We start from the raw sequence: 60948 nt of genomic DNA on the forward strand, positions 1-60948 counted from the left end.
AATTCTGAAAATTTTATGGTGGAAAGGTATATGAGTCTAGTTTAGGGGAAAATTTACAGAACTTAAATTGGAGCCCTGTAGCTCCAGATAAAAATAAATTAGCGTCTGTGATGCAGAAAGACAGTTTGCTGGAAATTAAACGAACCTTGAAATTTATGTGTGACTAAAATTATGTTGTTATGAAATCATATGGGAAATTTATTTATTTGTCATATGTTTACTTAATAAGCTATATGCTTACTCGTTTTTATTTTCCCTTGATTATAGTGACATCAACCAGCTCGGAATTTGGACGAAGTCAGGGAATCATCCACACTATCATCAAATTTTTGGGTATTTTGTAATTAATATTTTGAAATATGGCATGTATAGATGACATTATGTGATGTGGTATAAATATACATATAGTGTTGTTCAGTTTAATATGTTGGTGATTATTAATGGAAAAATTATGTCTGAACATATATCTGTAATTGGTTGGAAATATTGAAGTTGTTTGAAATTGTTTTTGGAAAGTTGCAGGGGGTTTTACATAAAAACAAGCCGAAATGCTGCCGAAATTTTTATAAAAAAAATTATAAGTGTTTGAGTTCTAGTAATACCTCATACTCTGTTTCGGCAAGGAACACGGGTAAGGGGTGTTACATTTTAGTGGTATCAGAGCCAAGTTTAGTCGATTCTTGGACTTCTAAAATATGTGTGAAAGTCAATCTATACATGCCATAATTATATTGTGATAGTGTGATGATTTCTGACAATTTAAAATTTTGTTTTATATAGTAAATGGATCCTGACCGAAGTGTGACAGATGATGTTGAAAGTGCTTATGGCTCCCACACAAGAGACGCGCATGAAGAAAGTAGACATGAGACGCATAGTCAGGATGAGGCTCGGGAAGCCTTCCTTCGAATGATGAGTAATTGGTACACAGAATTTGTTCGTGCAAATCCGAATGTTCAACCTCCTCCACCCCCTCCTATTCCTCAATCGGTCCCCGTAGCTCCACAAAGTGTTGATTTGGTGAGATCAAGTAAACCTCCCGTTGACAAAATCCGAAAGCATGAAATTTGAAGGTTTGAGGCTAATGTTGATGATGATCTAGAAAAAGCAGAGTTTTGACTTGAAAACACTATTCGGGTATTAGATGAACTATCTTGTGCTCCTGATGAATGTTTGAAATGTGATGTGTCTTTACTGAAGGATTCAGCATACTGTTGGCGGAAAACATTAATATCGGTGGTTCCGAAAGAAAGAGTTACTTGAGACTTCTTTCAGGAGGAATTCAGAAAGAAATATATAAGTCAGCGGTTTATTAATTAGAAACGCAAAGAGTTTCTTAAGTTGAAGCAGGGCCGGATGTCTATGGCAGAATATGAAAGGGAGTTTGTCAGGCTCAGCAAATATGCCCAGGAATGTGTGCCCACGGAGGCCATTATGTGTAAAAGATTTGAAGAGGGGTTAAATGAAGATATCAGACTGTATATTGGGGTTTTAGAGTTGAAAGAATTTGTAGTCTTTGGTTGGCCAAGTGCATAAAAATTTGAAAGCGAGTAAAGAAAAGAAGAAGCGAGATGAAAGCTCGAGATGTAAGAAAAAGGTCAATGGCAGAACATTTCAATCCCAACCAAAGAAGCAAGGGATGGATCCACGACCAAGCTGGCTCGATTGGGTATTCACGTAAAGGGCCAGGGAGGTCATATGCGGAGCTAAAACTCAAGCTAACTTCGTTGGCAAGTGTGGGCAATGTGGGAATACTAGACAGAGTGTCAGCGATGTGGCGGTGACATCTTTGGTGAGTGTTGGGGATTTAAGCGAGCTGTTTGGATGTGGTTCTCAAGAACACTATATAAAAGATTGCCACGAGAGATGATGCATCCTCACAAGCACGTCGACATAAGTTACAGCGGTAGCTTTAGTTTTGATCTCCAATTGTATCTTTCGCCATGCTTTTACTCTGGCTTTGCTCGGTATTCCTCGGTAGTCTACCTCTCTTGACAATATCACTGTTCGACTCTATGCAATCTTTCTTCCTCTATTCTATTAGGGCAATCTTTTTATAGTGTTCTTGAGAACCACATAAAAGCAGGCTCGTTTAAATCCCCAACACTCACTGACATATGCTTTGCCACTTTGTTGACACTCGGGTTTAGTATTCCCCACATTGCCCACACTTGCCTTGAGGTAGCTTGAGTTTTAGCTCGAATATGACCTCCCTCGGTCCTTACGTGAATACTGGCCCAGGCAGGTTGGTGGTGGATCCATCCTTTAAGCTTATTTGGTTGGGATTGAAATGTTACGCTCATTGACCTTTTCTTACATCTCGAGCTTTCATCTCTGCTCTTCTCTTTTCTTTCGTTCTTGACCTTATAGACTCGGTCAACTTGACACTACAAATTCTTTCAACTCTAAAACCCCAATATCTGATCGATATCTTCATTTAACCCATCTTCAAATCTTTTACACATAATGGCCTCGTGGGCACACATTCTGAGGCATATTTCTTGAGCGACAAACTCTCTTTCATATTACGCCCGGACATCCGCCTTACTTCAACTCAAGAAACTCCTTGCGTTTTGATCAATAAACCGTTGACTTATATATTTCTTTCGAATTCCTCTGAAAGAAGTCCCAAGTAACTCTTTCTTTGGAACCACGATATTAATGTTTTCCACCGACGGTATCTTTGAATCCTTGATAAAGAACGACACATTTCAAACATTCATCAGGAGCACAAGATAGTTCATCTAATACGAATAGTGTTTTCAAGTCAAAACTACCTTTTCTAGATCATCATCAACATTAGCCACAAACCTTGACCCCATGCTTTGGATTTTGTCAGCGGGAGGTTTACTTGATCTCACCAAATCAACACTTTGTGGAGCTACGAGGCCGGTTGAGGAATAGGAGGGTGGAGGAGGTTGAACATTCGGTTTGCGAACAAATTCCGTGTACCAATTACTCATCATTGAAGGAAGGCTTCCGAGCCTCATCGACTATCGTCTCATGTCTACTTTCTTCATCGCGGTCTCTTGTGTGGGGCCGTGGCGTTACTTTCAACATCATTTGTCACACTTGGTCGGGATCCATTTACTATATAAAACAAAATTTTAAATTGTCAAAATCATCACACTATCACAATATAATTATGACATGTATAGATTGACTTTCACACATATTTTAGTAGTCCAGAACCGACTAAACACAGCTCGATACCACTAAAATGTAACACCCTTACCGTGTTCCTTGCGAAGAAGCAGTATGAGGTATTACTAGCACTCAAACACTTATAATTTTTTTATAAAAATTTACTGACATTTAAACTTGTTTTTACATAAAACCCCGCAACTTTCCAAAAACAATTTCAAACAACTTCAATATTTCCAACCAATTACAGATATATGTTGGACATAATTTTTCCATTAATAATCACCAACATATTAAACTGAACAACACTTTATGTATATTTATACCACATCACATAAAGTCATCTATACATGCCATATTTCAAAATATTAATTACAAAATACCCAAAAATTTGATGATAGTGTGGATGATTTCCTAACCGTCCAAATTTCGAGTGGTGATGTCACTATAATCAAGGGAAAATAAAAGCGAGTAAACATATAGCTTAGTAAGTAAACATATGACAAATAAATAAATTTCCCACATGATTTCATAACAACATAATTTTAGTCACACATAAATTTCAAGGTTAGTTTAATTTCCAGCAAACTGTCTTTCTGCATCATAGACGCTAATTTATTTTATATGGAGCTACAGGACTCCAATTTAAGTTCCGTAAATTTTCCCCAAAACTAGACTCATATACCTTTCCACCATAAAATTTTCAGAATTTTTATTTAGCCAATTAGTACAGTTTATTCTTTAAATATTCCCTGTTTCACTGCCCTATGGTTCTGACCTCCTTTACTAAAATTTACTTAACTCTCCGTAAAAATTCAAAAATGGTCTTGTTTGTTTCTATTAAAAGTAGACTCAATAAGGAATCCAGGAATATAAATTTCAGGCCATAATTTTTTGTACAATTTTGGTGATTTTCCAAAGTTGGAACAGGGATTTCAAAATCAATCCAGCCTTGTCTGAAATAAATTCAAATATCCCCAAATATACAACTCTTTTATTTTCTCTGTTTCTTTCATATGAAAATAGACTCACTCAGCTTTAATTTCATATTTTATTCAACCTCCAATTCATTTCCATCATTTATGGTGATTTTCAAAGTTGCCCAACTGCCGTTGTTCAAAACAGTTTTATATTTAATTTGCTCTTTTGTAGTGTTTGATACTTCCTCTTACCTTATACATGGGTTGACTATGTATCAAACCCAATATTCCTCCATAAATTTGTCCAACATACATAAATACTCACCTTCCCAATTTCCTCGTTGAACACTCGGAATGTTAACGTTATCGGTGGATTGACACTTAGCAACCACCGGTGATTAGGGAATCGGACTTAGCAACCCCTTTCACATTCAAAGATATGGTGGAATCAGCACTTAGCAACCACCAATGATTAGGGAATCAGCACTTAACAACCCCTTGGGGAATCAGCACTTAGCAACCACCAATGAGTGGGGAATCAGCACTTAGCAACCCCTTCATATTCAATGTACTCAAACATTAAGTGTTCAGCAAAACCCATATTTTCAACACCTTACCACCTTTCCCAACTTAACCACATTTTAGGATCTTGCAAATGAAGATATCGATTTGTATATTGGGGTTTTAGAGTTGAAAGAATTTGTAGTCTTTGGTTGGCCAAAGTCTGAAATTTGAAGAAGCGAGTAAAGAAAAGAGAAGAAGCGAGATGAAAGCTCGAGATGTAAGAAAAAGGTCAATGAGCAGAACATTTCAATCCCAACCAAAGAAGCTTAAAGGGATGGATCCACGACCAACTGGCTCAGTTGGGTATTCACGTAGGGACCGAGGGAGGTCATATTCTGGAGCTAAAACTCAAGCTAACTCAGTGGCAAGTGTGGGCAATGTGGGGAATACTAGACCCGAGTGTCAACAGTGTGGCAGGTGACATGCTGGTGAGTGTTGGGGATTTAAACGAGCCTGTTTCAGATGTGGTTCTCAAGAACACTATATAAAAGATTGCCCTGAGAGATGATGCATCCTCACAAGCACGTACGACATAAGTTCTGGCAGGCGCTTTAGTTTTTGATCTCCCAGCTGTATCTTTCGCCATGCTTTTACTACTGGCTTTGCTCCCAGTATTCCTCGGTAGTCTACCTCTACTGACAATATCACCTGTTCCAGCTCTATGCAATCTTTCTTCCTCTATTCTATTAGGGCAATCTTTTTTATAGTGTTCTTGAGAACCACATCTGAAACAGGCTCGTTTAAATCCCCAACACTCACCAGCATGTCGCCTGCCACACTGTTGACACTCGGGTTTAGTATTCCCCACATTGCCCACACTTGCCACTGAGGTAGCTTGAGTTTTAGCTCCAGAATATGACCTCCCTCGGTCCTTACGTGAATACCCAACTGAGCCAGTTGGTCGTGGATCCATCCCTTTAAGCTTATTTGGTTGGGATTGAAATGTTCTGCTCATTGACCTTTTTCTTACATCTCGAGCTTTCATCTCTGCTCTTCTCTTTTCTTTACGTTCTTCAGCCTTATAGACTCGGTCAACCAGCACTACAAATTCTTTCAACTCTAAAACCCCAATATACAGTCTGATATCTTCATTTAACCCATCTTCAAATCTTTTACACATAATGGCCTCCGTGGGCACACATTCCTGGGCATATTTGCTGAGCCTGACAAACTCTCTTTCATATTCTGCCACAGACATCCGGCCTTACTTCAACTCAAGAAACTCCTTGCGTTTTTGATCAATAAACCGTTGACTTATATATTTCTTTCTGAATTCCTCCTGAAAGAAGTCCCAAGTAACTCTTTCTTTCGGAACCACTGATATTAATGTTTTCCACCGACGGTATGCTGAATCCTTCAGTAAAGACACAGCACATTTCAAACATTCATCAGGAGCACAAGATAGTTCATCTAATACCCGAATAGTGTTTTCAAGTCAAAACTCTGCTTTTTCTAGATCATCATCAACATTAGCCCTGAAACCTTCAGCCCCATGCTTTCGGATTTTGTCAACGGGAGGTTTACTTGATCTCACCAAATCAACACTTTGTGGAGCTACGGGGACCGGTTGAGGAATAGGAGGGGGTGGAGGAGGTTGAACATTCGGATTTGCACGAACAAATTCCGTGTACCAATTACTCATCATTCGAAGGAAGGCTTCCCGAGCCTCATCCTGACTATGCGTCTCATGTCTACTTTCTTCATGCGCGGTCTCTTGTGTGGGAGCCGGCGCGTTACTTTCAACATCATTTGTCACACTTCGGTCAGGATCCATTTACTATATAAAACAAAATTTTAAATTGTCAGAAATCATCACACTATCACAATATAATTATGACATGTATAGATTGACTTTCACACATATTTTAGTAGTCCAAGAACCGACTAAACCTGGCTCTGATACCACTAAAATGTAACACCCCTTACCCGTGTTCCTTGCCGAAACAGAGTATGAGGTATTACTAGCACTCAAACACTTATAATTTTTTTTATAAAAATTTCTGCAGCATTTCGGCTTGTTTTTACATAAAACCCCCTGCAACTTTCCAAAAACAATTTCAAACAACTTCAATATTTCCAACCAATTACAGATATATGTTCAGACATAATTTTTCCATTAATAATCACCAACATATTAAACTGAACAACACTTTATGTATATTTATACCACATCACATAAAGTCATCTATACATGCCATATTTCAAAATATTAATTACAAAATACCCAAAAATTTGATGATAGTGTGGATGATTTCCTAACTTCGTCCAAATTTCGAGCTGGCTGATGTCACTATAATCAAGGGAAAATAAAAACGAGTAAACATATAGCTTAGTAAGTAAACATATGACAAATAAATAAATTTCCCACATGATTTCATAACAACATAATTTTAGTCACACATAAATTTCAAGGTTCGTTTAATTTCCAGCAAACTGTCTTTCTGCATCATAGACGCTAATTTATTTTTATATGGAGCTACAGGACTCCAATTTAAGTTCCGTAAATTTTCCCCAAAACTAGACTCATATACCTTTCCACCATAAAATTTTCAGAATTTTTTATTTAGCCAATTAGTACAGTTTATTCTTTAAATATTCCCCTGTTTCACTGCCCTATGGTTCTGACCTCCCTTTACTAAAATTTACTTAACTCTCCGTAAAAAATTCAAAAAATGGTCTTGTTTGTTTCTATTAAAAGTAGACTCAATAAGGAATCCAGGAATATAAATTTCAGGCCATAATTTTTTTTGTACAATTTTTGGTGATTTTCCAAAGTTGGAACAGGGGATTTCAAAATCAATCCAGCCTTGTCTGAAATAAATTCAAATATCCCCAAATATACAACTCTTTTATTTTCTCTGTTTCTTTCATATGAAAATAGACTCACTCAGCTTTAATTTCATATTTTATTCAACCTCCAATTCATTTTCCATCATTTATGGTGATTTTTCAAAGTTGCCCAACTGCCGTTGTTCAAAACAGTTTTATATTTAATTTGCTCTTTTGTAGTGTTTGATACTTCCTCTTACCTTATACATGGGTTGACTATGTATCAAACCCAATATTCCTCCCATAAATTTGTCCAACATACATAAATACTCACCTTCCCAATTTCCTCGTTGAACACTCGGAATGTTAACCGTTATCGGTGGATTCAGCACTTAGCAACCACCAGTGATTCGGGGAATCAGCACTTAGCAACCCCTTTCACATTCAAAGATATGGTGGAATCAGCACTTAGCAACCACCAATGATTCGGGGAATCAGCACTTAACAACCCCTTGGGGGAATCAGCACTTAGCAACCACCAATGAGTCGGGGAATCAGCACTTAGCAACCCCTTCATATTCAATGTACTCCGGCTTATTCCGAGTGTTCAACCGAAACCCATATTTTCAACACCTTACCACCTTTCCCAACTTAACCACATTTTTAGGATCTTGCCAAATATTTATTCTATGTTCTATTAAATACTAACATATATTGAATAATATCAAAATAATGCATTAAATCACATGTTTACTTACCTCGGTGCAAAATATCGAAATTTTGCAATTTACTCCACTACCTTCTCTTTTCCCCGTTTGAGGAAGTCTTCACGTCTTTCTTGATCTATAATGGCAAATTTAACTCATTTAATGTCCACATTTATTAAAATAATCCACCACCCAACTTTTTGAAAAATTACAATATTGCCCCCAAACTTTTGCATAATTACACTTTTGTCCCCAAGCTCGGAAATTAAACTTCATCACTTATTCTTATGTTTTATGACATGCTGAACATTTTTCCCTTCTATGACAACATCAAATTCTCACTCTAACACACACTTTTGAACATTAGGTATTTTTACCGATTATGTCAATTTACCCGTTTTCATTTAAAATCGCTTAGCAAAAGTTGTTTAACATAATTTCTAGCTTCATATTCCACCATAAAACAGCAAAATAAACACTTTTCACCTATGGGTATTTTTCCAAATATAAACCCTAACATGAATTAACAGTAAAATAAGCTAAATCGAGCTACGAGGATTTCAAAAATGCAAAGAACATTAAAAACGGGGCTAGGATGCACTTACTATGAGCTTGAGAAAGCAAAGAAACCCTAGCTATGGTGTCTTCCAAATTTTGGCAGCAACTTAATGAAGATGGACACCATTTTTCCATCTTTTTCCCATTTTAATTCTATTTATTTGCTAATGACCAAAATGCCCCCATTTAAAAAATCTATTTCACCCATTTCTTATGTCTATTTTTTTCCATCAATTAACTAATGGTATAATTACCACATAAGGACCCCCAATTTAGAATTTCATAACAATTTGACACTTCTAACATGTAGAACTCAACTTTTGCACTTTTTACAATTTAGTCCTTTTGACTAAATTGAGTGCCCAAACGTTGAAATTTTTGAACGAAATTTTTACAAATTTTTCCGTAAAATTGTAGACCATAAAAATATAATAATAGTCATATTTTACCTTGTCGGATTTGTGGTCCCGAAACCACTGTTCCGACTAGGCCCAGAATCAGGCTGTTACAGTCCATGGGTCGGATCTCGAGTCGCCTTAAAACGGCACCGTTTTGGCTTCTAAAGCTTAGGCTCAAAACAGTGCCGTATCAATCCCACTATAAATGATAAAAAACATAACAAAAAAAACATTTGAATTGTTTCCTGAAAAAAAATTTCTTTTTCACTCTAGGTCTCCAGAGTCTGGCCATGAAGACCGGCGCACCTCCATCGCAGCTCCGCCGCAAGCGGCGGCCGAAGGTGCAAAAATCGGCCTTTCTTATCCCCACTTGGAGCTCGTCACCCCTAGAACCCAGATTCAAGGCTGAATCCTTTGAAAGGTGGCCACGAACCCTAGAACCGAAGGGAAACCGTTCTGCTTCTCCTCCTCTGGCGCGGCGCAGGTAAACCCCCTTTCCCTTTTTTATTTTTTTTTGTACTTAGAAATGAAATAATATGAAAATAAAACAAGGCAACAGATTAAAAAAAAGACAGTAATCACCTCAAAGTTTTTGTTTTTATTTTTCGAATCTTTTCATACAATCCCCCTTAAATTTGTTTGGTTTTTGGGCTTATATAGCCAAATACATCTTTTTTGCTACAGGTTGTTTCTGCTTTCTCTGTTCTGTCTATTGGCTGTTGTTTTCATTTATTTTGCAGGTCATGAGGAGTCAACGGGCAAAAACCATTGCCATTTTGGTGCAACCTCAGTGAAAGAGTCGTCATCGGTGTCGTAGCTGTGAGGGCTTTATGGGGGAGGTATGGCGCAAGAGGGGAAGGAAACCCTAGGGTTTTCTAATTTCGTTTAGTTTTTTAGGCCATCTTGGGCCGTTAGGGCTTTGGGCTTGTCTGGTTTGTTGTAAATGGACTGGGACTGTTAAAATTTTTTATTGGGCCCAGGCAAAAATGGGCTATTACAATAACCATCAATTTCTCTCAGCTTACTAAAATAAAAAACCGACCAGAAAATAATTGAAAATCTTAGATATCTTTTCCAAGCTTTTATTGTAAGTTCAAACAAAGAGATATCAATGTGCATCATCATCACCGATAATTTGATGCATAGTTCCTTGAGCAAGGACCACTACCAGATCTTTCTCAATCCAGAAGGTACTGTTCTCATCCTTAAGACCCTCATTTTCCATGAGAGTGGTGCATATGCAAAAGTTTACAAAAAATGAATTGTTTTTAATCTATTTCTCTTGCGTTGAGTTTCTTGATGATGAAAATAGAGTCCCTTAAAATTCAATGTGATGAAACCCTAAATCCAAAGCAAAACGTAGATCTCAATTGTGTGCTAGTGTGATTTGTGGCTAATAGTATATAAAAAGTCAATTTAAAAGTAAAAATTCAATAACACTTCAAAATAATGTTTACTACTTTCCCAATAGTTAAAAGTGTACAATACTATTGTCAAATAATAATTACAACAAAATAAATCTATTAGAAAGTATTTCAAGTTTAAGTCCATATGAAAGTGTGGAGCTAATTTCAGTTAATTGACTTGACTCACTAACTAATTTAATAATATAAGTTAAAATTCAATAAAACATGTAAATATAAATAGTGCGTAAAGTAAATAAAACATTAAAAGATTATTTTGATTATTCAACCCCAGTTCAGGAATGTAGTGGTTAGGAATCACATTTAATTAATGACAATTAAGAACCTATGCTCGATTAATTTTAATCTAGAATCAATGACAAAAATATGTCTCTAGATCTAGGCCAAGTGCTAAAACGTGCAAATGTCACTATTGCATCTCCCCAACACCTCTAAGTGGCATACCATAGTTATTAGCTTCGCACTTGGCTTTCATGGTTGTCAAATGGAAATTGTTAATTGGAGCCAATCTGGGCAACCTCTGACTGGGTGGGTGGGTGGGTGGCTCTCAACCCGCTTTCCACTAGAATTTTCATTAATTAATATGTCACCTAAAATTAATGGCATGAGAATAAATCAAGAAAATTAAATCACAACTATCTTTTTTAGTTTTTAAAGCTATTTCAATTATTAAACCATTAACCTACATATCTCCCAACTACATAATCAATTTAGTTTATTGTAGATTTGCAAGTAACATAAAAGATATAAAAATAAAGCATAATGAAAGTGAAATAAATAAAACTAAGTAAAAATTACTATTGAATAAATCTCAATCGAGTTACCACAATTCAAAAACGAATTGAGAGTTGAATATTCCTACTTCAAACTATGAAAAGAAAAATAAACTTAAGAGTTTATTCGAAACTAAAATGGTGGCTCCTTTTTCTTAGAACTGATAATGAATTACTTTAAACAATGTTTTTAGAGCAAATTCATGAGCTAAGTTGAAAAGACCCTTTTCCTCATGTTAAAACAAATTAAGAAAAAAAATGCAGATTTCAAGCTCAAGCCATGATTTGAATAGTTGTAAAATCAATTAAAAGAATCTAATCTAACTAAAAATCACTTAGAAACAATGTAAACGTGAGTGAATAAGAGTGTAAAATATGTAACAAAGATTCACTCATCATAGTCAATTGTAAATGCATCGAGTATATTTTTATTAAAATGGGAACAATCAACCATAACCGAAACATCTTTATTTTGAATAATCACCCTTAGTGATTTCTTGAGTGCATAAATTCAACGTCAAGATTCACCTTAATAGAAGGTTCATTAAGTGGAGCCCTGATAACAATTTGATGATTCCTCAATGGTGTAGCAGTCTCACAAAGCATCTTTAGTTCAAACAAATATGAAGTGATAAATGTATGTATCTCACTTTCCATTTATGTTGTTGAATCTCGAATGAACATGTTCCCAACATACCATAGGGCCTAATTAGATTTAATAAATTCAATACATTTCTTGACATTAGAATTTTGAAAAACAATTCTAACCATTTTTCCATATTTGTGTCTACATAAGGTAGAGACCGATTGATCCCCAATTAGTCCCAATTTGGTCTGGCAAAAGAGCAATCTCAAATGGCATGATCTATAGATTATGTATGGATTAGACACCATAAACAATTCATATAACTAGTTACTTATTTAGTATATACATTTCGTAAGGTTGGTACATAGTTGTTATAGAATTTCCGATGTGTAATTTTAATTTTCTCTGGTCTTGTAAATTTTAAAATTGTCTGCTGAAAATTTTCTAATAAGATCTAGGCTAGAATTAAAAAGGTGTAGTGGAATGGTGAGTGCATGCAAGCAACATTCTATAGTCACTTCAAACTAACTATGATAGTATGTTCTCACTCCCTCCCCCCAAACAATCATGCCTCTGACAATATGAGAGAGGAATGCAAAGAATCCTTTGTGCTTCATCCGTGGAGAAGATATTATGTATCAAGTATTCTTCCATTCCTTACTTAGGGCATTAATCAAATCAGCAACCATATTGATAAAGTTATTAACCGGCGTATATTGTATTTTGTAGGTACTCCCTAGTAGCTAATAGTCATTCCAAGTTGAGGTATTTAACTAGTTCCTACTTTCCACCACAAGCTAGACTACAAAAGACCTTTTACACACCAAATGCTCCTTCAAGTGAGGAAGGGTTTGTCCTTAAACTCGACCTTGTAAACTTAGTATTTGCATCGTATTTAGATTTAAATACGCGAGTTGCCAAATAGGTGGGGTTGGAAATGAGACGCCAACCTTGTTTAGCCAATAAAGCAACATTAACTTTAATCATATCTCAAAAACCAAGGCCACCATTATATTTAAGTTTATATAATATAGACCAATGAACCCAATGAATTCCATTCGTATTTTGCAAATTTTCAACTGATAAGAACTAGTAATGGAAACGAACTCACGAAATAAAGAACTAGGCAAAAGAAAAACAAATATAGCATAAGTAGGGATGACCTATAATACATCTTTAATAAAAACCACTTTTCCTCCTTGCGATAACAATTGTGAGCTCCAACTTGCTACCCTATCTCGCAATTTTTCTTTCAAGCTTTGGAAGGCTACTTTTCTTATTACACCCAATCATATAGGTAAACCAAGATATTTTTTTGGTTCATTTGTACTCCTAACACCAAGCACTCATATTACGGCAAGTTTGCCAACCGTAGCAGTATTGGGGCTAAAAAATACAAGTGATTTATCAAGATTAACACGTTGAATAAAACAGTCTTTATCAAATGTACCCCTCAAAGTAGCTTCCCCCAAAATAACACTATTGTTGATAAAAAAGTGTAATATTAATAATTCCTCGACAAACTGTTTCCTTTTAAATTCCTATCACATCATATCAAGAAAGTATAGAATCTCTCACTAAAGTAAGAAACAAATAGGACTTAGTGGATTTTCTTGTCGGAAATCTCTACTAGGCACTATAATGTCACCACATTGCCTATAAGAACCACAAAATAGGTGATCAACCTCTCTCGAATCATAATTAGATCCACCCATCCACAACCAAAGCTTAAATGAATAATTATAATTTTATTTGAAGTACTACTCTACACGGTCATATGTTTTACTCATATCGAATTTTAAAGAAAACAAACCTCTTTTTTCGCAGTATTTCACAACTAGAATGTTATTAATAATAAATCCTTGCATTTCGTGAATGTAATAATCAGGAACCATTTTAAATCTAGTAACTAACAATTTAGATATAATTTTATAAATGACATTACACAAATTGATGGGCAAATATTGTGTATTTTCTAGAATAAGGACCTTAGGATATGTGTCATTTTCTAGATAATTGGATCTATTTAGAATTGCTTGACAAAAGCTCCCCAATATTTTTGAAAAGATAAAGTAGGCAGACAGTTATTCCCATGCATTGAACCGCATCCACACTTTCCTCCCCTTGAAATTTTGCTAAAAGCTACCATGATGCTCCTTTCAAGTCTAGAAATTAAATGATCCATATCCCCTGCCTTGCCAACTATACAATTTGCTTGCAAATACCTCTTCCTTATTTCTAAATTAAAAATGATTATTTTGAATTTCACCCCTGATTCCATGTAATATAAGTAGCCAGTCTTAAATTATTATCATAAATTAAGTTTTATAATTGCTTAATATTTAATAAAATTAATTTATAATTAATTTATTATTTGCAGTTCTACCTAAAGAGATTTAATATGTTTTATGTTAATGTAACTTTTGCTCATTTTCATATTTTGGTATTTGGACTTTTTTATCACATTAGTCTCGAATTTGATTTTGTTTTCTAATTTAACCTTTGAACGTGAATTCTATTAATGTTTGATGATGTGACACTATAAGATTGTACAATATCACCGAAAAAAGAATTTATATAAAATAAGAAAAACTACAAGAATATAAAAAATATAATTTCTTTATAAATTTTTAAGTGACGACGTGGTAAAATATTAGAATACTATCTTATCGCACCTTAACAAAATATAAATTTACAAACAAAATTGAAAAAAACAACCTATCAAATTCTAAGACTAATATGTACCAATAGGAAATTGTAGGGCTTTTTAAACCAAATTAACCCAAAAAATTAAATATTTATAAGAATGACCCATGTCAGTAATTTTTAAAAAAATTATGAATAGATACCAACAATTTAAAAACATGATTAAAAAAAAATATGAACAAATATCAATATAATCACGGGAGCAAAAAAAAAATTCTATTGACATAGGTGTCGGCCACCATAGTGCCGACACAAAAAATTATCGAAAAAAATTAAACTGATTTTTTACGGTGTTGACCACCTGGACATTGGCACCTAATAAAAAATATTTTTTTACCTGGATAATACTTGTATTTTAGAAAATACAGTTGAAAAAAATACATATGGATATCGACAATTACAATGTCGACACCAAAAACTATCTTTTAAATCCCTAACAATCAATAGCCAATGATGGGGAAATGATTGATTTGGGTGTCGGAACCGTCCTCCATTGTTCATTTTGAATCATTCTTATCATTTTTGAAGTTAAATCATTCTTATAAATATTTAATTTTTTTGGATTAGTATGGCAAAAGGCGAAATTGTAGTTATCAACATGACTAAATATTGCAGCAACCCTATTTATAGACTTAGCTTGGTTTTCCTTCAGGTGCGCCGGCCATGGACATGGTATCCAAAGCCCAAAGGCAAAGAACGAATATTTAAAGAAAAACAAGAAGCATTAGTTGTAGTTGGAAGAGTCCGTCGGAAATGGATAATAGCAGAAGATGGAAACATTAAAAGTACTCCCCCACACCCACGACATACACATGATTGCCTGCTATTCTGCTACTAAAATAAATGGTTTTGAAAAATATTTCATAGTCCATCCTTTATTTTTTTTAAAAGTATTTATGAGGAGAAGATTGATTACTATGATGGTTAATATTTTGATTTCGACCCTAAAACGAAAAAAAATTTATTTACATTACATGCATTCAGTGTAAGGTTAAATTATAGATTTGATCTCTTTATTAAGTTAAAACTTAGAATTTAATCTTATCAACCGTATCAAGTTCTTTCCTTAATGACTGAATATGCAAGATGCTCTATTACAACCATGATTGTTATTGGATTAATTGATCCGGTCAATTGGATCAGGAACTAGTTAAGGTATTGATTCGAAGAACGACATCAAATCAATTGACCCGTGAGTCTATATGAACTGGTTGAACCGGTTGAACATATTAAAAAAAAAGATTATTTTAATGAATTTCAATATTTTATTTAATTGAACTATATGAACTGGTGGACTAATCGAATTGACCACCAAACTGATTATGAAAACCTTGATTACAACAATTGTATAATTGTGTAACTCTTGTATACCATACCAACAATAATCAATCAATTACATTCAAGTTAGCTAATTAAGCTTCACATTGTAAGACTCTAACATGGACTAACTAATGAGAATATAAATTTAAGTATAGTAAAGGGATTATAACCACAAATTGACCTTTTCTAAGAAAACCAAACCTTAGCCAAAACCAACTAAATGACAATTGACAAATCATTGGTACCCTTTTTCTGTGGGGTAATCTTTTAGAATTTTACAATGTCTTATTCCATGTTCGAATATAATGTTTCCAATCATTCAACTTACACATGATCCATGAAACCATCAATGATCCATAACCTAATCTTTGTTTGTTGGAGGGATCACCTACTCTAATTATTGTACTTAGCTGTCTCTGTCCAAGTAGGAAAATGATAACATCAATACGAATTTTATACATAAATAAAACATTATTCAACTCGAAAGTTAAAAATTTGGATAAAAAGATAGAATCAATGGTATAAATACAATGTGGATACAGTATTTCTTTTTCCTTCTTTCAAATGGATACAATTTCTATTGGGTTTTTTTTTGGTTTTACTTTTTCTCTCTTTCTTTTAATCAAGTGGGAATCTCTAACATCAGCTTAACCATTGTTTATTTAAATCAACTTTATATCAGATAAGCTTGGTGGTTGAGTCATTTCATTTTTCTTTCTCTTGCCTTTTTCGTCAACAATACCGGCCAGCAAAATAAAACTTCTTTATTCTTTTTTGGTCTTTTTTTTTCATTTCACATGTGACTTGTTCTAATCTCTGCCCTTTGCTTTCCAGGTAAAGTTCTGGGTTTTTATTTTTTCTTGTTTTTGCCCATCTGGGTATTTCATAAATTTTCTATCTTGGCTTGGTTTTTAAGCACCTATTGGTCTTATATTGAATTTTCAATTGTAGACTTCCCTATTAAATTGATTGGTCTTAGATTAGGTTATCTGAATTTTTTTTTCAGATTGTTAATCGATGGTTTTAGAAGTAGATTATTGACTTTTGCTCACCCAGTTTTTCAATTTCCCCTTAACTTGTTCCTTTCTGCAGATTCATGAATAATCATTCTTTTCTCTTACATCTAGATGCTTTCAAGGCTTTTAAAAGTTTTGGGTTTTTATATATTGTTTTATGAATTTGTCATCGGAATTCTTGTGTATAAACAGACATTGTTAGGTGGTTAAATTGATGCACTAGAAGCTAAAACTCATTTCCCTGCTACCAATTTTTGATCTTTTTTAATTACATCTTAATTGGTATTGAGAATTGCATGTGTTCTTGCAAACTTTTTGGGGATGAAGTGGATAATTGTTAACCATGAAAGTTTTGAAATTTGAAAGTGGGAGGAGGTCCCAGTTTCCTGTTTCATCAAGTTTGTGTGTTCCTGGTTCTGTTAACTTATGTTACGTTGGTTAATGTAGGTACTTAGGTAACTAAATCAAATTTTCATGCGATAATAGATTGTCACTATCATCCAAAAGTAGTTGATTGATTGATGGGGTCCGAAGGGCCAGCAGCAGTAACTATCCATGTGACTGGTTTTAAGAAATTCCATGGAGTTTCAGAGAATCCAACTGAAACAATTGTCAGTAATTTAAAAGAGTATACAGAAAAGAAAGGTTTGCCAAAAGGTGTTATTCTTGGCAGCTGTAGTGTTCTTGAGACTGCAGGTCAGGGAGCACTCCCTCAACTATACCAGGCATTGCAATCTGCCTTAACCGGCAAGGATTCTGAATCTTCTTGTTCTGGGAGAATTATTTGGGTTAGTTACTCACTTTCTATTGTGTAGTAATTGCTTATTTTCATACATTCACGTCAACTTCGTAGCTGCCTTGGTAATCTCTGTTTATGTTGTCGGAATTCTTTTATTATAGTGTAATGCGTAGTAATTTGTTTTAGCTTTGCATAAAGTAGGCTGAAGCCTTTTCTGGTACCTGATTAATGCATAAAAAGGATCTTATTGTTGTGATTATAACCCCCACATATTTATCTATTGCCAAAAGTAAAAAGGTTAAAATATCTGTAATGTGATGTAGTAATGTGCCAATACCTGATAAATCCATGGTAAAAATGCATGTTATGGGATTGGGATCTATGATCAGCCAATCAGGTAATCCAAGGTTGTCCATTTCTTTCCGGCCATCTTCTTTATACTCTCTTTGATATCTTAAATACATGAAATAAGCACTTCTGCAATAAGTGAGGCCAATTTTTATTCATTGTTTATTAGGGATTTTAACAGTTGTTATCTTAATTACTAGTCTTTGGTGAAATCTAACTCTCTGTCTGACAAATGAAGGCTCACATATCTTGGTCATTCTTACAATGTTTCTTCAGCTACATTTTGGAGTCAATAGTGGTGCAAGTAGATTTGCTGTTGAGCGTCAAGCTGCGAATGAAGCTACTTTCCGTTGCCCTGATGAGATGGGATGGAAACCTCAGGTTAGATATAATCCTTTTCCACTTTTATGGTACATGTGCAACTTGGCATGCCTCTTTTATTTCAAACTTTCTTTCTTTTGTTAACATTTTCTATTGATTACAGAAAGTACCCATTATTCCTGCAGATGGTGGAATTTCACGTGTAAGAGAGGTAGTATTGTTTTCTTTAAGATATCTTTTGCTGCTTAGCACGGTTAAAATTACACCTATAATTTATTCTTTCATTTCTTACCTCCATTGTTAAAGAGTTTCCTTTGTTACCTCTGTGCAGACTTCTCTTCCTGTTGAGGAGATTACAAAGGCCTTAGCAAAGAAGGGATTTGAGGTGATGACCTCCGATGATGCAGGACGGTTTGTGTGCAATTATGTTTACTACCACTCCCTTCGCTTTGCCGAACAGAATGGGATCAAATCTCTCTTTGTCCATGTCCCTCTCTTCTTGACCATAGATGAGGAGACCCAAATGAAATTTGCCGCTTCCTTGTTGGAGGTACTTGCTTCTCTATGTCAGTAACATACTGCATCCACTCATCTTTATGTCCAGAAATTGATATGGTTGTACGGTTGTATGTGAGGGGTGGATGGAAGGATGCATGTTTGTTGAAAGTCTTTAATAAAAGGATAAGTGTATGTGAATGAATAAAAACTGTATTTCAGCACATACACCTTATGTATTTTTTTTATTTCTCTAAAATGCTTCCTCTGCTGCTTGGAAATTTCTTGAATCTTCTTGTTAATATGTCAATAAATTCCTGTTTGCTTCTATTACCAGAATATTTACTTTTTCTTCTCATTTTGAGTATCTCTTCTTGCATTTTTTCTTATCCCTAACTGTATTTTTGCTCTGTTATCATTCTAGCTAATCCTTAATTATCTGGTGGTCTGCTTTCCTTAAAGGCTTTTTATTAATAAGGTTGAACCATCTGTTGATGTAGTGCAGAAACTGAAATGAATTAGGATTGAACTATGGCATTCAGGGAAGACTTTACATAACTTAAGATTACTTTCACTAACTCATTTCCTCTTTCACCCTCGATGCTTATAGCGAGTTTCATGCTAGACAAATTATCTTTTTAAGTATGACGTTGCATGCCAGCTTAATTTTGTGTCTTTTCATGCTGTAAATAACCAAAAGGCTGGAGGGCTTATTATCTTGTATATGCTATGTTGGTGGGGTTATTTTCTGATTCAAGTTAATATTATACTTCCAACAGATAATGTAATTAAGGGATGGGTTATGGGATATCTTCAAGTTAATATTGTGATTTGGTATGGGTGAACCATTGCGCATAAATCAGTAAGTTGGTTGCCTTTGGTTGTCCAGTTCCTTGAGTTTGTTTCTGCAAATTTACATCATTGAATTACCTCTGGTGTCAACATCTTGCCGTATGAACTGAGAGCCGAGAGCCACTTAGCTGTATGGCATCTCTGGTTCAGATTTTTTACTAATCAAGAAAGAAAGGAATTTCTGGTATGAAATGCCATAATAAGATAAGGTTTTCTTCCTAGCACTGGATTGAATTTCATACAACTTGAGAATCCATCATTTTCTTCTTTCTTGATCTATTCCTTGGGTACTTATACAGTTGATTAATCTTATATATTTTACATGACCATGTGATTCAACAACTATCCACATAATAGTGTGTTATCAATTGTGGCATTAGTTTCCTCCATCAAGCAATAAACTGGTGGAATAGTTTGTTTGAGGACAGTTCCATAAGCATTCCAGCAAAAGGGATTTGCCACAGTGCGACCTTTGGCAGCAGGTAGCAGCTCTACTTGTGTCAGTTTAAGGTTTGTGCATGGAATTGAGTCACTACAAGCAAAACTCATTGGTGGACTTCTAACATCAAATGAACCCTTAATATTACTGTAGGAAATGTCATTAATCACAACTGCACTCGTTTGGTTGCTGCAGTTTTTGGTGAGGCAGTAGTATTGATCTATGATAATCGGATTCCGAACAGCTTCCATATGGATGTTACTGAATTCAACTTTTGACACGCAACCCGAGCCACCTTGCCAGGTTTTAATTCGAATGCCGTTATTGGAATGTTGTATGACCGAATCCGAAACGCTGATGTTCGAAACGCAGGCACGTGATTTATTGATGCCGAGACTACCAATGCTGCAATAAGAAATAAAAAGATGTTAGCCTAACCTAGAAAGTTTTAAATAGAACATAATGGTACTCATTTAGAAATGAAACTAAATAATAATGAGGTAAAGAAAAGAGACATAAATAGCATCCTTCCGCCGCCCTAAGATGTTTGATAGGTTAAGAAATTCAATGGCAACTCTGAAGCCTATGATACTAACGGTTTCGCATACCTTATTCCATGACTTGGACCACAAGTTATGTTGTTTATATCAACATCATAGCAACCAGCTCCAATTGATATACAATCATCACCTAAAAGATCATAAATGTAGTACATGTGATGTATTTCAAAGAGTTGTAAGCACTATATTCTGATTATATGTATGACCACGAGTCATTTTGTATGAAAACTCACCGTTGGATATGATGGAATTATAAATCTGCACATTATTTGTGTTCTCAATGTGAATTCCATCTGTGTTGGGACTTTGGGCTGGTGCTTTGATGGTTAGTGATTCTACACGAACGCCATGGCAGGCATCAAACCGGAAATGGAACTGTGGACTGTTCTTGATTTTAAGTCCTTTAATTGTCAATTTAGAGCTCATGAAAAACCTTATAGCCTGCATTAAGAAAACCCAGTGATAAATGTTCAAAAAACCAGAAAGAATTTGCTTTTCGAAAAAGGAAGGGCCACTTAAAGTGTAAGTCTCAGTTGTACTTACTACAGGGCTATCACAGGGGCCAGGCATTGTTGTCCCATTAACTCCCTGCTTAGCAGACATATACTATGTTAGTCATGGACTTTAATGGTGAATTAAGTAACATGAATGTTAAAACATGAGTACGGTGGATTACTTTGTGAGGCTTGCAGGGAAGATTCCACCAATTCTCTCCCTTGCCATCTACAAGGCCAGCACCTTGCATTGACATCCCGTTGATTCTATAGAAGACTAGCCATTGTCGTTTGCTGATATTTCTTGGCCAAGAATCAGGTCCATCAGGTGGCATTATAGTTCCATCAATCTTCTCACCAAAATCCAAACAAGTCAACGGTTAAAATGTTACAGAATATATAAAGCTCAATCTAAACCGAAAATGACAACGTTTATTACCCGAAACACAAGGCCAACAGTCTTACAAGGTCCTGAAAAGATTGTAGATTGTAACATAAAGGAATAGCCATCAGGAACTAGAAGAACAGCTGATTTAATTTGGCATGCCATGTCCCAAGCCAACTTAAATGCTTGAGTATCATCAGTGACTCCATCCCCAACAGCACCAAAATCAAGTACATTGAAGACACTATAACTTGGACCAGCAACGGCAGGTTCTGGTGCAAGTGAAGGAGGATGAGAAACATGAGACACAATGTGGAATTGCTCCTGTTCTGAGTGGCCATAATGATGTCTGCTTTGAATGGTAACGAAGAACAGGCATGAAAAGATAAAGAAAAGCAATAGAAGAACTTGATGAAAGGGCATGGTAAGCTTAGCCATTAGCTTGAGTGAGGAGTGAGTGGAGGGATGTAATGAAAAATATCAGTACCCTCTACTTATAGAGCAAAAGCAGGCTCCGCTATCCTAGGTTTGCCCTGTGTACTAGGTGGTATATAGCATTATAGCCATTAACCAAATTCTCACTTTTGACATTCAAAGAATTTGTCACTGGTTCTTCACCTAAAGATCATGAAAGTTACAAGAGAAGCAAGCAACAAGGTCCCCATATAATGTGACCACTGACCACTTGGAGCAAGAGATGGCGGCTGAAAGACTATTGAGTTGCAATAGAGGAATTCTCAATGGGAAGCACCATTTTGGTTTGTGGTCATCAATTATACAAATAGTGGCAAGAAACCGACCAGTTCCATGCTATATGTATAGGGGTTGGCCACATTCTAGAGGATGTGGAGATATTGAGATGGGGCTGTTGTAAAATCAGCAGGGCATGCTTTGGCTGTTGGGTTTCATTCTCTGTTCATGGTCCCATTTCTTTACTTATTTTAGAAATGGAGCTTAACAACATTTTGGGATCCAAAAAGTCAGATGACAGGTGGGAGTTTTAGGGATAAAAAGGTTCCTTCTTTTTGTGAATGTGATGCTTTAAGAAAATAGCTTCTATGAGAGATTTAAGGTGAGATGCATAAGTGTTTTTGGGCAGTGCCCAATTCAAATGAGGATTTGGAAGAGGGAAATATGTATTGGCCCAATAAAGATTTGGTTTTATAAAATTAAAGGCCAACCCAAGCCCAATGTTTCCCCTTTCCGGGCAATCAATGTTTTAATCTGAATTCAAATTCGATTCGATTATAAAATTCAACCACCAAAATTTATAAATAATTTAAATCTAAAATGATCTTTTCTAATTTAAAACTTAAGACGTAGTATAAGAACTTACTATGAATTAACCCTTTAATGAAGATTTTCAGCCAACTAACCTTGGCTCAACTTTTTTTTTTAATTCTAAAATTTAATTTTATTATAAATACTTAATAATGTAAATTAAAAATAACTCGAGATCTAAACTCAAAAGGATGCAAATCAATTCAAATATATAACCTAAGGTGAGCTGAAGATTATTTAATATGAAAAATTCAATAAGTAAAGTTGAATAATCCGAATTTAAAACAACGAAGTTGAAATTATTTAAATTCAAAATATTCGAACATATAAAATCTGAATTAATTAAAAATTAAATTACTATTTCCAAAAAAAAGTTATATAATTCCTTGAAATATAATTATGACACACGACTTGATTCTAAAGCTTACACAGTAAATGGTCCAAAAGATGATTATAAATTACAACAAGCACTTCATTAAATAAAAAAATATCTAAATAAAACAAAAAGAAAAATAATCCAAAAAAGAAGAAGAGAGAATTGACCTAAGCCTTGAAACATCTCATAATTGATATTTCCAACAAATTTTTTTAAAAGAAAAATCTCCATAGGCTATTTTACTATTTAGCCTTCATTCTTCTATTTCCTTCTTTCTCCGTTCTTTTTTTCACCATTGCCATTATCTTCCCCATCCTGCTGCTGCTGCTGCTGCTGCTGCTTCAAATTTCCCATTTCTCCATTATTACTATCTATTTCATAATCCTTAAAACGATGATCTTTCATCTCTGATCCACTTTCTCTCTTTGCCCAATCCTCCCAAATAAAGAGAACACCATCCATATTCTTCAAATCGCATCCACTTTTCGTCATCGTCATCTGCTTATCCTTTTTTCTTTGATGTCTTCTTTGATTTCACTCAGACGATATCCTCGCAGGTTGGTTCTTCATCTTGACCCAATTTTATTTACATTTTCAATCTTGTTCTCTATTGGTAAAGGTTTACTGTTTTCTTCTTTCTAGATCATCATCTTTTTTTTTTTTTTGTATGGATAGTGAAACCAAGGATCGACTGCTTCATGCTGGAAATCTGGTGATTGGGTTTTCTGGAATTTAGCTTTCGCCATCGGAAAATTGAGGATTTGATACAGCTAAAGGCTTTTTTCCTTCGCAGGTGATCTCTTTTTGCCATTGAAATTTTGTTCTATGAATGAATCATTGTAATATGATGAATTCAAGGCTGACGTGAATTTAGAATTGGTTGTATCAGGGTCCGTAACAAACGAGTTGCTGCTTCCGCTCTAGGGGAGACAGAAAGCTGTAAGGTATTTGCTCAATAATCTCTTTCTAGTGCCTGAAATATCTGATTAAAAGGAAATAAATTAGTTTTAACCAGATAATTTAGACAGTCTGAATATGATACCACCATTGAACATATATATGATACCAACAATTAATTCAGTGGAAAATGACAAGTGGCACAAAGCTTTTTTGGCTGAAAATTCCGATATTTAGATCGAGATGAGTCAAGTCAAAATGAGAAACTATTTCAGCGTTACTTTTCTATCTACGAGATTTGAACCCGAAATTTTAGTGAAGGGGTATTAAACTCTTTGCGGAGATACTAAACTCTTTGCCGCTTAATCCAACAACGGATAAAACGAAATTCGGTTTTATAATACTACCCCATTGGGAGACAGGATATTCATCAGCTTGTGCTGTGTTAATGGTTTCAGCAATTGAACTTTTTGATTTTTCCAATCATTTTGTTACTTCCTTTATCTAATCTTATTATGCATATCAGGCTGAGATAATTCCAAGTGCATGCAGCATAAATCATATAGCTAATGGAATGTTTCAGGTTGAAGTATCGCCAAATAGAAAAAGGAGATGAGAACTGATAACTCTTTGTTGTTTATCACAGTATATGCTGACCGCCACACCCAACAAGCTTTACTTCCTTGATTCAAGTTCAGTATTTGAGTGATTCCCTATGGCTGACAACCGGAATAGAAATGTCAAGCCTGCAAATGGCAAGCCGGCGGCAGCTGCCAACCCATATGCCATCAACCTGGATAACTTCAGCAAGCGGTTGAAAATGTTATATTCACATTGGAATAAACACAATACCGATCTATGGGGTTCTTCCAGTGCTCTCGCCATTGCAACTCCACCAGTTTCAGAGGACCTGAGGTACTTGAAATCCTCTGCACTGAATATTTGGTTGGTAGGCTATGAATTCCCGGAAACCATTATGGTTTTCTTGAAGAAACAGATCCATTTCTTGTGTAGCCAAAAAAAGGCCTCTTTGCTTGATGTTGTGAAGAAGTCTGCCAGAGAAGCTATTGATGTTGAAGTCGTTATTCATGTGAAGGCCAAGGGCGATGATGGAACCGGTCTCATGGATACCATTTTTCGAGCTATCCATTCTCAGGCTAGCTCTGGTGATCATAATGTGCCTATTGTTGGTCACATAGCAAGGGAGGCACCTGAGGGCAAGTTTCTAGAGACATGGGATGAAAAGTTAAAGAGTGCAAAATTTGAGCTAAGTGATGTAACAACTGGGTTTTCTGAGTTGTTTGCGGTGAAAGATGAAACTGAGCTTACAAATGTGAAAAAAGCTGCATTCTTGACTTCATCTGTTATGAGGCAATTTGTGGTGCCCAAACTTGAGAAGGCAATTGATGAGGAGAGGAAGGTTTCTCACTCAACACTGATGGATGATACAGAGAAGACTATACTGGAACCAGGACGGATTAAGGTGAAATTGAAGGCTGAGAACATTGACATTTGTTACCCCCCAATTTTTCAGAGTGGAGGAGAATTTGATCTAAAACCAAGTGCTTCAAGCAATGATGAGAATCTTTACTATGACTCAACCAGTGTAATTATATGTGCACTTGGGTCTCGATACAACAGCTACTGTTCAAATATTGCTCGAACCTTTCTGATTGATGCCAATTCCAAACAAAGCAAGGCTTATGAGGTCCTCCTTAAAGCTCACGAAGCAGCCATTGGTGCTTTGAAATCTGGGAACAAGGTGAATTCTGTTTATCAGGCAGCAGTCTCAGTGGTAGAGAAGGAGGCTCCTGAATTAGCTGCAAACTTGACTAAAACTGCAGGGACTGGAATAGGCCTTGAGTTTCGTGAGACGGGGCTCAGCCTTAATGCCAAGAATGACCGAATTTTGAAACCAGGGATGGTTTTCAACGTCTCACTTGGCTTTCAGAACTTGCAGACGGAGACGAACAACCCCAAGACTCGAAAATACTCGGTGTTGCTTGCAGATACAGTCATTGTTGGTGAGAAAGTACCGGATGTCTTAACTTCGAAAAGTTCTAAAGCTGTCAAAGATGTGGCATACTCATTTAACGAAGATGATGAAGAAGAAGAGAAGATGAAGGTTAAAGCTGAGGACAATGGTAATGAGACATTATTCTCCAAGACAACACTCAGGTCAGACAACCATGAAATGTCTAAAGAAGAGCTAAGAAGGCAGCATCAAGCTGAACTTGCTCGCCAGAAGAACGAAGAAACTGCAAGGAGACTTGCTGGTGGGGGTGCTAATGCAGCAGATAATCGCGGTGCAGTGAAGACAGTTGGTGATTTGATTGCATATAAGAATGTTAATGATCTGCCTCCTCCTAGAGATTTGATGATTCAAGTTGACCAGAAGAATGAAGCTATCCTCTTACCAATTTATGGTAGCATGGTCCCCTTCCATGTGGCTACAGTTAAGAGTGTGTCCAGCCAACAGGATAGTAACCGTACTAGTTATATCAGGATAATATTCAATGTACCTGGCACCTCTTTCACTCCGCATGATGCAAACTCTCTCAAGTTTCAAGGATCAATATACTTGAAAGAGGTTTCATTCCGCTCCAAGGACTCGAGGCATATCATTGAAGTCGTGCAGCAAATCAAAACACTCCGCCGGCAAGTTAATTCTAGAGAGTCTGAAAGGGCTGAGAGGGCAACTTTAGTTACCCAGGAGAGGCTGCAACTTGCATCAGCCAAGTTCAAGCCAATTAAGTTGCACGATCTATGGATTCGTCCCCCTTTTGGTGGTCGTGGTAGAAAGCTGACAGGTTCACTGGAAGCTCACACAAACGGATTCAGGTATTCTACTTCAAGGCCCGATGAACGTGTTGATGTGATGTTTGGAAACATCAAGCATGCCTTCTTCCAGCCAGCAGAGCGAGAAATGATCACTCTGGTGCACTTTCATTTACATAATCACATCATGGTTGGTAATAAGAAAACCAAGGATGTGCAGTTTTATATAGAGGTGATGGATATAGTTCAGACATTGGGCGGTGGGAAGAGATCTGCCTATGACCCTGATGAGATTGAGGAAGAGCAACGCGAGCGTGACCGAAAGAATAAAATTAACACGGACTTCCAGAACTTTGTGAATCGGGTTAATGATTTGTGGGGACAGCCTCAATTTAAAGCATTTGACCTTGAATTTGATCAGCCCATGAGAGAGCTTGGCTTCCATGGGGTTCCCCATAAAGCCTCTGCTTTCATTGTGCCAACATCAAACTGCCTGGTTGAGCTAATAGAGACTCCTTTTGTGGTGATCACCCTAAGTGAGATTGAGATAGTTAACCTCGAAAGAGTTGGTCTGGGGCAGAAGAATTTTGATATGACTATTGTATTCAAGGACTTCAAGCGAGATGTCCTTCGGATTGACTCGATTCCCTCTACATCACTAGATGGCATCAAAGAGTGGCTTAATACCACTGATCTCAAGTACTATGAGAGCAGACTAAATTTGAATTGGCGTCCTATACTGAAAACTATCACTGATGATCCAGAAAAGTTCATTGAAGATGGTGGATGGGAATTTTTGAACATGGAAGTCAGTGATTCCGAGTCTGAGAACTCAGAAGAGTCTGACCAAGGGTATGTGCCTTCAGATGTGCAGTCTGAATCAGGATCAGAGGACGAGGATGATGATAGTGAATCGTTGGTTGAATCTGAAGATGATGACGAAGAAGACTCAGATGAAGATTCGGAGGAAGATGAAGGAAAGACTTGGGAAGAGTTGGAGAGGGAAGCAAGCTATGCAGATAGAGAGAAAGGAGATGATTCCGATAGCGAGGAAGAACGGAAGAGAAGAAAGATGAAGGCTTTCGGTAAAGGTCGTGTACCTGATAAGAGACCCAGCGGTAACCTTCCGAAGAGGTCCAAATTGAGGTGACATGCTTTTTGAAAACAAATGTAGTAGTACCAGCAACCTAGTAAAATATGGTAGTTGTACTAAATAATACTAGTTGCTTTCAGTAGTATATGTTTAATCAAGGTTTTTTATTTGTTGCTTTCCATCTCTTTTTTGTGTGTCAATCAACTTGTTATAAACTTTTACCAGTAAATTAGCTAAGATAAAATATCATGGAGGTTTTACCTGTAATCTTGGATGTGCATCTCACCTGCTCTCATTTTTATTCTAGCTCCTCCATATTATGAATTTATAACCAAACAACAGGAAGTAGACAAGTGTCATTAGGTTTTTTCAACAATGTAATGAGCAGACTAATTGCCTCGCGGTGAGGTACCTGAGCCTGCAAAAACATGCTGACTGTAAATAATGCAACAAAGATAAAACTGCAGAAACAAAAGAAAATTAATTTGGTAACTGTGTCTGCAAGGTAGGATCATAAAGATGAAGGAAATTACCACTAGCATAATTCAAGTTCCAGCAACTGGGCATTGGCATGATCAAGCATGCTTATCTTGGCTTCACGAGACTTTGGACCTGAGAGCTTCACAACATCCTGGGAGATGAAGCTTGTAAATTAAGCAGTCTAAATAGCACCCTACCACATTTATAAACATCAAAAAATGGTTACACCATAGGCAAAGTTAAAAAAACAGATTTTCTTTTTCTTTTTTGACATTGAAATAAAGTGGTACATGCCATACGAGGCATAAAGCCAAAAAAGATGAAAAACCTCTTACTTGAACAAGTACCATGGCAGGCAAGTAATTTTGTAAATCCAGTCCCATAAATTTGAAACTTTCTAAGAAAAAATCCAATAAAGGGACTAAAAGAGACGAAATAATGAACATTTTACTCCCATTGAACTGATGCCACAAATTTACAAACAAAACGATCCTCCAGATAATCAAACTTACTGCCTAACTGCTTAAGACAAAGGAACAGGATCCATAAGATTACACTTCTGAATTCAGAGCTATGTTAGAAAACAACATTCTTCTAAAGCACTAGCTGCTAACTAAATCATGTCTAAACATTAACCCCCCCCCCCCGGGGTACCAAAAAAAAACTGGCAATGTAACTAAAAGAAATACTATCACAACTATCGTAGCTTGGAACGTTTGGGAATAGCACTACTAGGAGGCGCTCGAGATTTCCCAAAAGCCTTCATTTTCCTTCTCCTCCTATCCTCCTCACTATCTGATTGATTCCCTTTCTCCCTGTCTGCATTGCTCGCTTCCCTCTCCAACTCCTCCCATGTTTTTCCCTTTTCTTCTTCCGAGTCTTCCTCAGAATCTTCCTCCTCTTCATCCTCAGATTCAACCAGTGATGCACTATCAGAGTCATCATCCTCTGACTCAGATTCAGACTCCATATCAGATGGCTCATAACCCTGATCTGACTCCTCTTCATCCTCAGACTCTGAATCACTAGCCTCCAAGTTCAAAAATTCCCAACCCCCATTTTCAATGAAGCTCTGTGGATCATCAGTAATTGTCTTCAGAATCTGCCGCCAGTTCAGATTCAACCTGCTCTCATAATACTTGAGGTCTGTAGTATCAAGCCATTCCTTGATGCCATCAAGTGATGTTGAAGGAATAGAATCAATCCTGAGCACATCTCTCTTGAAGTCCTTAAACACAATGGTCATGTCAAAATTCTTTTGCCCAAGACCAACTCTCTCCAAGTTCACAATCTCGATCTCACTTAAGGTGACCACAAGGAAAGGAGTTTCTACCAGCTCAACCAGACAGCTAGAAGTCGGGACAATGAAAGCTGAGGCTTTGTGAGGTACACCATGGAAGCCAAGTTCTCTAAGAGGCTGATCAAACTCAAGATCGAGACCATTAAACTGAGGCTGCCCCCAGAGATCATTAACTCGATTCACAAAACTCTGGAAATCCATGTTGATCTTATTCTTCCTATCCCTCTCCCTTTGCTCTTCTTCAATTTCATCTGGATCATAAGCAGACCTCTTTCCCCCTCCCAATGTCTGGACTACATCCATAACTTCAACATAAAATTGCACATCTTTAGTTTTTTTGTTTCCCACCATTATGTGATTGTGCAGATGAAAGTGAAGGAGAGTGATCATTTCTTTCTCTGCAGGCTGGAAGAATGCATGCTTTATGTTCCCATACATAACATCAACACGCTCATCAGCTCTAGTAGTAGAATATCGAAAACCATTAACATGAGCTTCAAGTGTTCCTGGAATCTTCCTCCCACGACCGCCAAAAACAGGACGAATCCAAAGGTCAGGTAGCCTAATAGGCTTGAACCTATTTCCTGCAAGTTGGAGTTTCTCCTGAGTAACCAAGGTTGCCCTCTCAGCTTTCTCAGATTCCCTAGCAACAACATGCCGACGAAGTGTTTTAATCTGCTGTACAACTTCACTGATGTGCCTTGGATCCTTGGAACGGAATGAGACTTCTTTTAAATATATTGCCCCTTGATTCTTTAACGAGTTCGAATCATGGGAACTAAAAGGAGTCCCTGGAACGTTAAATATAATCCGAATAAAGCAATTCCGATTGGTATCCTGCTGGCTTGAAACTGTCCTTATAGTAGCCACATGGAAAGGAACCATACTGCCGTATATTGGCAAGAGCACAGCTTCATTCTTTTGGTCAATTTGAATCATAAAATCTCTTGGAGGGGGCAGGTCATTGACATTCTTATAGGCAATCAAATCAGCTGCTGTCTTCGCAATTGCTCTATTGTCTCCAGTCTCAGGTCCACCTGCAAGCCGTCTAGCTGTTTCTTCATTCTTCTGACGAGCAAGTTCGGCTTGGTGCTGCCTCCTTAACTCTTCCTTAGAGATCTCATGATTATCCGACCTGAGCACTGTCTTAGACATGAAGTGGTCAGAACCATTAGTTTCAACCTTCACATGCTTATCTTCTTCTTCCTCATCCTCATTGAATGAATAAGCTACATCCTTAACAGCCTTGGAACTCTTTCCAGTGACCACTTCTGTATTTTGCTCGCCAACAATAACAGTATCAGCAAGTAACAGAGAAAAATTCTTGTTCTTTGGATTTTTACTCGCACACTGCAAATTCTGAAAACCAAGTGACACATTGAAAACCATTCCAGCTTTCACCACACGCTCATTCTTCATATTGAGATTAAGCCCCGACTCACGAAACTCGAGACCAATTCCTGTCCCAGCAGATTTTGTTAGATTTGGAACCAAATCAGGAGCTTCCTTTTCAACAACTGAAAGTGCTGCTTGATATGCTGCACTGATTCTGTTCCCAGGTTTCAACATACCAATTGCAGCTTCATGGGCCTTAAGAAGAACCTCATATGCCTTGCTCTGAACTGGAGTGGCATCAATCAAGAATGTCCTGGCAATATTTGAGCAATAACTGTTATAGCGAGCTCCAACTGCACACAAGATAACACTGGCAGAATCATAGTACAGATTCTCTTCATTACTCGCAGCACTAGGTCTGAGATCAAACTCACCCCCACTTTGAAATATGGGAGGGTAACAAATATCAACATTCTCTGGCTTGAGCTTCACTTTAGCTAGCTGAGGATTGCCTATGGCTTTCTCTGTTTCATCCATCAAGGTAGCATGAGTGATTTTTTTTTCCTCATCGATTACAGTCTCAAGCCTTGGAACCACAACATTGTTCATCACATTGTAACTTAAATAAGCAGCTTTCTTCACATTCATATGCTCTTCTTTGTCCTTAAAAGCAAAAAGATCAGACAACCCATTTGTTGCATCAACAAGCTGAAAGCTAGCACTTTTTAGTTTTTCAGCCCATGTTTCTAAAAGCTTTCCTTCAGGAGCCTCTCGAGCTATGTAACCAAAAAGAGGAGCATCTTCAGAACCCTTGTATTGTGCTCTGATGGACCGAAATATAGCATCCATCAATGCGGTTCCATCATCAGTCTTTGCTTTCACATGCATTACAACATCAACCCCCACAGCCTCCTTGGCAGATTTCTTTACAACTTCAAGTAGAGAAGCCTTCTTCTGGCTGCACAAAAAATGTATCTGCTTCTTTGTGAAAACCATTATTGTCTCTGGAAACTCGTAACCTAGTAACCAAATGTTTAGAGCTGAAGATTTCAGGTAACGCAAATCTTCAGAAGGTGGTGGCGTCGCTACTGCAAGGACATCAGAAGAACTCCAAAGCTCAGCTTTGTGCTCATTCCAGTGTGAATACAAAGCCTTCAAACGTTTGCTGAAGTTTTCCAGATTAATAGAGTAAATACTTCCTGACCCAGGAGCTGTCCCATTTGGAGGCTGGCCATTTGTACTCCTATGATCAGTCATTGAGAAGCTATGCTGCACAATCACCAATAGTTAAAGATGAGCAAATTACTAGAACAATTCAGCAGCAACTATTAACAACTACAATTTAGGGATCGATTAGTTTTTTAGAAACCTGAAAACACTTCAGAAACTTCAAAAAGTAAACAAACAAATTAAATATACCAAAATATCTCACTCTTGACGAATAAAGATTCAACAACTTCGAATTCAAAACCAACACTTTAAATTTCAATTAAGCCTGAGTTTCACAAATTAATACTAGAGAACATATAAAGCCTAGTTTTTAGGTGTCCAAATACCAAGGGAAACCTTCATCAAAGGAAACTCAAACTCGAATGCAAATTAGAGTTTCAAAACGTGGAAAACACTTAAATAAATACTAAAAAGGAACAGAATGAGAAAACTAACAGTTCCAGCTCCGCTAGCACTAAGCTTCAATCTGGAGACGAAGAAATCCCAAAGCTCTGAAGGCAACTAGGCTTTCTTTGCCCCCGCGGCGGCCTCAGAGTAAGTTGAAAGACGCGAAAACTAGGGTTAGGGTTTCGAAGAGAGCGGCCGAAATAAACAGAGCCCAAAGCTTGAGGCTTAGAAAACAAGGTAAGTATAGTGAAAGGCAAGAGAAACGAAGATTGAGCCGCGAATAAATAAATAAATAAAAAGAGAGGGAATCTGGGGACTAATTGAGGAGATTGAAAATGGAAGAAGATTTAAGCAAAAAATCGAAAACCAGAAGACGGGATGGGAGAGGAGAAAAAATACGAAGGCAAAAAAGAGAGGGAGAATAGAACGGAAAGGAGGGAGTTTTATTATTTTAGATTTTATTAAGAACAGTCTAGAACTCTACACTAGAGTGGAGTGAGTAGGGATCTATTATAAATGTTAAAATTTTCTTTTACTCTTTCTACTTTTCATATGTTTCGAATTTAGTCCTTTGAATTTTATTGTCAAGACTTTAGTATTTTTATTTTTGGATTTGAAAATTCAAGTCTAATTGTTAACAATTACCAAAAAGAAAAAAGTTTTGTAATGTACTTATATTTAATAGAAAATTTTCAACTATGTTAATAATTAGATTTAAATTTTTAATCTGAGAAAATGAATAGACTAAATTCTTGAGAAATAAAAATAAATTAATTAAATTCTAAATTTTGAAAAACTATATAGACTTGAAACAGTAATAAAAGCATAATATTTTTACTACAAGCACAAGATGTGGAATCTTGGGTGGGTAAAATGTTTTATTTTGCTACTAATACTTGTATTTTTAGTATATTTGAAAATTATTATTTTTACTATTAATTCTGTAAATATAGTCCCTTTATTTTTTTATTTAATAATTAAAAGTCAATTCAAAAGGCAATCAAAAGACTTTTATTAAATTGAATTATATGGCGATTTTAGAATTTAAAACTATTTTACTTACATGACTAATATTACACGAAAAGGTGAATAATCAAATAAAATTATTAGATTTGGGCTTGTAAAAATTTTATTAAGATTTTTCTATTTCAAAAATGTGGAGTGAAAGCTTTCATATATTACACGACGCATGAGTATTTTTATTTATTTATTTTAAGAATGTTCAATGGTTCAATGGAGTTCTCAATTAGACTTGTTTTTTTTTTTTTACATACAATTGTTAAATCAGGATTTGAAATTAAAAATAGGGAGATTAAAATTTCAAATGTGAGAAGAGTTTAGGGATATCAGAAAAAGTTATGAATAGTTGAGGGCCTAAAAACCCCCCATGAGAAGGGATGTTGGGCCATGCTGGCTATAACTTTGACTTAAAGACTCAGGAAAATCCAAAACATATACGAAGTAAATATGCCGATGGTCCCGGCGAGGCTCGAACTCGCGACCTTCGGCTCATAAGACCAACGCTCTAACCAACTGAGCTAGGGGACCAATTAATAATGCTTTGTATTTTTAGTTTAATGATTAATTTTCTTTCCCTCTTGCATAATGATTTATTACCAAAAATAATAAAAACATAAATGAAAATATTACAAATATAAAAATTGAAATTAATAATAAATCAAAATCGTTATTTCGGTGGTTACAAAATCAGTGGTTAAAAAATAAGAACACTTTATACTATTGTAAAGTAGGAATAATTTTTTAAACACCTTACATTTTACACCTTATTTAAATCAATATTAAATACCTTCCGGCCCTCACGGTACAGGCTGCACAAGAAGAATCCGTATAGAAGTTTACTTCCCCTGTTTGATATTGATTTGAATAAGTGTTTCAAGGTTACTGCATTACTTCTATTAGATGTTGATTAGAATAAGGTTTTCTTGCCATTATCGGCATTCTATTTTTACAGTCTAAATTTGTTTAAAACTCAAGGCTATACTTACAACTTATTCATGAGATCATATAGATATTTATATAGTGCAACTGATATCAACCACCATAATGATGAACCACATTAGCCTTCTAATGCATGACCTGGTGCTCAAGTTTTGTAATACAGAAGATTCATCAGAAGTAGTTGAATGAGTAAGAATGCAATAACACAGGGACATGTCTTTATACTTAAAAAGAACACGGACCAGAGTGGCAGTCCAAGATTTAAGGCTAAGCAGACCTATTAATGTGTTGTTAGGTAAGGAAATCATAAATTCATCAGCAGAACCATAAATCCACCTTAAATGCTCCAAGGATCTAGGTGAGTATTAGTGGTCTGTAGAATCCTAATAGGAGTCAATTAGTTAAAAGACAGTTATGCCCCAAGAACTAGCATGTTCAAGCATTGTATCAAATGATAGGCAAATATTTCTAACTTGGACTGCCTCGCTTCCCTTTGATGGACAATTGCACCACTTAGACCTTCTCTTGGAGCCCTCATTAGCAGCAACACAGAGACTAGTAGCAGCTTTGATAGTGATGCAAGCTTTATTTTAATTTGTATTTACTGTTGTTTCATGTGGGCTTATTGAAATTACAGTTGAATTGAATCACAATATTAGCTTAAATTTCATAGTTGTATCATTTAGTGACCATAACATAATTTCCAATTAAAGACTATCCCTTTATGCTGACAAGAAATTAGGCATACATTAATAGAAGTGAGACTTCGGTGCTATAAAGATGGAGTGGAGAGTGGTCAGACTCCTCACATACTAACCAATTACAAACAGTGAGTGAGTGAGTGAGACAGAGTGGTTTTCATAATGGAAAGAGGTGCAAGGATGCTGTTGATCTCAGTCATGGTCCTGCTGGTCCTTGCTTCAAATGCTGAAGGGAGAAGACTCAAAGAGGAAGCTTACCACCCTCAGAACTTCCTCGGAGCCTTTGGTACTAGTGGCGGGCTAGTTCCAACCCCTGGTGGAGGTGTTGGCCTTAATTTAGGGCCATCAGTCTTTTGTTCCTATCCTGGGACCGGATGTGTTCGTGTCCAGCCTACTATCCCTGGTAGTACTGGCACCATTGGCGCTGGCACACCACCATGATAGATGTCCTGATTCAGGCTTAGAGGGTGTTGAATGAGCTTCAGTTATGGAGGTCTAAGCCATTGTCTCTTTAGTTTGGTGTTTTTTAGTGTGTGTTTGATAGGACCACCTTAATGTTTTGTTAGCTGCAAATGACCATCCTTTATGCTTGATTATTTGCCTTATCAAAACATTAAAGGTTCTAGGTTCAGGCTTAGACTACTACTAAGTTGATCTACAACATGATCCATGTCTCAGTTCAGTTGTTTGTCTACCATTTTGCTCAATATATATAATGTTTGATGGTTTGTTCAAACTTTCATCCCACCACCTATCTCTTTATCTTTGTCATACCAAAGCCTAAAACGTCAGTGGATTTCTGCCATAGCAGAAACAACAAAGGTTTTACAGATAAGTCCGTCAGGGTATAATAAGATCATGAAACAGGTTTATCAACTTGAGAAATCTGAAACTAGAGATTTTTCACTCAAACAAACAAGAGAATCTTGAAAAGTTTATCAGATTATAAGACCATAATATAGGAAGTTACATAATGTGTAAGTCAATGTACAACAATTTCATCCTTATGGGATGGAGAAATTCACCTTCTCTCAAAATTTAAACGTGAAAGGAAAAATGCAAAAAGGGTTGCAAAGATTAAGGAATAGGAAATCAGAAGGATTGCTGTAATAGGTAAGCGATCATGATGAAACCCAAAATAATATTTTAGCAAAGAAGCAACTGTCTTGGCTTCACCGAATACCATAACCTCATCATTTATATCTCCATATTGTGAAGTGAGCAAGCAATTCAATGTCCATGATGTAGGCATTAGATAATACAACCACGTCCACCACTTTGGGATTTGCTGCACATGAAGAACAAGATAACCAGCCAAGTGAATATACTATCTCATGGTAATAGTTGTTAGAATTATGTTTTCAAGTATTCACTTTCCATCGTAGCAAAGACTCTATAATAGTATTTGCCTACCCGTTGAGGAATCAAAAAGCCAGAGAAAAGATTAAGCAGCGGATAGAAGGCAGACAATAAAGCTCCGGATTCCAAAAAAGGTGAAGTAGAGCTGGTGTCAAGCACTCCCTGTTGAAATATGTGAAACCCATATATTTTGGGATATATTTTAAAGTTATTTAGATAGATAAATTTTATTTAGGTAGATCATTTGAGATATTCTAGGAATATTTTATTTTATCTTTTAGTAGTTTATTAGAATAAGGGAATTATTTTCCCAATTAGGTTATGACTTTTTTTCTCTAATTTAATTGTTTATTTAATAAAAGACAGAACAATTTTATTAAATGCTCTCTTGAAAACTTTCATGGCATCTGAGCTAGGTTATCTCTAGTAGCATCATGGTTAAAACAACTTTCATTTGAGATAAGAGATCCGACAATCAAACAGAGGAAGAAAGTTTTACCGTTGAAACAACTAATGAAAATTATGAGGGCCAAAGTTCTCTAGAATGGTCACCATTCACTAATGAAAAACTAGAGCATCTATACAAGCTTTTTCAGTCACCACAATTTCAGATGAATTTTTATCTTCCTAACTCATCCAATAATCCTTCTTCTTCCTTTGCCCAATCAAGTATTGATTTTTATATTTTTTTCAGTGCCAAGCCTTGTAAAACAAACACGTGGATCGTTGATTCTGGAGCTAGTGATCACATGACTAGTAGTCATTTTCTTTTTTCAACTTACACACCTTGTGCAGGAAACAAAAAAAAAGTAGCAGATGAGTCGTTCTTGGCAATAGCCGGGAAAGGGTTTGTTAAAATTTCGCTTTTCTTGGTTTTACATGATGTTTTATATGTGCCAAATCTAGCTTGTAATCTCATATCGGTCAGTAAATTATCTCAATCCTCTTATTGGCATGTTATATTTGACTCCTCTATGTGTAAATTTCAGGGTAGTCTCGGGGAGGATGATTGGCAATGCTAAAGAATCTGGTGAAATTTACTTTCTTGACGACGACCGTCTAAGTCAACCAACAACTACTTTATGTTTAAATTCTGCTTCTAGTTTTGATAAGGTTATGATTTGGCATTATAGGCTTCGACATCCTAATTTTTACTATTTAAGATATTTGTTACTTGATCTATTTAAAAATAAAAGTCCTTTTTCATATCATTGTGAATTGGCTAAACATCATCAGTCATTCTTCCCACCTCAAAAATATAAAGCTTCCAAATCTTTTTCGTTAATTCACAGTGATGTTTGGGGACCTTCGAGAGTCTCAACTTTTTCAGGAAAACATTGGTTTGTCACATTTATTGATGATCATACTCGCATTTGTTGGGTGTTTTTATTAAAAGATAAGTTTGAAGTTAAAAATGTGTTTCAGTCTTTTTTATGCTATGGTGAAAACACAATTTGGTGTGAGAATAGAAGTACTTCGGAGTGACAATGGTGGGGAATTTTTTAGTGACCAATTAGGTGTTTTCTTAACCAAACATGGTATAGTCCACCAAAGCTTTTGTACAAATACACTACAACAAAATGGGGTTGCAGAAAGAAAAAATCAACATCTTTTGGAAGTAACTAGAGCCTTGATGTTCACTAGTCAGGCACCACATTATCTTTAGGGCAAAGCCTTGTTAACAGCTACATATCTTATTAATAGAATGCCTAGTAAAACTCTAAACTATAGAACTCCTTTTAGTCTCTTTAAAGATAACTTTCCTAACTTTAAATTGATCACAGATTTATCCCTCTGAGTTTTTGGGTGTAGTGTTTTCGTTCATCTTCACAACCAAGGTAAACTAAATCATAGAGCAAAAAAATGCGTCTTTGTTGGCTATACTTCTAATAAAAAGGGTTACAAATGTTATGATCCAATTGATAGGAAGGTTATTGTTACCATGGATGTCACATTTGTTGAAACACAATCCTACTCTGATTCTAATCTTCAGGGAGGGAATTATATCAATCTAGCAGGATATGTAATCATATGGATAAGCTTCACAAATAGAAGTAAATTAGCGGTGATATGTGCATACCTGAAGCGATTGGTCTAGATTTCCAAAAAGTGCCTTCAACAAGGAGGTCTTCCAACATCCTGGAGGACCAAATAGTAGAGTCATCCTGAAAGATGTATATTAGTGAGGATATTACATTAGTTCCAACTTTGGGATATTGGATCTGGCCAAGCTAGTTTTAACCAAATTACCTGTAGGGAAACAGTGGAATTACCTGTAGGGAAAAAAACTGTAGGCTATAAATGGGTGTTCACAACCAAATTCAAACTGGATGGATCTTTAGATAGATACAAAGCCCGACTGGTGGCTAAAGGGTACACTCAAACATATAGGATAGATTATCTTGAAACATTTTCTCCAGTAGCTAAATTAAATTCTATTAGAGTTCTTTTATCAATTGCTGTTAATCTTGATTGGTCCTTATAGTAGCTAGATGTGAAGAATGCTTTCCTAAATGAGAAACTTGAAGAAGAAGTTTACATGATTCCTCTTCCAGGTTTTGAAGAAAAATTTAGAACTAAAGTATGTAAGCTCAGGAAATCTTTTTATGGTCTAAAGCAATCTACTCGAGCTTGGTTTGAATGGTTCACTCAAGTTGTTAAAAAACAAGGTTACTCTCAAGGGCAAGCTGATCACACAATGTTTTATCGAAACTCACAAAGAGGTAGAATAACAGTTATTATAGTTTATGTAGATGATATCATTCTTAATTTGAAATACTTTCTTGGAATGGAAGTTGCTCGATCAAAGAAGGGTCTTGTGATCTCTTAAAAAAATATGTGATTGATCTTTTAAAAGAGGTTGGGATGAGTGGTTGCCGCCCAGATGACACACCAATCGATTCAAATGTAAAATTCAGAAATAAAGAAGGTCGATTAGTTGATAAAGGGCAGTACTAAAGATTAGTCGGTAAGTTAATTTACTTATCATATACAAGGCCAGACATAGCTTTTGCAATGAGCTTAGTGAGTCAATTTATGCACTCCCTAATGGAGGAACATAAAGAAGCAGTGTTTCGGATTCTGAAATACTTGAAGAGTTCACCTGAAAAGGGTTTATTTTTCAAGAAATCCAAACAAATAGGAATTGAAGCTTATACAGAAGCAGACTAGGTAGGCTCAATAACAGATGGAAGATCTACAACAAGATACTGTACATTTGTTTGGGGAAACCTTGTGACTTGGCGAAGCAAAAAAACAAAAATGATGTGGTTAAAAAGAATTATGGAAGAGCTGAGGAAACTAATAACTTTAGCAATGAAGTTGTACTGTGATAGGAAAGCTGCCATTAGTATTGCTCACAACCTAGTCCAGCATGACAGAAGTAAACATGTTGAGATTGATAGACACTTTATCAATGAGAAAATTGAAGAAGGCCAAGTGTGCATGCCGTTTGTTCCTTCAGAACAACAGATTGCTGACATACTCACCAAAGGGCTCTCTAAGACAAGCTTTGATTTTCTTGAAAGTTAGTTGTGCATGATTGATATATATGCACCAACTTGAAGGAGGGTATTGAAATATGTGAAACCCATATATTTTAAAGTTAATTAGGTAAATAAATCTTATTTAGGTAGATAAATCTCAAATGATATTCTAGTAATATTTTATTTTATGTTTTAGTAGTTTATTAGAATAAGGAAATTATTTTCCCAATTAGGTTATGACTCTCTTCTCTATTTAAATTCAGTTGTTTATTTAATAAAAGACAGAATAGTTTTATTAAATGCTCTATTGAAAACTTTCACTCCCATATACTGGAATTATATATAATAGAATATAATATAGTAGATTCTGTCCAGTTAACCACTCTCTTTCTTACCTATGAAAGCAGTTGATGCTTCAAGTATAATTCCTACACAATATTAGAGGTGGTTTAAAACAATCTGCCATGGTCCTCACCATATGCTTTCCAAGAAGAAACAAGAGGCTTATATCTTTCTAAGGTTTTGATTGGTGATGAAGATTAGAGTATTCCATTTGAGGTCACTAATGAATCACTCAACTTTATGAAAATCAAAACTACTACTAAGTAGTTGAATTCACTCATATAAAGTAGATTTCTTGTAAATTTCTGAAAAATTATCCCCAAGTTCAGCCTCCACAAACGGGGAGGTTACCTCTAACATCCATGTTGCTGGATTGATATTGTCTTTGATCTTGGGCACCCCGTGATACTCTGTCAGTAAGATTTCAAAGAGTGTAAGGTTAAGGTCGATCAAGAGTATCTGGTAGAAGCAATTAATAAAGTTATCAGAAAATGAAAAGAATATGGGGTGGTTAAACACTTGAACTAACCTCAAAATACTGTATAACTTTACAAGAATGTTGACTTAATGGGCCAAAGTAGATTAAACTCCCACCAGCTTTCAGAAGAATCAACTGCGATGAAAGTAAAATATATATGTATGAAAGAACAATGAATGTTATTTATAAAGCAAAAGCTCCATACATTATGATAGATATCTTCAAAATAGAAATTATATTTATATATAATTAGACATTAACATAACCGGTTTTACCTCTTCAAATGCTTCAAATATATCCATGCTTGGTTGGTGGATTGTGCAAATAATTGTTTGACCTGTATCAGCTACATTCTTCACTGCACGCATGACAATGGCTGCAGCTCTTACATCCAAGCTAGTTGTAGGTTCATCCATGAAAATTACAGAGGGATTAGCAACAAGCTCTACAGTTATTGTAAGCCGCTTCCATTGAGCTGTTGATAAACCAGAAAGACCTGGTATCCCAACTAAGGCATCCTTGACATCGTTGAGCTCCACAATTTCAAGAACTTCTTTAACAAATTCCTACAAAACCATTAAAAGCAACTTCATCACCACTTAGCTCAAATTTTGGTTTCTGTGAAAACATCAGCTCTTATATTTTAGACTCTTAACAGCTTTAGTTTTTGAGTCAATATGAGAAGCCAGGCGCAATGAAGCCGAAAAAATTCAAGATTCTTCTACAGTGATTTGTGGAGAATGAATGTCATTTCGTTCACAATAACCAGATATCCTAGCAAATGTTTCTTGAACCTTACGGTATCCACCAACTTTAATTTCTCCTTGTATGCAGCCTATAGTTTTTCTACCTGCAAGGACATCGAGAATAGTGGTTTTTCCTGCTCCGCTAGTACCCATCAATGCTGTTAGAATACCAGGCCTTAATGCTCCCGTAACATTTTGTTGGAACAATGGCAGCAGCAACAAAACAAATTTTGCAAAACTGAAGCAAGAAGTATCGAAGCAAAAAGAAACAAAGCAAAGTAGTGAACAAAGTTTTGAATACTCAACAGAATTGTAACTGAACATTTTTCTTTTTCATTCAAAATTTGAAATATAAAAGTGTTACAATTTGGTTTAATTTGACAGTTACCTAATAATCTAACTGCCTCCACTAATGCTTAACTAATACAAGCTTAAGTCACATACAAAATAAACTGATATATCAGATTTTACATCATCAATCTAATCACTAACTTAATCCTACTTACTTTGTAAGCTAGTTACAAGAGAACTAAACTAAATAACATTAAAACAAAACTGGTTGCTTCATTCGGTCCAAAAACCAAACTTGCACACCAAGCAAAATGAGCTGTGCTCGATAGCTGCTGCTGGTCTCATGTTGCGCTGCATTCCAGCTCTCAACACTCCTCCTTGGACTGTATTCAACACATTCCAATTGCACCTCTCAATGATTCAAATTGAGCAGCCCCTAAGGGCTTGGTCAGTATGTCAGCCAATTGTGTCCCTGAGCTGCAATGCACAAGGCTGACTTCCTTTGCTTGTCCAGCCTCTCGAACAAAATGCAGTTTAATTTTAAAATGCTTGGTTTTACCATGAAACACAGGGTTCTTGGCTATGGCAACTGCTGATTGGTTGTCCACCCAAATTTCAGTTGCATCAGCTTGTGCTTCATTGAGATCCTGAAGCAGCTTCCTAAGCCAAATGGCTCGATTGATGCTTCTTCTTTGCGATAATGTATTCTTCTTGGGATGGGTGAGCAACTATTTGTTACTTCTTTGAACTCCAGCAAAACATGCCCGATCCAAGTGTGAAGAAGTATCCAGAGGTACTCTTCATGTCATCGAGGGATCCTGCCCAGTCACTATCAGAGTAGCCTTCTAGTTTCAGTTTCTTCCCACTTTCAAACATCACACCAAGGCTAGCTGTGCCTTTGATGTATCTAAGAACCCTTTTTGCAGCCTTCAAATGTGTCTCATTACTGCAATGCATGAACCTCGATAGCATACTGACACCAAACATGATGTCTGGCCTGGTTGCTGTTAGATACAATAGACAACCTACTAGGCTTCGATAGTGTCTCTCATCAACCCTTTGCTGATCACCACTGCTGGTCAACTTTTCTCCATGAGCCACAGATGTACTGACTGCTTTACAGTTGTGCATGCAAAATTTACCTAGAATCTTCAAAGCAAATGTGTGTTGGCTGATGAAGATACCTCGATTAGACTGGTGAACTTCCATGCCAAGGAAGTAAGTCATGATCCTCAAATCTGTCATCTCAAACACTTGCTGCATTTGAACCTTGAACTCATTAATGAGCTCAACTTTGCTCCCTGTCACTAATAAGTCATCCACATACAAGGAGACAATCAGCAAGGTTTCAAATTCTGACCTCTTAACATACAGAGTAGGTTCACTAAGGCTTTTCACAAATCCAAGCTTGGTCAGGTAAGCATCAACTTTGTCATACCAGGCCTTTGGTGCCTGTTTCAGGCCTTAAAGGGCCTTTCTCAACTTGTACACTTTGTCTTCATGTCTAGCAACTTTAAAACCTTCAGGTTGCTCGATGAAGATCTCCTCATTGAGAAAACCATTCAGGAATGCTGATTTGACATCCAATTGGTGACCTCTCCACTGCTTCTGAGCTGCTAAAGCAGACAACAGCTTGATTGTGTCCAGTCTTACCACTGGAGCAAAAGTCTCCAAGAAATCCACACCATACTGCTGACTGTAACCCTTCACCACAAGCCTGGCCTTGTGCTTGTCCAGTGAACCATCAGCATTGTACTTGGTCCGGTACACCCATTTAACTCCAATAACCTTTTTATGTTCTGGTCTGCTCACCAATTCCCATGTTTCATTTTTATTAATCATTTCCAGCTCAGCTTCCATAGCTTTCATCCAGCTTCTGTCCTTGGCAACCTCTTCAAAGTCTGAGGGCTCAATCACAGCAACAATGCACATCTGATAGACATCAGCCAAAGTTCTGGTGCCCCTCACTGGTGTATCATCAACAGCATCTTCACTTGGTCCCTCTTCTGCTGATTCAACAACCAAGTCTAACTGGTCCAATTCAGACAAGTCATCCTCAACACCATTCCAATTCCACACCTTTTCCTCATCAAACTTTACATCCCTGCTGACTAAAACCTTCTTTGCTGTAGGATCATACACTCTATAACCCTTCTTGTTGCTGCTGTAGCCAACAAAGATTCCTGGAGTAGCCCTGCTCTCGAGCTTGGTCCTCTTCTCCACTAGAATAAGAGCATAACACACACAGCCAAACACTTTCAAGTATGTTACCACAGGTTTGACTCTATGCCAAGCCTCAAAAGGAGTCTTATCATTGACTGCTCGAGTTGGCAGTCTGTTGAGCAGATACACTGAGGTGTTGACTGCCTCAGCCCAAAACTGGCTTGGAAGCTTTCCTTGAAAAAAGAGGCACCTGGCCATGTTCAGCACAGTCCTATTCTTTCTCTCACAGACTCCATTCTGTTGAGGAGTATAGACTGTTGTGAGCTGATGGTGAATCCCAGCACTGTCACAAAACTTCTGAAATCTCTCAGACACATATTCAGAGCCATTATCAGTCCTCAAGGCTCTAATTTTGCAGCCTGACTGATTTTCAGCATATGCCTTAAATTTGCAAAAGGCTTCAAACACTTCTGACTTCTGCTTCAAGAAGTAGACCCAGCACAACCTAGTTAAATCATCTATAAACAGGACAAAGTACCTGTTCTCATTGATTGAAGGCATTCTCATAGGACCACAGACATCAGAGTGTACCAATTCGAGCTTGTTTTGAGCTCTCCAAGCACTGTCAGCAGGAAAAGGCAGTCTAGCCTGCTTACCAAGCTGACAAACCTCACAAACATTCCCACTAACCTCAATTTTTGAAATGTCATCAACTAAATTCAGCCTATGTAGCAGATCAAGAGATCTGAAATTGGCATGGCCTAGTCTCCTATGCCACAAGTCAGTGCTGTCAGCAAGGCTGGTGTATGCCTTTCTTTCTACTTGGCTAACATCCAGCATGAAGCATCTATCAGTCATAGAGACTGAGATTAACTCCAGACCATTCATGTCTTGAACAGTGCAGCAACCATCCTTAAAAACCAATGTATAGCCCTTTTCAACTAATTGGCCTACACTAAGCAAATTCTGGTCTAAGTCAGGTACAAAAAGCACATCTGAGATCAGCTTGTTACCTGAACCAGTGCTAACCAACACACTGCCCTTTCCCTTAGCCTCAATCAGCTTACCATCTCTAATTCTAATCCTCGAGTGAAAGCTTCTGTCTAGGCCCTTGAACAATTTCTCATCTGCTGCCATATGGTGTGAGCAGCCACTGTTTAGTAGCCAATAATTGCTGGCCTTTGTTGTGCCAACAAAACAGGTTGCTGTGAACACATGCTCCTCTTGAGCTTGCATGTCCTCAGCTGGTCTAGCTTGTTGCAGAGCAGCCTCCCTTGGTTTGCCCTTGCACACCTTCTCCACATGGCCAAACTGCTTGCACTTTCTGCACTGAATATCTGGCCTAAACCAGCAATACTTTTATGAATGTGTTGTCTTTTTACAGTGAACACATGGTGGGAACACCCTTTTTGCTTCATCTCTTCTTGACTTGACCCTTCTATTGTGCCAAGGCTTCTTGCCTTTTGCACCCACACTCGAGCCTTCACTGGCTTTAGCCTGGAAGGCAGCTTCAGGATTCTCCTCCTGCCTATTTGCCCTCCTTTTCTCAAGTGCATACAGGGAGTTTATCAGCTCAGACAATGAAATGGCTGATAACTCCCTCGAGTCCTCAAGTGAAGAGATTTTTGACTCGAATTTCTCAGGGAGAGTTGTGATGACCTTTTCAACAACTCTGCTCTCTGTGAAGTCCACTCCCAGGAGCATAATGCTGTTGAAAATGGCCATTATCCTGTCTGAGTACTGCTTGATGGTCTTAGACTCCCTCATCCTTAAGTTCTCAAAGTCTCTCCTGAGATTGATCACCTGCTGTTGCCTTGTTTTGTCAGTCCCCATGAACTCCTCCTTCAGCTTGTCCCAGGCCTGCTTTGGTGTGTCACAGGCCATGATGCGAGTGAATATCACATCAGACACTCCATTCTGCAGACAGGCCATAGCCTTGTGCTTCTTGGCTCGCTCCTCAGCATGCTGCCTCATCTGTGCAATGGTGGGATTGGCTCTCAATGGAGGTGGTTCAGCATCATTCTCGATCACACTCCAAAGATCATGTGCCTGGAGGTAAGTCTTCATTTTAACTATCCAAATGTGATAGTTCTCTCCAGTAAACACTGGTGGAGGTGGTGGAGTGAAACTCATCCTGCTAAACTGAGTTTAAGTACTTCGATCCTTTTAGTTTTAGGCTTTGCTTTGAACACAACAGAATGCAGAGGCCCCTCAAAGATTCGGGCTCTGATACCATTTGTTGGAACAATGGCAGCAGCAACAAAACAAATTTTGCAAAACTGAAGCAAGAAGTATCGAAGCAAAAAGAAACAAAGCAAAGCAGTGAACAAAGTTTTGAATACTCAGCAGAATTGTAACTGAACATTTTTCTTTTTCATTCAAAATTTGAAATATAAAAGTGTTACAATTTGGTTTAATTTGACAGTTACCTAATAATCTAACTGCCTCCACTAATGCTTAACTAATACAAGCTTAAGTCACATACAAAATAAACTGACATATCAGTTTTTACATCATCAATCTAATCACTAACTTAATCCTACTTACTTTGTAAGCTAGTTACAAGAGAACTAAACTAAATAACATTAAAACAAAACTGGTTGCTTCATTCGGTCCAAAAACCAAACTTGCACACCAAGCAAAATGAGCTGTGCTCGATAGCTGCTGCTGGTCTCATGTTGCACTGCAGTCCAGCTCTCAACACATTTGAAATGAGTTGCAGCTTTCTCTCAGTGTATCCTTTTTTTCTCATTTCCTAGAGCCAAGAAGAAACAATGCATCAAGATTCTATGGTTCATGAAAAGTGATTTTTTGTGAAAGAATAATGTTTTTTTCATTACCAAAAGAGTGTCGATATAGTATTGCACATCCTGAAAAGTTAATGTCAGAGGTTCAAAAGGTAATACCATCCTGCCTGTGATGTAGACAAATCAACCATAAATATGATGAGAATGAGATCGAAAAAAAATTATATAATGAAAAACTAGGAAGAGTCATTACTAGCTGGTTTCTTACCTTTGGAATTCGTATGGCTTAATCCATTCACCATATCTTCACCTCCAGTGCAATCTTCCTTCTGTATCTTGGAAAGCTTTTCCCGTGAAATAATAACACGAGACCATCCAAGAGCTGCATATGTTTCAAGTGTCAATGATAAATAACCCAGTATTTCTCATCTTCATGAGTTAAACACTAGAAAATGAGAAGAAATGACCAAAAAGACAAACTTACGCTTCAAGAAACCTAAGGCTAAGGTGAATCCTGTGTTATGAACTATAGTAAAACCAAAAAAGGCAGCTATTGCTATCCAGAAAAAATCTTGATCGAAGTTTAGTCCACGACTCTCTAATGTTGCTTGTCCTATTGTAGTGCGCAAGGTCAGCATCTACAAAATAAATAATCAATGAAAAACAGGGTACACTTTCTGTATTGCTGTGAGCTTTCATTAACCATCATGTCAGTCAAACAACCATTTTCCTTGTTAACATATCTTTGTGATCTTGCAGGTGACTGCTTTAGATGATCAACAATGGAAATAGCATGTTCCCTACAACTCAGTCCATTATATTAATTACACTCGTGGAGACTTTTCAGCAGCATCTTCTTTGGGAGGAAAGAAGCTGATCTCTAACATAATTCATTGGACTCGTTCAATCTGATATGCTTAACGCTTGTCAAATATATTACTAGCAAGAAATCAGTGAGAATTCCTCATTCTTTTCAAGAAGGCTGTTTAACTACCAGAATAATAAAACCCATTTAAACCAATGAAACTCACCTGTTGTCATCGTGGTGCAAGAAGTTCGTTTCCAGAAAATGCTATCTCTGCATATGATATAGGAGAAACCCAGAAAAGCCACTTCATCCAACCTGGCCAGGATGCTGTAACAAATGAAAAAAAATACTAATAAGTATGCATTATTTTACATGGATCATTTAAATAGATTGATCAATAAGAGGTAGGAAGAACTCTACGCCGTGGGATTACAAAGCCACAAAATAAATAGTGTAAAAAGATAATGAGGCCAGAAGCTGCCACAGCAGAATAAAAATTCTGGAAGACGGAGGCCATGAATCGGAACAAGGATATTCCTGTTAATTGCACAGCAACAAATGTCACAAACTGGCGGAAAAACCTGAAAACAGCGCAAATGATCAACATTCAGTCTCACAAACATTTATTTTCCCTTTTATGGAGTTAGGTTGCATAAGAAGAGTAGAACTTCCTTGGCTAAAACAGTTTATTTTAAAATTTCTCTTTTAGAACATGTACTCACCTTGAAACCTCAGGAGTCTATCCTATCACGAAATAAGTGATAGATATCCAAATCAGGGAATGCAAAAAAGGCATGGGAAGCTTTACAATGACTGCTGGAATTGCATAAGCCCAATCTGGGTAAAAGCATAACATTTTCTGCTTGTAGAAAACTTGAAGTCTTGAAATTGTCATGTACACCTCCGGAAGCTCATCCACCACAAGTATCATGAGCGTGTAAAACAGTGCAGTCAGGTAGTAATTTGCATGAACAATATTGATATCCATCCGTGTCTTATAAAATACTGTCATTGTGATACATGCTACGATTACAAGCTGCCAAAAGAAGATAATTTTAATGTTTCAAAGTTCATACGCTTTACGACTAAGGTTGCTTGTTGCAAACTTCATCCTGAAAATTTGACCCCAAATTTTCAGTTCTATCAATATGTTCTTGAAGCTTGAAACTGTTTGGGCACGAAACTTGATTGATGAAATGGAAAGGAGTGAATTAAATAAAGTCTTCACCTAAGTTATTTTGAATACATAAAAAATTGAGTTCCTTCTCAAAAGAAGAAGCTCCCTTGACATGCAAGCTCTAAAGATTTCCCATTTAGAAACAGAATACTTAGTAAAGGAAAGGGCATCCTTATGGAATTGGGACTTGTCGTATGGTTCTAAGAGATCCTCATCTATCTTCTTCCCCAAGGAGGATGCCTTAAATTTCCTGGAGAACACATCAACTGAAAAGTATGAGTAGGGCAGCTCAGTGTTGTACCAGTATTGTGCTTGATCTTGCTTGCTTACAACCTGCACAATACAAACCAAAATACTTTCAAAGTGTAGAAGCAAGATACTACACTGCACTGCAGGAAAGGGAAAAGAATTATCAAAAACTGGATTTCACTTTCCTCTTGAAGGAAGTCCACAACCGCTTTCCGTGGAGGACATCTAAACCCACAGTTCTCGAAAAAGTCTAGAATGTGATCACGTGGTCCATTATACAAAATTTTCCCTTCTACCATCAAGATAATATCATCAAAGAGATCAAAAATTTCTGGTGCGGGCTGTAGCAGTGAAACTAACAGAGTAGTATCTATCATGTGTACAAGCTGCTGAAGATAAGAAACAATCTGAAAGGCAGTGGAACTGTCAAGTCCATTTGTTATTTCATCCAGAAACAAAGTTTTTATGGGACCTACAACGATCTCCCCTGCATGTTTGAGAGAAAACATATTCAAGCTAAACTCAGAATGATCGGAAGATTAATATTTATCTATTTTGGGCTAATTAATTCCCTGCTAAACTTTGCTATTTACATACACCACCAAATTCACTACCTGTACTCAATCTTTTCTTCTGGCCACCAGAGATACCTCTTATTAAGGCATTACCAACAAATGTTTCGACGCATATATCGAGTCCAAGGATCTGATCGAAATGCAGGAAATATTGTTAAACATGCTAGGATGAAGGAGAGGAGTGATACAAAATATGCATTCAGGAGTAATATAATTACTTTTAATATGTAGTCAGTTTGAAGTGTTGCCTCTAGCCCTTTGACAGATGTTGCCTATGATGATGAAACACAAACCATATAAATCATTTATGTTTTTAATAAATTCGTTAATACTGCTAACTACCAACTAGCAAGATATATGAGAATACAGTAATTTATATTGTTTCTGCACGCACTTTCATATAAGCATCAATTACTGGATCGGGGACAATTCCTGCCTCTGCCTCTCTTTTACTAACTTCCATCATCATCTCTGTGAAATAAAACCATACACATAGAGAACATGGTGCAAAATCTAAGGCCATGATTAGGTATATATAATAGCTGAAGGAAAACAGACATATACCTGCATGGCTTCCTACACCCTGACAATGGGATGAGAAATCAAGTGTTTCCCTCACTGTCATCTTAGAAATGTAAAAGTCATTTTGGTTTATATATGCACAAGTTTTTTGGGGCACAAACTCTTCCAGTTTGTATCCGTTATATGAAACTTCCCTTGTGAGCTATTGGTAGCCAAGCCAACACAAGAACACAGTCACTCAGCATATCAATCTAGCAGGATATGTAATCATATGGATAAGCTTCACAAATTGAAGTAAATTAGCGGTGATATGTGCATACCTGAAGCGATTGGTCTAGTATTCATTTTTTTATTTATTTTCTTTTTCTCTTCATTTCTTGATCTCTGCACACTACTGAGTGTTTGTTAAAAAGGGAAATAACAAAAAAGGGGTTAGAAGTTACCTGGTGGCGATTCGGGCCTTTTCCGTTGTCATCGGAGACCAGGTTTGGATCGGAGGACGCTTGAGCGCCCTTAGTGCGCAGAGCGGCGCATTTTTTTTCTTTTTTCTTTTTTTAGCCTAAGTTTGTTTTAGCGAAACTGATAGGCAGTTTAGGGTTTATTTCGGTTTAAAAGGGGGCCATTAAAACGTTGTCGTTTAGAGTCAATACAATGACTCCTAAACGACACCGTTCTGAATACCCGACCCAGCGGTAACCCGGTCCGGGAAGGATCCGCGCTTCATAGGTCGTTTGGTTTATTTTTTTCAAGGGTCCCTCTACGTTTACTGCAATTGTGATTGGATTTCTTTAATTATTTGTAATCGGTATTGTGTATTTGTTTCTATGTTCATTTAGGTCCAGATTTAAACGGCGTCGTTTCTGTAATGATTGAGACTATTCTGATGCTTGTGTTTAATTGTCTGATTAGTCCCTTAATTCTAAAATTGATTTCAATTTAATACAAATCGAATTTTCTTTTTCAACTTCAACAATTTTTTTTTTTTAAAAATAGAATTAGTTTCACTTTCATTTATTATAAAATTTAACATATGTTTTGATATTTAATTCTTAATAATATTTTAAATGCATTGTTACCATAGTTTTAAAATTTAGTAAATTATTATTTTGATTTATTATTAATACTTTCAAATTCATTATACAATATTAGTTGGAACTTGTTATATTTATTCATTTAATTTCGTTTTTTATGTTCAAAGTCTATTTAAACTCTACTTTTGATGTTTTATTATAATTATTGTATCATTCTTAAAATTGTTTTATCATATTTAAATTCATCTTCAAAAATATTTTTAAGCAAATTAATTCTCATTTTAATCTTTTAACATTATTTTGATATTTAGCTTAATATTGTTTTCAAATTTCTTTTATTAGCATAATTTTAGAAAATAATACACAAATCCTTGCAAACTATTATTTTGAAAATATTAAGCTCATTAAACATTATTTCAAAATTTTGTTGTATACTTTATTTTCAAATTTAGTACTATAATTGTTTCCATAGTTTTTTAATATATCTATTAGTTACTTTATCTCTTTAAATGAGGAATTTTAGAATAACTTAAATCGTATTTTCATTATAAAATTATATGATTCTTTTGTATATATATATATATATATATATATATATATAATTCATATGCAAACATTTAGTATTCATATATATGTACGAAATTGTGGTATTAACTTCGAACCTTTTTCTTTTACGTAGTTTTGAACATAATCATTTAGTTGTTTAAACATTTTTATTTTATTGGATTTATTAGTCGCATATTTATTAGTGTTCAAGTTTATATGATGTTGTTAAATTCAATGTTGGTATTTGTATAACACTTATGTAATTGTTTCTTAGTTTAAACGTGGATTGTATTTCTTCTTTTACATCATATGTATCGTTATCCAATCATGTTCTTTTCGCGAGAATTGCATTCCATTAAAATATTATAATCGTTTCATTTCAAAATTCAAAAAGGGGCTTGGTGTTAAATAATTCTCGAGAGAATTGTGCCCTAACTTACTGGGCTTCAATTCTTCTCGATGAATTTATATAATAAAGTATCTATTTCTAAGATGAACATTTTTAAAAATAAAATTCTTTAGATTTCAAAATGTTGAATCCTAACTTACTGGATATGACATTTTTTTATCTCGTTTTTTAAATAAAGGAAATATTTGGTGTTTAGAAATCTTAAGAAAATTGAACCCTAACTTACTGGGTCTTGGTTTCCCGAATGATCTAAATAACCAAATATCCTTCTCAAAATGTATGATTTTTTTAAAAGGATGAATCTAACTTCGAAGATTAAATCGTTGCGCTCTAACTCACTGAGTGTGACGATTTATTTATTTAAAGTTGGTAAGTCTTATTTTCCAATTCAATTATTAAAATTTTCTTTTCAAAGGATCGCATTCTAGTTTTTTAAATTCTCGACACTAAGACATTAAACAACTGATACGGTACCAATTCTGAGCGTCACGAGGGTGCTAACCCTTTCCTCGTGCGTAAACGACTCCCGAACCTATTTTCTCAACTTCGTAGACCAAAATCATTTTAATGGTGAATCGATCACACCTTAATAAAAGATCGGTGGCGACTCCCGTTTTCATTTTTAAAGTCGATCCCCGTTTTTCCAAATCAAAAATGGTTTCGACAGAGAGGATATTACATTAGTTCCAACTTTGGGATATTAGATCTGGCCAAGCCAGTTTTAACTTTAAAACTTCAGCACCTTCCAAGTTTTATGATGCCACTGATATCATTAATAAGACATATGTTAGCTTGGCGTGATTTGTTGAAAATTTGCTGCAGTTATCATAATCTAGCTATTTTTAGATATAATCATGACTTTGATTTATTTCAGATTTTTTAGAGATTTTTTTTAAAGATTATGATTTTGTTATTAGCCTATTTTTAGTTAGTAGTTGTTAACTTGTTTACTATATAAACAACTAGTTTCAGTTCAATAAAACGTACCTTTGCCATTTCAATTACTTGACTTCTCAGTTTAGTTTTCTTTATCATTTTAGTTTTTTTTCTGATAAAATACCAATAATTGGTATCAGAGCTTTCTTCTTGAAGGACCTATGTTCGTGTTTGCTGCATTATGGAAGCTAAAATTAATTTCTCTTCGATTACACCGCCTATTTTTTATGGAGATAATTATTAGATTTGGACAGTGCAAATGGAGACTTACCTGGAGGCTATAGATCTTTGGGAAGCCGTGGAAGAAGACTACGAGATTCCTACATTGCCTACCAAACCCACCGTGGCATAGATCAAAACACAAAAAGAAAACAAGACAAGGAAATCAAAGGCAAAAGACTGTTTGTTTACTGTAGTTTCACCAACTGTTTTCACATGAATTATGCCTCTAAAGTCAGCAAAAAAGATATGAGATTATCTCAAGACTGAGTACGAGGAGACGAGAGAATTCGCGGGATACAAGTGTTGAATCTTATACGTGATTTTGAGCTGCAGAAGATGAAGAAGACTGAGACAACCAATGAGTATTCTGAAAGGCTCCTTAACATAGCCAATAAGGTCAGGTTGCTAGGTTTATCTTTAGCAGATTCAAGGATTGTGGAGAAAATTCTTGTAACAATACTTGAAAGGTTTGAGGCTACCATCACCACCTTAGAGAACACGAATGATATGTCAAAGATTACTTTGGTGGAACTCTTAAGTGCTTTATAAGCACAAGAGCAAAGGCGTATAATGAGGCAAGAAGGGGCTATCGGAAGTACTCTACTAATTAAGCATCAAGATGATGGAAATAATAGGAGGTCAAAGAACAAAAAGTTTCACACTGCGAGTGGAGAAAGCTCTGCTTTTGGGAACAAAAGTAAAAATTAGAAATAGAAGGTCAGGAGTAAAGAATGATTATCCTCCATGTCAATATTGCGGCAAGAAAGGTCACCCTCCTTTCAAGTGTTGGAGAAGACCAAATGCAAAGTGCAGTAAGTGAAACCAAATGGGACATGAAACTGTTATTTCTAAGTACAAAAATCAGCAACAAGAAGATGAAGCGCAAGTGGCAAATCAAGAAGAAGATAAGCTTTTTGTTGTAACTTGTTTCATTAGTCATTAAGCAAGTGAAAGTTGGCTCATTGACAGTGGTTGCATTAATCATATGACACATGACAAAGAGTTGTTCAAAGAACTGAAGAGTACCAAGTCAAGAAGGTCAGAATTGGGAATGGTGACTACATTGCAGTCAAAGGAAATAACACTATAGCCATTACAAGCTATTCAGGTACCAAGTTCATTACTGATGTTTTTTATGTACCTGATATTGATCAAAACCTTCTTAGTGTTGGTCAATTAATAGAGAAGGGATTCAAAGTGAAGTTCATGGAAAAGGCATATGTGATAGAGGATGCTACAGGACAGAAGATGTTCAAAGTTAATATGGCAGGAAAGAGTTTTTCCTTCAATCTAATGCAAGAGGAGCAATCAGCTTTTCTAATCAAAGAAAGCCTCACAATGCTGTGGCATAAAAGGGTCGGGCACTATCACCATCAGGGGATACTGCAGATGAAGTCCAAAAAAATGGCAATTGATCTTCCAGAACTTGATGATCACATACCGACATGTAAGGCTTGTCAATTTGGAAAGTAAAATAGAAAGCCATTTTCCAAGACAGCATAGAGAACCACTTGTAAATTGCAGTTGATTCACATAGACATTTCTAGACCTCAAAGAACTCTTTCATTAGCAAGTAGTCAGTATTATGTTACTTTTATTGATAATTTTACAAGAATGTGTTGGATTTTCTTCTTAAAATTCAAGTCAGAAGTGACTGGAGTGTTTTGGAAATTCAAGAAGACTGTGGAAAATCAAAGTGGCAATCACATTCAAATATTAAGGTCCGATAATGACAAGGAGTATACATCAGAAAATTTCAATGCATTTTGTAAAGAAGCTGGCATTGAGCATCAATTAACAGCTCCCTATACTCCGCAACAGAATGAAGTTAGTGAGAGGCGAAACAAATACATCTTAGACATGACCAAATGTATGTTGCATGAGAAAAATTTACCCAAAAAGTTCTGGGAAGAAGCGGCTTATACTGCAATTTTCCTACAGAATATATTACCCACAAAAGTGGTCAAGGATCAAACACCCTATGAGGCTTGGTATGGTCATAAACCATCTTTAAATTTGCTTAAAATATTTGGTTGTTTGTGTTTTACTCACATTCTAAGTGTCTTTGTCGGCTATAGCACTGTTGCAAAAACTTACAAAATTTTCCAACCGTAATTTAGGAAAATTGTTATAAGTAGAGATGTTCATTTCGTGGAAAATGAATAATGGAATTGGGATGAGAAAAGTGGCCAAAGTACAGCATATTTGAAGCTTAAATTTCCTGTTTCAACCATAGATAAAGATAAAAATTGGCTGAATGAATTGGTGGATGATGCTCCAACAAGGGGTACTAGATTGCTCACTGACATTTATGCAAGATGTAATATAGCTATTTGTGAACCTGCAGATTTTGCTACGACAATGAAGGATATAAAATGGGTGGTTACAATGAAGGAGGAGTTGTCCATGATTGAGAAAAACAAAACATGGGAGTTGATTGATTGGCCCCATAATAGGAAGGTGATTGGAGTCAAGTGGGTGTATAGAACCAAGCTTAATACTGATGGCTCAATCAACAAGCACAAAGCAAGACTTATGGTCAAAGGCTGTGCACAAGTTTTTGGCGTGGACTATTTAGACACCTTCGCACCAGTTGCTCGTTTGGACACCATAAGACTTTTACTTGCTATAGCTGCTCAAATAAATTGGAGAGTGTATCAGCTTGATGTAAAATCAGATTTTTTTAAATGGAATTTTGTAGGAAGAAATTTATGTTGAACAACCTTAAGGTTTTGTGAAGAAATGAGAGGAAAACAATATGTTTTTTTTCTCAAGAAGGCTCTTTATAGACTGAAACAAGCTCCAAGAGCTTGGTACAGTAAGATAAATGATCATTTGCTGAGCTTAGGTTTTGAAAAAAATCTATCCTAGACCACTCTTTATGTCAAATGTCAGAATAATGATATTTTGATAGTCTCTCTTTATGTTGATGATCTCTTGCTAATGGGAAATGATACACGATTGCTTGAAGAATTTAAGCAAGAGATGATGAAGGTTTTTGATATGACAGATCTTGGATTGATGTCTTTTTTTTCTTGGAATGGAAATTAAACAGGCTAAGCATGAAGTATTCATCTACCAGAAGAAGTATGCTAAGGAAATCTTGAAGAAATTCAAGCTTGAAAAGTGTAAGGAAGTAAGCACTCCTATGAATCAAAAGAAGAAGCAGTGTAAGGAAGATGGAGCTGATAAAGTTGATGAGGGATATTTTAGAAGTTTGATTGGTTGCTTAATGTATCTTACAGCAACACGTCTTGATATTTTAAATTTTGTAAGTATTTTGTCATGAATTATGAATTATGCTAGTGAATTGCATCTCAGGGCTGCCAAGAGAGTAGTTTGTTATACCAAATGCGCGAATAATTTTGGTGTTAAATTCACAAGAAGCAAGGAGTTCAAGCTTGTTGGCTTCTCTGATAGTGATTGGGGAGGTTCCATTGATGACATGAGGATTACATCAAGCTATTGCTTTACTTTTGGATTTGGTGTCTTCTCATGGAGCTCGAAAAAGCAAGAAACTGTGGCTCAATCCACTACTGAAGAAAAAATTGTTGTTGTAGCAGCCGCTGTTAATCAAGCTTTGTGGTTGAGAAAATTATTAAGTGATCTTAACCTTGAACAGAAAGAAAGCACAAAGATTTTCGTTGATAATCAAGTTGCCATTGCAATTTCTCATAATCTAGTATTTCATGGGAAGACTAAGCATTTCAACATTAAGCTTTTTTTTAGGGAAGTGCAAAAAGAAGGTAACGTTATACTAGTTCATTGCAAAATAGAGGAGCAGGTTGCAGATATCTTCACCAAGCCGCTCCCAGTAAGCAAATTTGAAGTTTTGAGAACAACACTTGGTATTTGCAGCAACTGAAGCAAGGAGGAGTGTTGAAGATTTTCTTTAGTTATCATAATCTAGCTATTTTTAGATATAATCATAACTTTGATTTATTTCAGATTTTTTAGAGATTTTTGTTAAAGATTATGAATATGTTATTAGCCTATTTTTACTTATTAGTTGTTAACTTGTTTACTATATAAACAACTAGTTTCAGTTCTATAAAATGTACCTTTTCCATTTCAATTAATTGACTTCTTAGTTCAGTTTTCTTCATCATTTTAGTTTTCTTTTCTGATAAAATACCAACATGATTTGGAACTCATCAGTTTGGTTGCTGCAGGAAACTGTGAAATAACATCCAAATAATTTAGACCATTATTATGCATGGTTGGCTACACCATATATTCTTGGAATACAGAAATCATGGTTTTTAGAGAATTCCATAGTGTAGTAGCGGCTTCCCATGAACTACATCACATTCAGCTTCCACACAGAGGTTTTTATATCTCACTTCAACAGTTGGTAGTTTTGCACCAACCCTGCAAATGTTTTCCAGTTTAGCTGCGCCCACATATAAAAGTTTCAAATGTATTCTGTCAAAACCATTTTTATTTTGAAAAATGGGGTCGACTTTTAAAACGAAAAGGGAGTCGCCACCAATCTTTTTTCGAGGTGTGATCGGGTCACTTTGAGATTAATCATTTTAATAAAACATTTTGATTTATTAAAATAATGATTTTGGTCTACAAAATTTGAGAAAATAGGCTCGGGAGTCGGTTACGCACGAGGAAGGATTAGCACCCTCGTAATGCCCAAAAATTGGTACCTAATTGATTAATTAACGTCCTAATGTCGAAAATTTGAAAATATTTTAAAATACGATCCTCTTTAAAAACTTGAATAAATCGAATTTGATGTTAAGACCTCCTTGTCCTGAAGTAATAAGATGTCACATCCAGTAAGTTAGGATACGACATTTCAACCCTCAAAACTAAGCTTATCTCATGCATTAAAGTTTAAAAAGGATATTCGGTTATTTGGATCAAAAAAATCGAAACCCAGTAAGTTAGGGCACGATTTTCTCAAAGCTCCAAAGTATCGAATATTGCCTTATTTTTAAAAGTTTTCTTTTTTAAAATTGGGGGAAAATTGACGCAATATTAAAACGATGCGTAAAAACTTTGATAAAAAACGACAATATGAAAATAGAAATAAACAATTTATAAAACACATAATGGCAATTATTTAAATACTAGCATCAATAATCAAAGACAAATGAATTTAAAACAAAGAGTATAAAAAATATAAGGCAAAATAAAATATAAACAAATTTAAAAATTATGAATTTGAAAATGAATAATAAGGAAAAAGAAATTTGAAATCAACAATATACAAATCAATAAATAAATTATATATAAAAAGTAGGTAATATATGTATAAGTTTGGAATAAATAATATATAAAAAATGAAAATAGGTAATATATAAAGTAATAATATATAAATGAGTTTAAAATAAATATTGTGTAATAAGGAATTTAGAACAAGTTATACACAAAACATCTTAAAAATAAATGGTATATAAAATAGATAGTATAAAAAAATTTGCAATTGATAATATATGGAAAAAATTTAAAGCAAATAATCAAACAATTTAAAATGGATGATTTATAACACGAGTTTTAAAAATAAACAACATGTGTGACATAGTATTAAAAACAAATAAAGTATATAATTAATGGAAGAAAATAAAAGAATGATAATAATGGTTAAATGAATGAACAATATGTAAATAAGAAAGTTGATGGATAAATAAATGAATAAAAGTAAAAGAATAATTAATGATTAAACAATTAAATAGATAAATAAAAAATATTTAAAAAACGCTTAAGTCAGCCTAACTCTCACAATATGAAAATTCAACGAAATTCCTCCACCAAAATCCAACTCAAATGAAAGCAACTTAAAAAGAAATGAAGATGAACGAAGAACAAAATAAGAACAAGCCACAAAAAATAAGAACGCAAGAGAAGGAGAAATTTGAGTGAATGCTCTTAAGAATTATTATTACTCCAAACTCCAATCCTTTACAATGAAGGGAGAGGCCTCTACTTATAGTTGAGCCTCCCCAAATCTAACGGTACAGATCAATTACATCAACGGCTAAGATTAAAGGGTATCTACAAATTAAATCTCTAAGATTACAAAACCATCTTCTAAGATTGCATATCATATCTAAGATTGCATATCCTTTAAGATTATGTTTCCATATGCGTCAAGCTTGTAGATGGACCTTCAATATTTTCAAGTAATGGACCATTCCGATCGAGCCAAATGATATAATTTTGGACTGGACTTGAACTTTGTTTATTATTTTGGATTTATTATTTTTTTTGTGAGCTTGGGCTAAATTGGCCTATTACAAAAGTTTCAAATGTATTCTTCTTCTTATTATTACCTGAGTAATCTTTGTCTGATATCATGTAACAATCGAAAGTTATCAGCTTGAATGTTTTTGATGAGGCTGTCAATGAAGAGGCGCGTTCCAAAGATGGTGGAAGCTTTGTAAATGTATCCATTCATGTATCCATTGCGATCCCATTCCTTTGTTTAATGATGAGATCTCTAGCCTGCCTGTTTCTTCGATAGTGCATGGCTACCATTCTGACCGGCTTCAACGATAGCACCCTCGCTTCCTTTATTATGAGTCCACTCATTTATCCTAAATACTCGATCCCCACAAATACATATACGTACGTGTTGTTGGCTTGCCATCCCATCCATAAGTATGGCTACGTTAGGAGGCACATTAAATAAGTTTTATCATGTGATTCAAAACTTACTTATTTGCATATCCATATCTCAACTATTAACACTCATCGCCCTTTCCCGTTCTTCCTTAAATCATACACCTAAACGCTGACATGAAGTTATACTTTATAGTTTTTCTATCAGCCTTGGTATTTGAAGCGTGAACGATTAGTGATCAGTCATGACCTTGAAAATATATACATGATATTTGATTTACAATTTACGAATAAATTTTTTATAAATATAAAATATTATTAATTATTTTGAGAAACTAAAAAAAATTATAATAATAATCCTAATTACTAGTTATAAAAAATAAAATAAATAATTTTTTTTTTTTGGAATAAAGGAGGGCTACTAGCAAATCCTGTGGCTTCTGCTAATAAGACCTTGCTAATACCGTGAGGTGGTACATAAAAAACATAAAGACTAGGTTCATTACTGTTTGTGTATCTTGTCATGAAATCCACTGTGCCATTCACCTCCCTATAGTTGTGTTTAATCCCAACTTGTTATGATTGACCTTCAAATTCTATAATGTTGTATATTAGTAGTACTAATGGGTGACTTCTAAAAATTCAGGGCTCAAATATTGTCAAATATTTAAAGTATTCCAATAAATATAAATGAAAAGGGATAATATCTTTTAGTTATTGATCAAGAGTTATATCACTTGGTTTTCTTATAAAAGAATATAATTATACATGTAATATTACTTGAATAGTTATGAGATATTAATTGAGTAATTATGTCTCCTTTAATGAGTGATTATTTAGAAAAAACATGTATTGAAAGTTATTTTCTATGAAAAGACATTAGAGTTCCTATAAATAAGAATGAGATTTTATTTGGAAGAGATACCAAAAAATTATCAAAAAGTTATTTTG

General features: G+C 35.8%; 5 protein-coding genes, 1 non-coding gene and 1 pseudogene across 9 annotated transcripts; 2 read left to right on the plus strand and 5 right to left on the minus strand.

The window, feature by feature from the left end:
* The first annotated feature begins 16447 nt into the window (after window positions 1–16447).
* On the plus strand, window positions 16448–19121 carry LOC105783105 (uncharacterized). The gene is made up of 5 exons (XM_012608318.2): window positions 16448–16703; window positions 17333–17673; window positions 18249–18353; window positions 18457–18504; window positions 18625–19121. The coding sequence occupies exons 2-5, from the start codon at window positions 17407–17409 to the stop codon at window positions 18865–18867; spliced, it is 663 nt and encodes a 220-aa protein (XP_012463772.1). The 5' UTR covers window positions 16448–16703; window positions 17333–17406; the 3' UTR covers window positions 18868–19121.
* Window positions 19122–19691: 570 nt separating this feature from the next.
* Window positions 19692–21963, minus strand: LOC105783104 (polygalacturonase At1g48100). Of its 2 annotated transcripts, XM_012608317.2 has the most exons (6): window positions 21573–21963; window positions 21316–21483; window positions 21183–21227; window positions 20873–21080; window positions 20688–20769; window positions 19692–20484 (listed from the first exon to the last, which is right to left on the minus strand). In XM_012608317.2, exons 1-6 carry the CDS (start codon window positions 21954–21956, stop codon window positions 19983–19985), a joined length of 1389 nt encoding a protein of 462 aa, XP_012463771.1. In that variant the 5' UTR covers window positions 21957–21963; the 3' UTR covers window positions 19692–19982. The 2 variants fall into 2 exon arrangements, with proteins under 2 accessions (XP_012463771.1, XP_052481926.1); XM_052625966.1 differs by having other exon boundaries at window positions 20873–21227.
* A 1619-nt stretch (window positions 21964–23582) lies between these two features.
* On the plus strand, window positions 23583–28210 carry LOC105782217 (FACT complex subunit SPT16). Of its 3 annotated transcripts, none has more exons than XM_012606793.2 (4): window positions 23583–23732; window positions 23851–23968; window positions 24065–24119; window positions 24656–28210. In XM_012606793.2, exon 4 carries the CDS (start codon window positions 24788–24790, stop codon window positions 27998–28000), a length of 3213 nt encoding a protein of 1070 aa, XP_012462247.1. In that variant the 5' UTR covers window positions 23583–23732; window positions 23851–23968; window positions 24065–24119; window positions 24656–24787; the 3' UTR covers window positions 28001–28210. The 3 variants fall into 3 exon arrangements, with proteins under 3 accessions (XP_012462247.1, XP_012462246.1, XP_012462248.1); XM_012606792.2 differs by having other exon boundaries at window positions 24719–28210; XM_012606794.2 differs by having other exon boundaries at window positions 24065–24114; window positions 24719–28210.
* Window positions 28211–28859: 649 nt separating this feature from the next.
* On the minus strand, window positions 28860–33104 carry LOC105782218 (FACT complex subunit SPT16). The gene is made up of 2 exons (XM_012606795.2): window positions 32724–33104; window positions 28860–32327 (listed from the first exon to the last, which is right to left on the minus strand). Exon 2 carries the CDS (start codon window positions 32313–32315, stop codon window positions 29121–29123), a length of 3195 nt encoding a protein of 1064 aa, XP_012462249.1. The 5' UTR covers window positions 32316–32327; window positions 32724–33104; the 3' UTR covers window positions 28860–29120.
* Window positions 33105–34149: 1045 nt separating this feature from the next.
* On the minus strand, window positions 34150–34223 carry TRNAI-UAU (transfer RNA isoleucine (anticodon UAU)). Its single transcript has one exon. It is a non-coding gene; the product is annotated as a tRNA-Ile (tRNA).
* Window positions 34224–36349: 2126 nt separating this feature from the next.
* LOC128036223 (pleiotropic drug resistance protein 3-like) lies at window positions 36350–38858 on the minus strand. Its single transcript, XM_052627147.1, has 3 exons — window positions 38775–38858; window positions 36749–36919; window positions 36350–36623 (listed from the first exon to the last, which is right to left on the minus strand). The coding sequence occupies exons 1-3, from the start codon at window positions 38856–38858 to the stop codon at window positions 36357–36359; spliced, it is 522 nt and encodes a 173-aa protein (XP_052483107.1). The 3' UTR covers window positions 36350–36356.
* A 1936-nt stretch (window positions 38859–40794) lies between these two features.
* On the minus strand, window positions 40795–59833 carry LOC105781696 (pleiotropic drug resistance protein 3-like; annotated as a pseudogene).
* Between the last annotated feature and the right edge of the window lie 1115 nt (window positions 59834–60948).

This window comes from Gossypium raimondii, chromosome 13 (genome assembly GCF_025698545.1).
Source record: "Gossypium raimondii isolate GPD5lz chromosome 13, ASM2569854v1, whole genome shotgun sequence".
Taxonomy (NCBI): domain Eukaryota; kingdom Viridiplantae; phylum Streptophyta; class Magnoliopsida; order Malvales; family Malvaceae; genus Gossypium; species Gossypium raimondii.

Coding starts and splice junctions, on each gene's coding strand:
- LOC105782217 (XM_012606793.2), top strand. CDS start 24,788: ATGGCTGACAACCGGAATAGAAATGTCAAGCCTGCAAATGGCAAGCCG.
- LOC105783105 (XM_012608318.2), top strand. CDS start 17,407: ATGGGGTCCGAAGGGCCAGCAGCAGTAACTATCCATGTGACTGGTTTT. Junction 17,674..18,248: donor GTTCTGGGAGAATTATTTGG/GTTAGTTACTCA, acceptor ATGTTTCTTCAG/CTACATTTTGGAGTCAATAG. Junction 18,505..18,624: donor GAATTTCACGTGTAAGAGAG/GTAGTATTGTTT, acceptor ACCTCTGTGCAG/ACTTCTCTTCCTGTTGAGGA.
- LOC105783104 (XM_052625966.1), bottom strand. CDS start 21,956: ATGGCTAAGCTTACCATGCCCTTTCATCAAGTTCTTCTATTGCTTTTC. Junction 21,484..21,572: donor CTGTTGGCCTTGTGTTTCGG/GTAATAAACGTT, acceptor TTTGGTGAGAAG/ATTGATGGAACTATAATGCC. Junction 20,770..20,872: donor TAATTCCATCATATCCAACG/GTGAGTTTTCAT, acceptor ATGATCTTTTAG/GTGATGATTGTATATCAATT.
- LOC105782218 (XM_012606795.2), bottom strand. CDS start 32,315: ATGACTGATCATAGGAGTACAAATGGCCAGCCTCCAAATGGGACAGCT.
- LOC128036223 (XM_052627147.1), bottom strand. CDS start 38,858: ATGACTCTACTATTTGGTCCTCCAGGATGTTGGAAGACCTCCTTGTTG. Junction 36,920..38,774: donor ATCTAGACCAATCGCTTCAG/GTATGCACATAT, acceptor ACCTAAATAAAA/TTTATCTATCTAAATAACTT. Junction 36,624..36,748: donor GCTTTTTGATTCCTCAACGG/GTAGGCAAATAC, acceptor CTTCATGTGCAG/CAAATCCCAAAGTGGTGGAC.